General features: G+C 41.8%; 3 protein-coding genes across 5 annotated transcripts; 1 reads left to right on the top strand and 2 right to left on the bottom strand.

The window, feature by feature from the left end:
* Positions 1–8,631: 8,631 nt before the first annotated feature.
* Positions 8,632–22,317, bottom strand: LOC149290653 (splicing factor 3B subunit 1). 3 transcript variants are annotated; one of them, XM_089488467.1, is made up of 25 exons: positions 22,290–22,317; positions 19,670–19,836; positions 19,148–19,246; positions 17,852–17,966; positions 15,943–16,022; positions 15,560–15,742; positions 14,929–15,163; positions 14,627–14,839; positions 14,416–14,537; positions 13,903–14,100; positions 13,682–13,783; positions 13,417–13,596; positions 13,148–13,234; positions 12,644–12,914; positions 11,995–12,140; positions 11,765–11,911; positions 11,505–11,630; positions 11,196–11,417; positions 10,842–11,024; positions 10,641–10,752; positions 10,442–10,562; positions 9,881–10,012; positions 9,386–9,658; positions 8,955–9,171; positions 8,632–8,790 (listed from the first exon to the last, which is right to left on the bottom strand). In XM_089488467.1, exons 1-25 carry the CDS (start codon positions 22,315–22,317, stop codon positions 8,632–8,634), a joined length of 3,918 nt encoding a protein of 1,305 aa, XP_089344593.1. The 3 variants fall into 3 exon arrangements, with proteins under 3 accessions (XP_089344593.1, XP_089344594.1, XP_089344595.1); XM_089488468.1 differs by having other exon boundaries at positions 15,563–15,742; XM_089488469.1 differs by lacking the exons at positions 8,632–8,790; positions 8,955–9,171; positions 9,386–9,658; ... (16 more) ...; positions 15,560–15,742; positions 15,943–16,022 and adding an exon at positions 16,364–16,383.
* A 9,512-nt stretch (positions 22,318–31,829) lies between these two features.
* On the bottom strand, positions 31,830–38,475 carry LOC149290652 (60 kDa heat shock protein, mitochondrial-like). The gene is made up of 11 exons (XM_089488475.1): positions 38,302–38,475; positions 37,120–37,372; positions 35,602–35,684; positions 35,278–35,373; positions 34,998–35,091; positions 34,743–34,911; positions 34,299–34,398; positions 33,969–34,214; positions 33,339–33,513; positions 32,625–32,803; positions 31,830–31,988 (listed from the first exon to the last, which is right to left on the bottom strand). Exons 1-11 carry the CDS (start codon positions 38,473–38,475, stop codon positions 31,830–31,832), a joined length of 1,728 nt encoding a protein of 575 aa, XP_089344601.1.
* A 1,212-nt stretch (positions 38,476–39,687) lies between these two features.
* LOC149290651 (10 kDa heat shock protein, mitochondrial-like) lies at positions 39,688–41,400 on the top strand. Its single transcript, XM_089488445.1, has 4 exons — positions 39,688–39,714; positions 40,660–40,824; positions 41,160–41,249; positions 41,350–41,400. The coding sequence occupies exons 1-4, from the start codon at positions 39,688–39,690 to the stop codon at positions 41,398–41,400; spliced, it is 333 nt and encodes a 110-aa protein (XP_089344571.1).
* Positions 41,401–52,545: the final 11,145 nt, after the last annotated feature.

Below are 52,545 nucleotides of genomic sequence, written 5' to 3'. Positions count from 1 at the left end.
AAGTTGATGGGATAGCTCGCTCCCTGGTTCTCACAGCTTGGTGTACAGCGGGACCTGTGGGTGTGCAGGTGACAATGTCATGGTGTTATTAAGGCTTTCCTTGATCCTTTTTGTAGAACCTCACCTGGATCTATCCTACATAACCCATTGTTAAGTTGGTGAAATGAATAGTTTCAACTTAACACAACTTTTCTACAAACTTCAGAACTTGGGCCATTTGCTCATGTAGGACACTTGCTGACCAAACTACAAAGATCGCCAGTTGGAGAAAATCTCCCAGATCTTGGACAGATGTACCCTTTTCACAGCTCTGCAGCAGGGTGTTCATTTACTAAAGTTGTACACAGCTAGCTTTAAGATACTTGTATTAGGGACCGGACCCTGATGAAGGTCCAATTTGTCAGGTAACCCGAATAAATGGCTTACCAACATTCTCACCAGGTCAGTACCACTGTATCTTGAGCCAATCATGGCTGACAAGACACATCAGAGACAGAAAGGGTTGAAACTAGAGATGCAAAATTTCCAGGAATTTTGAAAATAACTAAAAAAAATTAAATTTTCAGAAACATTGAAAAAAATGCAGTGTGGACTAGTTTTACAAATTTTAAATTATGGGAAAAGAAAAAATGTCGGTGCGCTAAGCGAGTCTCAGGCTCAAATAATACAAATGTATAATATGAGGCCTACCAAACAGTGTGAGCATGCTGCAAATACAGTGTGTTGGCTGTACAATGTATACAAAAAACAGCTGGCTGTCCAGGGGTTAAATGGGAGGAGGTTTAATTGCACCTCCCCCAACACATTAATCTGGTTTTGGTAGCAGTATAAACTGCTTTGTGTGCCCACTATGTAGGAGGTGAGAGTAGGTTCTCACCCTATTGAGAGTGTGCCTTGACGTGGCGGGTGAGCTTAATTATGCTTTGGCCAATTCATATAACCAAAACCTCTCATTTATATTATGTTTATATATTTGTTGCCAACTTTATTAGGGTGAGAAGGTCGGTAAGAGCGACTTTGTTGGTTGCCAGCAGGGGGCTGGTCTGGCATCAACCAATAAACAGAGACCTAAAATCCCTGTTCCTCCCAGGCCAAGTTTCTCAGAGCGGTTGTCCTGGGGAGACCAATGGCTTTGGCAACTCTATTGGCGCCAAAGCTGCTGCTAACTGTTATGGTGTAAACCCCGTATTAACCCATGCTAGAAAATGGAAAGAAAAACGAATACGAAGGACATATACAAAGGTTGAAGTTAAAATACATACAGTAGGACACCTCTCTAGACTTGTGAAAAGGCATGTAAAGCTGCTAGCTGTGGTCACAGGGAAAAGGTGGGACCATAAGGTCTAAGGAGGTAAGGTTAAACCGTTGGGCCATCAGCTGAAAAAATCCACTTACCAATTACCCAGCAACACTTTGTGACATCTAAGGAAGTTGGCTTGGATGTTCAAGGCGCTACAGGTATACACTGCCAAGAGCTGGGAGATGTTGGCTTCTGCCCAATAGATACTTGCCATGAGACTTTAATGTCTGCATTTTTTAACTCTTGTTGAGAAGGTTACTGTTGATACAGGTATCTAATTAAACAAAAATACCTAGAAGCCTTTGATACTGATAGAAACATGGGTACTAGATCACCAGTGTTATTTAGGAAGGAGGTCCTTTGAATAGTAAGTCTGATGAAGTCTATGTAAGGCAAATCCAGTCTATAGAAGATTGAGTCTGTGTATCTCATCCTTTATCGCTTGCAGTTTATCGGTGAGAGTGGAGAGAGATCTCATTCTGTCTTTTTTCTGTTAAGATGCTATTCTGATAAAGTGACCCATGATCACTGACTTGTAGGCCAACCAGACTGTAGTAGGCTGTATTTCCAAAGTCTAATTTATCCTAAAATATTGCTTAAGAGAATCCTCATCCTCATCTCAGCACAGGTGGAGGGCTGCTGGAGTAGGCTTTCATTCAGTCTACATGATGGTGGAGGGATGTCACGGGTACCATGGGCGCATGGTCCGACCATAGTGTATTTCCAACGGAGGCTTTGCAAACAAGTTGGAGGGTCGACTTTTCTACCAGATAAGGTCGATTCTAGAATAGCTAGCATTGGTATTAGAATAGACGGTGTAGTCCCTATCCAGAGGGTGTAAAACTCTCCAGGTGTCATACACGCCAATCTGATGGAGAAGATGTTGGAAGTGAGTGCCTTGTGTAGTCAGTGCCTTCATGTATTTGGATGTCTAGTTTTGGTACCGGAAGAAGATTGAAATTTCCTCCAGTGATCGTGCCACCTATTTGTACACATTAAAATTTGAGAAGGACTTTTTCTAGGTTAACATTAGGAGCATATTGATCTCTATTGAGATCAGCTGTATTAAAAAGTGACCTTGTGTTTCCGAAAGCTTGGTGTGAAGTTAGATAGACTCATCCTCGTACCTGAGATAGGGCAGGACTCAAAAAACATAAAAAAAATAAAAAACAAAGTACGAATGCACAGCCTTAACTCTGCAAAGGTTTGAAATGCACGCAGATTTTTTATTCCACTCCTGTATTAACGCATTTACCTTCTGCTGCCGCTATAACACAGTATACTATGTCATCCAGATGCTGTACCACCTTGTTGATTTGCCCCAGCTATACGAGACTGTCTTCTTCATTTTTATGCCTGTACTGCCTGTGTATGATGTACTTGAATAAACAGTTTTGGGGGAAAAAAGCCCCTCCCCTCCTGATATCCCCAGTGAATAACAAAGACCACACAGGAAAACAAATCTGATGTAAAAAATTATTGAAAAGGAAGAGAGGGAAAAACCGTGTCACCAGGGATCGGCAGGGAAAAGAAGCTCTCGGTAAGTAGAACTTACTGTTTCCCTGCCATCCCAGGTGATATACCCAAGATGAAGGGTGGGAAAAAACATTTAGAGGAAAACACAGCCTCAAGGACCTTCTGACCGAAAAGCGAGTCCTCCTGTGAGGTGAACTGCAGTTAGGGTAATCAAATGAGCCCCTGTCCAGAAGGAGATCCTGAGAGCTATACGCAGAAGACAGGGGCTCCTGGTACCCCCTTGCTTGTTGATATATGCTATGACTGCCTGGTTGTTGGAGTGTAGCAGAATGTTCTTGCCCAACAGCAGTTTTTCCCAATGATGCAGGGCTCTTTCCACCACAAGCAACCCCAGGCAGTTGGAAGGAAGGAGTTGCACAGCTGGGAACAAAAGACCTTGAACGAATCTGTTTTGATATATTGCTCCCCATCCTCTGATGCTTGCGTCGGTGGAGAGGAGCTCCTTGGCTGATACGGACCAACTTTTCCCTGCAGCTAGGGTTTCCCTTTGAAGCCACCAAGTGAGAGACGTTCTGACATGAGGAGGGAGACGGACGAGCCTGCTCAGGGTAAATAGGCTTCCCACTAAATGATGAAGGAGAAAAGTTCAGAAGAATCCTCATGTGGCCCAAGGCCCAAGGAACTGCGTACTTTGTGGTGGCCATTCTGCCCAGCAGAGACATGCATGTTCTTATGGAGCTTCTGTGCGCAGAGAGAACCCTTCGGAGCAGTGAACAAATCCCGTTGATCTTGGAAGGTGAAAGAAAGGCCTTCCCTGAGTGGGAATCCAGACATAGGCTCAGGAATACAGTCTGCTGAGAGGGAATGGTGCTGGACTTGTCCCAATTCAGAATTCAGCCTAGCTCCTTCAAGGTGCTGACCACTCTGGTAAGGTGAGACTGAAGCCGACAGGGGCCGAACGAGCATTTATAACCCAGTCGTCCAGGTAAGGGATGACAGAAATTCCTTGAAGTCTGAAATGAGCCGCCACTACTGCCAAGAGTTTTGTGAAGACTCTGGGGGCCGCCGGCAGACCAAACGGAAGGACCTGGAACTGGAAATGCTGGATACTCGAACCCCAAGGAAAGGCAGTGCGCAGAAACTGCTGATGAGACAAATAGACAGGAACATGCAGATAAGCAGCCTTGAGGTCTATAGCGACCATGAAGTCATGGAGGCATAAGGTGTCTAGCGTGGATCTTATGGTTTCCATCCTGAACCGGACGTACCTGAGATGACCGTTCAGGAAACGTATGTCTACAATCAGACGGAAACCTCCCATCGCTTTGGGTACCAGGAAGACAGGAGAATAAATCCCCCAACCTTGCTCCAGCTGAGGGACGGGAACCAGGGCCTGTAGATCTTCAAAGTGCTGTATGGTAGACAACAGGAAAGTCTGCTTAGCCCGATCTTGAGGAAGGTGGGAAACCAAAAAACACTCCGGAGGTCTGATAAGAAATTAAAGCTGGTAAGCCTGAGCTGTGATGGTTCTTACCCAGGGGTCTCCAGTGATGGAGAACTAATAGTCTCTGAAAAACAGGATGGCGTCATGTGGAGCTCTTAGGGCGCTTTGGGGAAGCAGAACCTGTCAATTCTACCCCTCTTACAAGAGGGTCTGCCACGGAAGCCTTGATCCCCTGAAGAGCAAGAGAATCTGGAACCATTGCCTCTGGACTGGACTGGGAAGTATGGCCAAAAGGACTGCAGCCATCTCTTGGAAGCAGGTCTTCACTGTGGCTTCCAATGCTTATCCTCTGTAGTCTTCTCTAAAAGGGACTCCAACTCTTCACCAGAGTCTTACCCTTAAAGGGGATATTAAGCAGTCTATTCTTTGAGGCATTATCCGTAGACCAGGCTTTCAGCCACAAGGCTCGTCTAGCTGCAACTGAGAGTGCAGAAGCCCTGGCTGACATTCTGATGGTCTCAATAGAAGAACCACAGATAAAGTCTACAGCCATTCTTAACCACTCTGGATGCTGAAGCTGATGCGATAGCTGGCTTGAAAACAGAAGCAGAGGCCTCAAAAGACTTCTTGATGGCTGCTTCTGCTTTCTTCTCCATGAGGTCAGAGAAATTTTTCTGGAACCATTGCATTGTCGTTAACACGTTGCACGGCGACCCCGTACATGTACGTGGATTGTCGTTAAGGGGTTAATGAGGACTTTACCCAGTTTTGTGTTACTCCACTGGTTGATACCGCAGTTATGAGGGTCTCCAGAAAAACCACTTTACCACTGGAAGCCCTCCCCGGAAGAAAAATGGCCGGCTAAAACAGCTTAGGAAGCAATCGGAATCGTTTCCTAAGCATAAACTGTGTTGCTGACATGCCTCGATATGGAGGCATGTCAGTAGCACTACCCCCCTACCCCTACTCTGAAGAGCAACCACAAGTGCCATCCTGTAAATGACGTTGTCGTCATTCACACGATGGCATTAACAATAGAATATGAGTTCACAGAGGGTCTATCCCTCTTGAGAACTCTCGAGCTCCTCCTGCAGGTTGAATGCAGGTACTGCATCCAACCATGCAAGGTCAATGGAGCCCAGCTCACTAATCAGAATGATTAGTAAAAAAAATAAAATAATAATTATTGTTCAAAAATGTAAAAAAAAAAAAACAATAAAAAAAATATGGTAACATGTAAAAATCCCCACTGTCACCAAAAAAAAAGTTTATTAATAAGCAATTCCTAAAATTCTTTATCTTTACAAAAATTCCAGCATGGGAAGAGTTAAAATATTGGCATTACAAATGCTCATAGGGTGTCTCGTATTAAAAAATGCATGAGTTGATGGGGTAAATTGAATTGGCCGGGTTCAAAGATGTCCCAAATATGGGACATGGGGACAGTAGGATCAGATGTCTAAATGGCATAAAAATACACACCTCACAAAGGCGGCCTTTTACCTCCCAAATAACCCTACAAACCCATGCACGGGGGGTATCACTGTGCTCAGGAGATGTTACTGAACACATATTGGGGTGTTGTTTGACACGGACATATACCAGGAGCGGTAAATTTATACCTGAAATACATGTGTGAAAAAAAATACAAAAAAATGTAGTACCATAAAATTTCACAAAGGCTGGTGGTAAAATTAGTGCATTACCAGCATTTCCAATACTGGGGGTGTCTAGTTTTTAAAAATATATGATTTAATGGGGTAAATTGCATTGGCCGGCTTCAAAGATACCCGAAATGGCACATGGGGGGAAGAATTACCAGATTTGGGAAAAAAGGTTTTGAAATAGCAAAACGCTACCTGTACTTATTGCCCCATAACGTGCAGAAAAAAGCCAATAAGCATAAAAACATTGGGTATTTCTAAACTCAGATGAGTAAAAGTTTTTTGTTTAAAAAGTTAGAAAAAGTAATTTTTTTTTTTAACAAAAAATCGTCCATATTTTATCTTTTTTTTTTTTTATAGTAAATTAGGTGATATGATAAAATTAATGGTATCTAAAGAAAGCCCTGTTTGTCCTGAAAAAAACAATATATAATATGTGTGGGAGCATGAAATGAGAAAGAAGAAAATCACAGCTAAGCCGCAACACTGAAAAATGTTAAAAGAGCCATTGTCCCACAATATACTACGAGTAAGAACCCCTTAAGGGGTTAAAGAGGGATAAACACTTAACACGCCTAGACAGGTTAACCCTTCTTTCTGGGTGCTGCCATTCCTGCTTAATATCAGACAGAGCAGGGTGAACAGGAAGGGAGGTTGAATGCTTGGAGAAACTGGCAAAAAAGGGGTCACTCTAGGTAGTAGTTTCTTCAAGATACATAACAGACCTCACAGTGGAGATAAAGGGTATCAATCTCCTCCACAGAGATCCCCCCCCCTTTAGATGCAAACTCCTCCAATAATCAAATTCTGAGTCCGACAACCCAGGAGAGTGGGATCTTGCACTGTCGAAAGGTGAGCATAGGAAGGTGCAGGGATAGCTTGACAACAGGCAGAGAAGGTGCACTGCATCTCTCCTCTAAGCCAGGTCAAAAACTTTTTAAGTTTGTCCTCAACAGAGGGGGCAAGAATTATCAGGAGCCGCCATAATAACGGCAGATGCAACAGTACCCTAAAAAAAAACCCCAAACAGCAGAAAACTGAAAGAGCAAAGTAACTACCCATCTGCTTAAATAGCTAGCAATCAGCTGCAACAGCGGTGATTTGGCACCAAAAAAATCAAAATCGGCTGAAAAGGAGGCTTGAAATGCACTTGTGAAAGTGAGTAATGCTCCTGGCCAGAAGTTGACAGAATGCCATGTTGGGAATGCGAATGGCGGCATACAAGCCACCTTGCTTCTTCCCTACCGACCACACACGAGGAGCAGAAGCGAATGATAGAGTGAGCCGCAACAGCGGCTCAGAGAGGTAAGTGCACGTGGGCAGCGCCGGCACCAGCCGTCCACCTATAGTGCCAAAGGCATCCCCCACTAAGGGGGGCTTAGTCCAGGAAACCGGCGCCACCTAGAGCCGAAGAAAATAAACGGGAGACAAGTCCTCCCAGCCTAGGATTTGAAGGCCAATAGCTGGTGTTTAGTTTTCAGCAAGTGGGTCTCCTGTATCACAATATCCACCTTTCGAGAGCATCCATCTCTTATATGTGGTGTTAAGGCCCTTGGCATCAACGGCCATAACCATGGAGATCCATCATAGCAAGAAGGAAGTCCCCTAAAATCAGCGTGCTGGGACAAAATTTATCTTAGATGACTCTGGAAAACATGGCTGAGCAGTTGCTACTCAAGGATGCTTCAATTTCACTATAATAGCACTTACAGTGGACAAGAACAGAAATTTCACAAGCAGATTTGGGGCAAAGGTGAAATCCTAAAATAGTGCCCTGTTTAAAGAAACTGAGCTCTTCAGAACAACCCATTCTAGTCCATGGGTGTCTATGCAGATGGCATGCCTATGTGCTTGACTGTATATACTCATTGGCAATAGTATCCAGCATGTGGAACAGCAACAAATTACCCGATGTAGGAAAGGCTGAACTTGATGGACACGTCTTTTTTTTCCAGCCTATATAACCATGTAACTATGTGGCTGAAACACAAACTCTGTAGAGAAACTACTAGTAAACCTGTATATGTGGTCTAGAAGCTACCAGAAAGATTTTCGTCTTAGTCTGTCAATTCTCATCATACGCCTTGAATTTATGTATTGTATTAAGGGCTGCGTAAATTGTTGGCGCTATATAAATAAAAGATAATGAGATTAAACATATTGGCATATGTGGTCAGAGGTGCTTATTCACTAGTGGGAGTTTGCTTGCAGTTTGTTTTACTACTATGCTAATCCATTAACGCATAATCAGTCATAACAAAATTAGCTTTTCAGGCTTATATAACAAAGGCTATTGAATCGTAGCATCAGGTCAGCCTGCCTTGCAAGGGGAAACTGACAGGATTGGCTCTGCAATGCGTAATTAGATACTTGGAAATAGGTAACTTCTTGATAGAGTAATGTTGATAATTTATGGTTGAACGTATGATTTTAGTTAAAAAAATAAAAGCAAGTGTATTTTATACATAAAAAAAGTTTATTTCCCAAATTCACATCCCATTTCAACACTAGGAATGATGACTAAGGTCGATCAAAAACGTGACCAGTTCAGGAAATGATGATACCACAAGTTACATGGTCACTAGTGTTACAATTTACATCAAAACAGGTTATTTCTATAATAAAAGAAAAAAATCATGCTGCATGACATTGGTCTAGGAGACAGTGCTAATCAGCAATAATTTTAGCTTTACATCAAATTAAAGCGAATGCAGAACATGTATGGGTGGGGCTAAGAAACCACAAGTTTATAAGATGTAGTCAAGTTCATAACGAATATAGGTGTTCTTCTCATCATTGTAGACACGAGGATAATGTGCTATGAGAGCATCTTGTGAACCAATGTATATTGAATTGTAGATCTTCCAATAAACATCTCTGACTTTTCTGGCAGGATGGAAAAGGCCCTATTATAAAAAGGAAAATTAAAAGTAAAGTCACTTATTAGCATAGATAGAGGTTAAGAGCACACACTATGAGCTTCATTAAGGGACATGTGCAATAAGCTATTAGATTTTAAAATGCTAGTACTATATAATACCCAATGGTGTTGGGGGGACTGACAAATTACCTGCAAGCAGTACTGCAACATTCGGCATGGTCCAATTGCAACTCTCAATCCCTCAAGAGCCCCCATAACCGCTTGGATTACATGGGGGGAAGTTTCAAACACATTAGGCCATACGTAGTTTAATAAGTGATTCAAGGAGTCTTCACATCCAAATCCATACACTCCAAGGGACATATGCTGAACAACTGCACTGGCAGTCTGTCTGTGCACAAGGTCTCTGTACAAAAGAATTGTAAAAAAAAAAAAAAAAAAAAAAAAAGGAGTTAAAAGTAACAAGACTAGAATTTCATAACTCAATACTAAACCCCCCCCCCATCTACACACATAACCCTTACAATGTTAGAAAACCTGAAATCTCCAAAATTACATTTATCATAGAGAGATTCAAACTTTTGTAAAGAGTAAATAAAAATACAGGTGGCAGTCCGTACCTGTCCATTAACGCATCTTCAAGTAGTGGTGTTACAGCATAGATATAATCTTTTCCCATTTCTCCAATGTACTCAAAAAGGAAAGACAGGGATTTTAATACACCATTCTGAACATTGAGTTCTGGAACCCTGTATTCATTCATCAGAGCTGGTAAAACTGTAAATGGTGAACAGGTTTCAGCAACAATAGCAATAGCTACTGTAGTGCACACTCTGTTTTGTCTTTCTTGTACTTTAAGGTTATTCAGTAGCGTGGCAAGCACATCATGTGGCCTAAAAAACAAAAGTTACAGGAAGCAGAATTATATATAATGTGCACCACCTTTTAACACAACATCAACCACCAAGACAGAAGTTTAAAAGCAACATTTTAAAAAGTCAACATATTCCTAACCAAAATGTAGCAAACTAAAAATGGTTCCATCAAACACTAACCACAGCAAGTATTTAATGCCCAACTGAATAATACCATATACCAGAGACAAAAATACTCACCCAATAGCCTTTGCAATGTAGCCAAACGTATTTACAGTTGCTCTTCTGATTGCCTTCTTATGAGCTTTCAGGAGCTCAAGTAACTCAAAACAAATCCTCATCCACTCTCTTGCAGACACGTATTCTGCCCCCCTGGTAACAAAAAGTAGATTGCAAAGGTTATGAGATATAGCTTTAAAAGATGAATTGCGTGCCTACAGCAGACCCAGAAGAAAAACAAGCCTACCAACAAATTATGTAATTGCTAGGGCAAAGGTAGCTAGCCATTTGCCAAAAGTATGCCTCCTGATTCATTTTAAAGTTTACAAATATGTGCAGATGCATATTTAATGGCATATGCATTAGAGAACGAAAAAATCCAAAATAGAGGTATAGAAAAAAATTCTAAGGATTGATATAGTATGGAAAAGGATTTAATTTAAAGTTAAACATATGCAGTTAAACACTCCTTCAGTAAGTTCCAATGTGTCAGGTAATTAAAAAAGCGTTACATAAACTGCATTTTGGTTGCTTGTCAAAAAAAAACAAAAAAAAAAAAAAAACACATTAAAGGAAACTAACCTATCAGCAATACGTCCAACAAGGTCAATACAGTTCTCCTGTACTTTCTCATGTCTGTTTTTCAAGATAGGTGTAAGTCTTGGTAACAGATCCTTAATCGGTGGTGTCATTTTATGCATACCTGTAGAAAAAAAAGTTGTGAGTAATGTACATACCAACAATCACACACGTTTACCATGAAAACACACATATAAATTACCTATCACATTGACAATCGCTTTTAGCGCCCCTAAAATGCTTCCAAGTACTTCAGGGTATTCTTCTCCAAGGTATTCATACAAGACAACACCCAAGTGACCCATTAATTTTTCCTAAAATAAAAAAACAAAAAAGTTAGTTGGAAAAGAAAAAAAATATTATGCTATATTACAGAACAGCAAAATACAAACATAATAGATACCTCTTGGCAGGTCTTCATCACAACTGCAGTGCGGGATATGAGGTCAGCAGCCTGCTGTCTCACTTTTGCCGATTTGTTGTTCAAACGCCATAAGACTGTACCACAGATCTGTGGTAAATATGGTTTAACTCTCTTGCCAAGAGCATTTACAACTGTGCCAAAACCATTTAACATTACAGAGTCCTGAAAAAGATAAACATAACCAAAATTATACCATTAGTAAATCCAGGTTTTACTGGGGTTCTGCAATTAACACTTTAGACAACGGACTGTACGCACACAGTTACATTTAAACCTTCTAAATGCAATGGCCAATGGAATGTTACCATTTTAACAACGCTGGAAGATCAATACCTCAGTTGTTTGTTCCTGGAAAGCGTAGAGGATACCATCGATAAGCTGTTCTTCAAGCTTATGGTCAATATCTGCAGCTCCAAGATTCCCCATGATTTTCTCAATCGTTTCCATAACCATTTTACGGTACTGTTCAGCTTCATCCTTTAAGTCGTCAACAATTCTAGAAATGATTTCCGCAGCTCCTACTTTATTAGCCAGCTCCACTGTGGTGTCCACCAACTGTAAGTGCATTAATAAAACAAGTTAGAGTTTCTAAAAGAAAAACAAATTGTGCTAGTTTTACTTTATATTTACAGCTTGTTTTACCTGTCTGTAATTCCTTCTGTCAAGAGCCATTCTGTGTTGCCAAAAGTGTTTGAAAAAAGGTGGAAGAATTTCTGTCTTAATATAATTTGCTTCCACACCATCTGTACCACAGCACTGCTTGACTACCTGTAATGACGCAGCAAAGGGTTTAGTAGAACAAAGTGTGAACGCATTGTGCAGGGCTAAAGCACACATCCACAAGATTGATAACCTCTGTACAAAGTAAATGCTGTAAGAATAAAAATGAGCAGGCACTTTACCTTTAAGACAATTTTCTTCATTTCTTCATCAGGAGACTGAAACTCTCTGATTAAAATCAACATCACTTCTCTAGTATAGTAGTTTGCATACTCGGCATCCATAAGAGGGATAAGGTAACCAATAGCCTTTAAGAATGCAGCCAGACCCTATTAAACAAGATAAATAAGTCAGAGCTGTTTGTGTGGCTTCAATGAGGAAAACTATTTCTTACCTCTTGCATTCTACATACCTTTCCTCTGTGTTGACGAATACCTTTCCACAAAGGCTTCAGCACAGAGTCAAATGACTCAATACCATAAGGAGTTGCAGCCTCGGCTAGGGCAGCAATAGCCAAAGCACTAATGGTTCGCACTTTCTGCTGCTCATCAACAAGACCTAAAAAAAAAAAAAAAAAAATAAAAAAAAAAAAATTATATAGAGGAGGCTTTTGGCAAAACGAACACACTTTTGCAGCAAAAATAGCCTTTTAAGTTACTCTCCAAATACTCTCCATTATATTCCTACTCTTACAAGGGCCAACTGCACCAATGAGCTCCCAAAAGAGAGAGAAGGTAACTTAAAAGGGGGAAGAAATTAAAGAGGACAGAGGGGAATGACTGGGTCCAACACATACATAAGCATGTACAGCCGGTGGTCACATTTGTATACAGATAATGGGGGCTGTTAAACATTTACATACATTTTCACTTATAGACTAACAAATTGGTTTGTTTATTCCCTACAGATTAGCCTCTACAATATTTAGGGGTGAAATGATAAATAGATTTTGAATTAAAAATGTTTAGAGGACAATTTTCATTAGCAGTTATATACATGAAAGCACATTTTAAGGAAGTTTTCCCTAACAATCTGATATGGCTAAAGATACAAAATCTTACCATGTTCAATAATTTCCACCAAGCTCCTTAGATGGGGTAAGATAGCGCATCCCATAAGAATAGCAATTTGCTGCACAATCTTTATTCCAGTGTGACGAGCCTGCCATGACTTTTTGCTCTTACATACGGCTTTCAGGAAAGGTAGCAAAGATGGAATGCCCAAAGCCGATGCTACTACAGCAAATGCTCGGGCTGTTGTATTACGGACGTATTCATCCATATTATCAATATCAGGTCTCATAGTAGAAATCATAGTAGCCAAACCAGCAGCCTGGAAGACACAGAATGAGTGTGAGTACAGCTTGTAATTTACAAACAGTGGTAAATGAGAAAAACAGGTCCCCTAAAACATTAAGACGTTATGAACATGTGTATAAGCTGCGTACACAACAAATTTACCACATATGAACTTCAAGGTATTTTAAGCTAAAAATACACCTAAAAAGCAAAAGAACATGCATAGCACTATCTGTGTAGTTAAAAAAGATAAAACAGGATAAATACCTTGGCCAAGTTGGATATAATTTCTCTGCCTTCAACTCTGGCATAGTAATCTTCATCAATCAACAGAGGCTCAATAACCACAAGAATCTGGAAAGCAAGAGGTTAAAATTAGATTTCACAGAAACCATTGCTGATACAACCATAGAAAAAAAACAAAAACAAAAAACAGGCACAACTGGGCACAATTGCAAAAACAATACACTCTATATAGCACAAACAGGTACAAACTGCTGAGAACAAAAAACACTGCAAACTACATTTAAGCCTACCTTGTGTACATATGGTCGGACCAGATCATCCAGTTTATACAAGATTCTGTCAATAACTTTAACGAGCAAGTGACGTTCCTGATCTTCTAAAGTTGGTGACATTAGTAAAGGCAAAATCTGATTGAAGAGTGGACCGGCTCCAAACTCACGGGCCTTATCTGTAATTTGACGCAGGGCTGCCTATAAAAAAGGAGAAAACATGATTATTCAGTGAGCGTAAATTGAGATTTTAATCTAACAATTCTATTAAAAACAGTATATATACCTTTCTCATTGGAGGTGTACCGTTTTTTATTTTTAAGAGTAACTTCATTATTTTTCTTTCTTTCTGTTCCTCTGGACTTAGTGTGGATTCATCAACATCAACCTAAGAAAAAAAAAAATGGAAATTTTGCAAAAGGCAAGTTAAAAACAGTAAGAAAATATACAGGAGAAAACAGACCCACCATATTGCAGGTCCTTTATAGGTAGATGTTTGACACTTACCAGCAGCTTATCAAAGTACTGAATATCATCTGGTTTAAGGAAAGGTAGATTTCCAGACGGCTGATCATTGACACTTTTCATGGATCTATCTTCAGTAGGCATATGGAATCCAGTCAAACCACCCAAAGGAGTTGGTGTTGCAGTAAGTTTCCTTGCAGGAGTACGTATGGGGACATAACCAGCAGGAGGAGGAAGAACCTAGAAAAACAAGTGCACCGCTAAGCTTGTAATTATTATAGTATTATTTCCACTAACTTACAAAAAGCTTTACATAATATTGTCTGAAGAATCATAGCATTAACGCTGCCCAATCAGACCTACACTCCCTATTAATTTACCAATGTGCAGGCATCATAGAAACGTTCTTTTTGCCACCCTGTTACAATAATGGCACAGAACTGTTTAATTTGTAGGTCTGATTAGGCAATTGTGTTTGTACATACATATGTGAGCAGGGCCCTCTATCCGATGTAAATCTCGTAAATTGTTGGCAACTAAAAGATCGATAATTACCTTGTAACCTTCAGGAAACATAGCATCTAATTCTTCATCAGACAATGGACGGTTTCTTTCATCAATCTCTCGCTCCCATCTCCAAGCTTGAAGCTGTTCAGGTGTCATACTCATTATGTGTCCTAAAGAAAGGAGATTTTAGAAAATGTGCATGGGGCAGCAAAGGCTTCTTCATTATCTTTAAGCATTCCATTCTAGGAAGAAATCTTACCTGGTGTAGGTGTTGCCATATTCATAGCTGGTGTACCAATTGGCGTTTTCCCTGGCGTCAAGACAGGAGTGCTACCACCCATTTGACTGGCTGGAGTCTCATCCCAACGAGATTTCCTTTTACTTGCACCTGGTGTTGGAGTTTCACCAACTGAGTCACCACCACGGTCTGTGCGAGGAGTCTCAGCCCACCCACTTCCATGTCCAGGAGTATCTGGAGGAGAGAGAAAAATAAAGCTAAGCGTTAACAAGCTTAACAAGGACTAAAGACAGAATGGGTGGGGACACAAAAACCACACTCACCACGCTCTGTTTTAGGAGTCTCATCCCATCTGTTTTTGCGCACACTTGAGGTTGCACCTCCATGTCCAGGAGTTGCATGGCCTGGAGTATCACGGCCTGGGGTTGCAGCACCTGCTGGTGTATGGCTAGGAGTAGGATCCCAAATTTTTGACCCTGGCGTGGCTCCAGGAGTTTCACTTCCTTTTGAGCGACCAGGAGTTTCATCCCATCTTAGCGAAGGTGTATGTCCAGGAGTCTTTCAAGAACAGAAAAAGAATGTTAGTGTTGTCCTTACTGTGGCTTTAATTTCACAATATTTAAACGTTTTGAGCATTGGATATATTTAGCTTAGTAACAAACCTATTAAATTCTCCCATAAAAATTAGTTCACAAATTAGATACAGGCTTCAAAAACCTAAGAATCTGATATAATTACCAATTTGAGAACATTTTAAGTTCAGTTGAGTGTGTAGCGCATAATTACAGTAACCGTCCCATAAAAAAGTGGTATACGTTAATATAGTGAAGTTTTACAGTCGCTACTTAGGATGTCTACTCTACACACGGTAAAACTGCAGGAGAGAGGGGAAAAAAAAAAAGAAAAAAGAGGAGCAGGGAGGTTGGGGTTTCAAAAAAATAGATTAAGTACAACGACCTCCGCTTGATCCCAGCTTGACATTTTCTTTGGGGTGGAACCGGGTGTTTGGTCAGCCGTTTGATCCCATCGTCTCTTGCGTTTTGATGATGGTTGTGATGCAGCAGATGCAGACGATCCATTGACCACTTTCAGATCACCAGATTTAGCCTTTTCTGCTAGTTGTTGGCGGATTTCGCGCTGTGGAAGAATTAAAGTATAAGCAACCAAGTAAAAACAATTTACAATTTGTATATCAAAAGTATCAAAACCTACTAGACAATGAAAGCACACATTTTTTAAAATGCCATTGTGGCATTAAAAACCGTAGTTCCTTTGCTAAATTACAGAGAAACTAAGCAGTTTGCTGTCCAGCCAGTCTATCCTTTAAGATAACTTACCTCCTCTTTTGTCAAATGTTGTTCTCTCATAACATCCTTATAAGTTCTAGCATTCATTTTTGGATCTGGGGTCTTGCCTCCTACAGGAAAAAAAGAGCAACAGACAAACAAATCAATAAATAAAAGTGTACTTAAAACTAAATTCTTTAAAATAAAATATTGAACAAAAAACCTAATATGCTAACCAACATTCATCTCTATTTTATTTAAATAATTTCACATTAAAGTTACATTTCTTACTTTAATGAGTTGCCGTTTATGTAACCTGTTTGAACACAAACTACAGTTTAAAGCAAGTATTTTTAATGCAGGTAGAAATAAAAAAATGACAAAGCAGTGTAGCATCTTCAGATGGGTTCCGTGGTTGCCAGCCCAGAATACGTACACTTTCGTGCCTTTGTCTCCATCAGCACTTCTGACTTCAAGCAGCAGAATAGAAGCCTAGAAAATCATCTCTTTACCATTAGTAACACTTTGGAAAATGTATACTCATAAACATTACCTGGGTAAAGGCTGCGAGCATCCAAAACACAAAAACAGGACTTTATTTTTGGACCTACTTTCTACCAATTCCAGTAAATTGTTTTGGGGGATTAAGAAATAAGTCAGTGCTTACACCAGAGAAAGCCACTGACCATGGTAGGGTGTATGGGAAAACATGGGGTAACTCCACCTGGTAATCTTTAGGTAACTAATATCAATATTAGGGTTGTGTTATGAACAATTTAAGTTAAACCTTTGCACCAATATAAAACACCACTACCATTGTTAAGATAAAAAAGCTAAGTTCCTATGTTAAATGGTGCAGTACAAATGAAAGCCAATCCACACGTATCTTAAATGTTGGTATATGTGGAAATCAGAATATAGTAAATAAAAGGGGGAAATGGCAAGATCCACATGCCTATGATTAAGCGCTATTGTCACAAAAAGCACTAGGCATTTCTTTTGCCTTGAATCTTGCCTGCATCGTATGATGGATGATTACTAAAGCCGATTTGAAGATGCATATTTCACAGAACATCTATTATTGCAGCCGGCATAAGACTCCTTTTCCTAGCATGTAGCGGGCATGACATCAAGGGCCTAAGGTAAGGACCACTAACTGCAAATGATACATTTTCTATGTTGGAGACCATGCCCAATTGGTAGTGTCACTCAGACACTATGATACAACTTCCTTTGGATTACTTTTTCACCATTAGCTACACAGGATGTGTTGCACTGCACCCTTAAGAATGCAGACAGGACTGGCATTTAGCAGTACTGCTGTAGGAAAGAAATTAAGGACAGTTAGTATGGGCCTGTGAATTCTGACAAGCATTGTTTATATCATTGACAATTGCACAAAACACCAACACCCATCCCTGTTACATGCAGGTTGTAGATACATTAAAATAACCTGCACTTGCAGGCTTCCAAGACTGCCCTGCCCACAAGGCAGTTTGAAACCAGACCATCTCATGACAGAGACTGAGCCCATCATGGGCACACTTGTCTGTCTGTATAGGGCAGAGGTAAGTTTCCAAAAAACTTGTTGCAGGGCATTCTTAAAGCTTGAAAATATGCAAATATTTAGAAAACCTGTATGATCAAAAGAAAATAATATGTACCGAATAATGAATGTGTCCATATCTGCTCTTATATTACTCCCCAGGGAAAGCCCCCTTGCACCTTTTATAGCAGCGATATTAAAAAAGGTACCTTACCCAAACTTAGCTCATATTGTAAAATGATCTGTGATTTGCTTGGTTAACCAATGTGTGTTTAAACCCCAACGGTTTACATAAAGTCACAAATATTAAAAGGTACCAGAAAAAGCATTCCGGTTTAAGCATGGCACACCATAAAAGGTTCCAAAGGGGAGGCAAAATAAAATATGAAAGAGTGACTGTATCAAGTAATTTACCATCTGCAAAAGGATCCAGTCGCTCAGGGGAAATAATCATCATCCGTCTGTGCTTTTTATATTCATCTTCCCTGTCAGCGATTTTCTGTGGTCGATGTTCTGCGAACGGATCATACTGTAGGGAAGGAAAAGATATATTCAAATATGTGAAAGCTTCAGAAAAACTTTCAACAAAACTTTATTAACCAACACATGTAATGAGATGATTCTCAATGAATGACACCAAATAATTTAATTGAGCCACTTTAAAATTTGGTTTCTATTCAACTCCCTGGTTAATTGGGAAAGCTTTTCAGATCAACTAAATTTCATACTTAACTGAAAGATGGTAATGACTGCTCTTTTGCGTTTACATGGGAAGAGTCATCTAGACCCACATTATAACACCATTAGCCCCCTACGGATGTACCGGTACATCCCAGCTTTCTTGAAGCAGCGGGAACACCTTCCCTTCGCTACACGGAAGACCTGCCTAGACTACCACATAAACTGAAGCCATCAACACTGGCTTCCTGACTACTGATGGTTTGTAATTGCTGCGAGCACCAGTAAGTTGTTGCGTAAAGAATGCACAATTGCAGATTGCCTTCTGGGAGACATCAGAAGGTCGCAGGGTGATAGGATATGCTCTGCAGGGTCTGTCTAGACCATGCTGGGATATCCGATTGCTCCCATTGCTGGCTGATCACATGCATCGCAATCCCCAAGGCTACAGAGCTCAGTGTAGGGGAGGATCAAAGGGAAGAGAGCAAGAAAGATTTCTCCCTCTTCCCGCAAAAGTTAACAAAAAGGTTTTTGAATGCAAAATAAAAATATAAAATACAGTAAGCTTGGGGATGTCATTGTGAGAACAATGGAAAACATCAAATGTACGAGCGATCCCCAATCAATACTGCACAAAGAACAATGCAAAATAACCCCCACCCCCGTCCATTATGTGGGGTATGTCTAATCAGGGATGTTGACCAATATAAATTGGGTCACTGTCCATCAGAGGCAACTAAGGTGTAAAAAATTATGAACATTTTAGGTTTTTGTTATATATTTTATTTTTATTTATTTATTTTTACACAGACTAGCACAATTTTTTTTATTGTTTCGATGGTTTCAAATGAAAGCCCTATTTTCACCTGAAAAAGGAATGTATAATTTGTGTGGTTACACAAAAAGAAAAATGACATGCAGCAATTGTGTTAGTAAAAATCAAAATGAATAATGAAAGGAATAAGAAGCCTGTTTTTTTGTTGTCTTTTTAACTTTCAAGACAAATAGACCCAAAATTTTACTTGTATCTACCTGTTCAGTGGATTGTGGGATATCATTAAGCAATGCAACCGGAGCATGATACCCTGGTTTTTTCTGTTCAAATGTTGCTGCTGAACAGTCATCATCATCCTGGGAAAATAGACAGTAAATACAAGATTAGGATTAGTCTAGAAATGTATAAATATCAAACACCCTCAAAAAGTATATATTAACTACCTGCTGGCTATACTAAATATAATGAACTACCACCCCATTGAGCTTCTTCAGCTAGACGATCTAAGCTGGTCCATAGAAATGGGAACAAATCCATAACATGACGCAAGAAATCTTTCAACAATGAAACTTTGAAATACACAAGCTCATTCTCCTAGCGCAAGAGATTGTTACCAGGTTGGCCCTTCAAAACATGTAACGATAAGGTTTATTGAACACATTCAGACTAGAAACATTCATGGATCAATTTGAGAAATGTTAGAAATGCTAATGAACCGGTTTAAGCTAGCAGATATATTACATAACCTTAACTAGATAGTGCTAATCATTTATACTTACATCTTCCTGTTCATTTGCAGCAATAGAAGTCACATATCCAGTAAACCTGCTGTCACTGCCACCATAAATTTCTTGGTCGAAGTATCCAGTTGAATCAAGACCAACTCCTTGCGCCTCATCAAGTGCTGCCTTCTTGCCTTGAATTTCAAGGATCTGCGCTTCAATATCTAAAAAAAAAAATAAAAAAAAAATGCATGGTCAGTATTTCACATTCTCAAGAACGCTATAAATTTATATACGCACACTTAGTTGTATTTAATCTAGTAGTATGGTATTTTTAAATCTTAAATTATTCAGATTTACATTAAGAGTTGTGCTACATGGCAGCACTATATAAATAATTAATAATGAACCAAAACCAAAGTTTGCCGTGAATTTCCAAGGATGGCTTAGAAAATATCCTCCAATAGGTCTAACGTTTGTGGGCTCTCCGAGTGTTGTCGTACAAGACTGTGTATAAGCCTACAGCTTGTGATTATGTCAAGATGATGAGGAGAGCTCCCACATACAACATAAAAAAAAACAGATATCCTGAAACTGGGCAGTTGCCCTTTAAATGTAACCATGCAAATAAGCAGAAAAGCAAATTTGTAGTTAAAATATTTTTAAACTACTACCACCCAAAATACACAATACATTGAGGAAAGTTGTGTGGGCAGACAAGGTGATTTCACAGAATGACGCTATATAAAAAAAAAAAAAAAAAAAGAAACTGCAGCAAAGGTGATTTTTTAAGTGGTCATCAAAATGATTACAGCTATTGCCAAATAAGTGTTGTAGTTCTTTTATATACATATTCCGTAAAGTAGCACCCCAAGACCATCCTAGACACACGGTGAACACAACCTGAATCCCGCATGGCCCGGCTGGTTAGGTATGAAAAATATTTGCAAACAGCCAGCACATCGTCTCAAACAGCCCAAAGTCACAGCACCAAATGTAAAATCCCCTTAAGGGTTATCTTATGAGCTTAGCCAGCTACACAAATGAAGATTCTTCACAGCAAACAAATACATACGTAACAAAGTCACCACGAGACAATTGAATCTAGTCTACTCTGTAGGATCCACCCATATGCAATTTGCCTCCTTCCCAGAACCCCAGGCTCACAAGCTTGCAGGGGAAAATGTTGAACTTTGCGGTTCTGAAGGTGCTGGAAAGATTAGGGTGATCTGCTATACAATAATCCAATGTGCTGCATAGAATGTGAGCAAGGCTGTAGACATAGGGAGCGCCTGGTATTGAGGAATACAATTTAGCCTGTTCCAGCTGACCGTACATCAGTGAATGCTAAGACAACTATTTACAGTTAAAACTAAAAACATTAAACAAAATAAAAATCTGAACACCCACAGTGCCTGCTTTACCCTTAGCAGTCACATACACTGTAGCAAAGCGGGAAACCTCAACCACCACATGCATTTAAATTCATATTTATGCAACTATTTTACAGGCAGGACTTTAAGAAATGAATAAGCTATTCATAGACATCTGGTTTAAAGCAAGATGTGCCTCCCAAGTTATGATAGAAATACATAAACAAAACCAATGAACCTCCCCCACATTATTCCCAGGTCGTAAAAACCTCTAGACTAAGTTTGCAAGCAGTGTTCTCTTTACCGAATATTCAGTGTCTTAGTCTGTCAGACCCCTCGCTTTATAAATTAAATATAAAGGAAATCAAGCTGCAGCCCACAAACGTTCAACTGAACGAAGATCCTATTGAGTTGCTGATGCTTGCCGTATGGTTCAAGCAAGCTTTGTAGCGAGGGGTGATGAGAAAGAGCAATATGTTCAAAAATAATTATAACGCTGATACTTCCACAAATCTCAACCTTAATTGAAAAGTGCTTTGAACACCAAATGAGGGTCACGCCAATTGCCCCACTTTACACGTAACCCTAGGTTACCAACACAGAATTTAACATTGTAAGAGGACCCTAAAGAGCAGATCCAGGCTTAAAAGGTAACCCACACAATCCAGAAGCTAAATACACGGCAGTCCATTGCTTTTAGTTTGAAGATTGTGATCCCTGCGTCCCTGACCTAATCACACAAACTCATAACAAATAAACTACCAATGTTTGGTCCAACGCATAATATACCTCAGTGCCAGCAGCGCACGAACAGGACAACTCTCGAACTAAAACAACCGGGTAAGGAAGGAATACGTAACACGCACACATCATACACAATCTTTCTACGACATGTAATTCGGATCATATTAAAAAAATACCTTCCTAGAAACCCACAGCGGCCTTCGGTCAAACCCCATTCTCAGGGAGTACACGTGTTACAGCGCCAAATAGCCAGGATCCAGACACACCAACCCACCGAGGAGAAAGCGTTTGGCAATATTACCACCGTCTCAGGACGGCCAAACATTAATCCCCTACGATCAGGGTGCGTAAGACCCTAACCAGTTCCTTTCAAGATGTCCTCCATGAACACACGGGCCTTCCCTGTGGTTTACCACGACAGAGCTCGGGCGCCATTACACAAAGCACGGACTTCGCGTTCTCACCTCAGACGGTACATATTGCAGTCGATGGCGAAAACTTCTAACTTATAGAATATCATTTTGTCAATTTAACCATATACTCGTACATATTCGTCTTACCTTCGTGTGTTTTGGCAATCTTCGCCATTTTGTGAGTTCACTCTACAACGGAACTCAGGCGCACCGCTGCTTCCGCTATACAATGGCTCCTACACTGAACATGCGCAGCTAGGATGGTAGGCGGGCTCCAAAGCAGCCCCTCCTCAGCCGCCTCCTCCTCTGAATGCTCTCTCGTTTACGCGGGCGTTGGCGGCGTTACGTATTACACACGACGAGTGTCCTCGTTAAACACCGCGTATATTTTGAGTATTGCACCTTCAAAACTCAAATAGACGTCTCATCCCTTCCCGAAATTATTTTCTTTTAAAGTTTTTTGCGGTGTCTCAAATTATCGTATTTTTTCAATGCACTTTATCATTGCATATAACTACTTATATTTTAACATTTACCTCAAAAGTCCATCTTTAGTATCCAAATAATATGTAAAGACAAAGACAGTTTGTATGATTTTGCTATGATAAGTAGTTGGGTTGACCAAAATTTAGCTGCCTCAAGTTCGGAAATACCTTATGCGTTTAGAATTCCTGGGAATTATAGGGCAATACTAGAAGGTATTATTATTATTATACTTTTTTTTAGATCGCCGGCAGATTCTGCAGCGCTGTATCAATTGTTTCAAATTTCAAATATTATATGTTAGTATACTGGTTTAGTTTTTAACAGTAATCATGAGCAAAAGAACAACCAATAACGAACACAGTATATATTTCTGGAAAGCAGGGTATTTCCCTAGGAACAATTTGGCTCTTGTCATGCAGCCATCTGGCCACCAATCTCTGTCAAAGCCAGCCATTATTAATTTTTGGCATTTCTTACGAAACGCTTTCATCTTGGTTAGCATTATTTGGGCAGGTTATGTGCCAGTGCACAGCTGCGTCTCCAGATTATGGAAGTACTCCACATTTGTAGGTTTTTGAAAGCTACAGTGCACAGTATAAAACATCCTCATTTCATCAACGCGGGACAGAGCACAGTTTAAGGCAGAATAGTGCCCCCCTGGACAAGATAGGACCTGCATAAATATTTTTGTTAGTAAAGATACCTATGTTTTTAAACCATGCTAGGCCCTGAAATTAAATCGCCTTCAGACCTTGCATATACCTTACTGCTGCCTTCACACTCTAATTTTTTGTATGTCCACTATTTGACTAGTAAACGCAAAAGAGCCACAACTTTCTAGGCAACTTGCTCTATTTGAAAATCTCTGTGCTCAGGAAACAGTTCTTTTTAACCCCTTCAGTCCCCTATAGACGTACCGGTACGTCCATAAAAAAAGCATTGCAAGAAACCCTTGTGGATGTACCGGTACGTCCTGTCCTTCTTGCACCACCAGGGACACATCCCTGCCACTACACTGCTTCCCGATCTCCTGTAAGGGCTGCCGGCGCGAGTGCTGGAAAGCTGGGCATTCCCTTCCGGGTCGCGTCACTGCTGATGTCACCCAGATCATCGGAAGACAGGATGATGCACTGATCACAAACACGTTAATCCCCAATGCAAGTTTATAGAGACTATCAGTATGTTATCGGTGTAGGGGGATAGCAGGGAGGATAAACAATAAAAAAAAAAACCAATAAAGTTAGCTAAGTGATGTCATTGTGATATCACTGGCAACTGGCATTAATAACATGTTCAAGAGGTCCCTAAGAGGACCTCTAAGCATACTGCACTGATAACAGTACAACAGTTTAAAAAAAAATAAATTATAAAAAAGATAATTTAAAAAAAGAAAAAAACCTTACAGCCAATTGCCCTAGCACAACATCTAAAAGCAATAACCTCCTGCTCCGTACACAACCCCCAAACTCGTTAAGCCCTAAGTATGAAAAATACTACCCTATAGGGTGCTATATGTAAGGGATGGATGTGGTCCTCTAGAAACCCCCCCAAAAAACTAAGGATGTGGGGTATTTCCTTAATAAGGAGATGGAGCTAAACAATTCTGGCTGGGTTTCTCTGCCGTAACACATACCTTGTGCAAAAAATCTAAGCGACACAGAAGTGTTGGTGGAAAAAAAGCGCAGGAAATAATTTCTGCGGCCAACTTTGACAATGATTGGTGGCCAAATAGCTGCCTGAAGAGTGCCCAAATACTGCTGATAGAATAGTCTGGGTTGTCTGTTTTACAGAAATATATACCGCATTTGCACGATTATAAGACAACCCCCAAAATTTTTATATCAATTTAGGAAAAAAAGAAAAAGCCTGAATATAAGACTACCCTATAAGAAATTTTTTTAATAGAAAATATTAATTAATGTAAACTATTTTTCACATTTAATAAAAACTACAAAAATAATATTTTTATTTCCTTTTATTTGCCACTCTGCCTCCCTGATAATCCTTTTAACCCACTATATGCCACTCTGCCTCCATGATATACCTTTTAATCCCCTTAATGCCACTCTGCCTCCAGAAAGCCCTTATACCCCCCATATGCCAGTCTTACCCTCCCCCAACTTACCAGTACTTCTCAGTGCTTCTAGACTTGTCCCCCGTGCTTCAGATTCCTTGGTGTGTAGTGGGGGCAGCACTTCGGCCGCCGCTTCTATGAATGAGCACCGGAAGGTCACATGATGCTGACTCCCTCATGGAAGCCCCAGAGGAAGTGCCGGCAGCAACGGAGGTTGTCTGCGCGCATCTATTTGAGGTCTGATTAGAAGATGACCTTGAATATAAGATGATGGTTAGTTAAAAAACCTTGTCTTATAATCAAGCAAATAGGGTACTTTTGTAGGTATTTTTTGTTTATTTGTTGAAAATCATCATAACCAATGTAAGAATTCTACGGCTTTGTAAAAAATAATGTACACCTTATAGTATGTTCCCTGTGCTGGGATAGTATATTTCAAGTGAAAAAAAAAGACTAAGACTATTAGTCCATCTTCACATTCAAAATCCCTGAGAGCACAGAGAAACTCAGAGAATAAGCTTATGCATTTTTTGGCTGTTCTTACCAAGTACACTGCAAAGATTTCTGTAACAGGGGCAAAATGCAGACTCACAAAATCCTGAAAACTATTTTCTTAAAGGACTACTATTCCCCCCAGTCATTAAGAGGTAAATAAAGAAATTTTAATTAGTGTGCAGATTAACATGGAGCTTCAAGAACAACATGATCTAAGAATGTATCAAGGTTCAATTGTGTTAATCACTATGTGATTAATAAATATTGAAAAAATAATAAAAAATATGTAAAAGCTTTAAAAAAAAGTAGTAACATTTAAAAATAATTTTGCATCAGAGTAACCATTCAGTTCCAGCAAAACTGACCAAAATGGGGCCTTTTAGCCGCCATACACCAGACAAACCCATGCATGGGCGGTATCACTGTACTCAGGAGATGTTGCTGAACACATATTGGGGTGTTGTTTGATAGTGACGTAGACCTGGAGCTATAAATGTATACCTGAAGTACAATTTGTGTGAAAAAAAAAATGCAAAAAAAATTACTAACACAAACTTTGGCAAATGCTGGTGGTAGAATCTCATGCATGGAAAGGGTCAAAATACTAGCATTTGAAATACCCTGGGGTGTCTAGTTTTCAAAAATATATGGTTTGATGGGGTAAATTGAATTAGAAGGCTTCAAAGATTAGGACATAGGGGCAGTAGGACCAGATGTAAAAGTTCCAAGTAAAAAAATGTGCACTTCCTAAATGTGGCGTTTTACCTCCCAAAAAACCCGACAAACCCAAGTATGACTGTACTCGGGAGATGTTGCTGAACACATATCGTAAATACATAGATGAAGCACAATTTGAGTGATAAAAAAGCACAAAATAAATTACTACCACAAAGTTTGACAAAGAGTGGTAGTAGAATTGGTGTATGAAAAGGGTTAAATACCAGTATTTGAAATACCTTGAGGTGCCTAGTTTTCAAAAATATATGGTTTGAGGGGGTAAATTGCATTGGCTGGCTTTAAAAATACCCAAAATAGTACATGGGGCAGAATGACCAGCTTTGGGAAAAAATGGTTTTGAAATAGCAAAACGCTACTTGTACTTATTGCCCAAGAACTTGCAGAAAGCAAAAAAACATAAAACCATTGGGTATTTATAATCTCAGGACAAATAGTAGAATCTATTTAGCAGGTTTTTTATTTATTTTTTCAAAAGTCAGAAAATTTTGGGGTTTTTTCCAATTTTTCATCATATTTTGTTTTATAGGAAATTAGATAATATGATCAAAACAATGGTATCTGAAGAAAGTCCTTCTTGTCCTGAAAAAACAACATATAACTTGAGTAGGTATACTAAATGAGTGAGGAGAAAATTACATCTAAACACGAGCACCGCAAAAGTGTTAAACAGCCTCGGTCCCAAAGGGAACAAAAAGTAAAAAACAGCCTGGTCCTTAAGGGGTTAAAGGGTGTTAAAGTATCAGAAAAGAATTGACTATGTCATGTCCTGCAGGAATGGCAAATTAATTGTTCGGTAATCTTTTCCACTGTCAAAAAGAGAAGCTAAGAAATTCACCATTGATTTTGATGGCGCTATATAAAACAATAAATAATAATAATAACTTCAGTCATGGTTGTCTGAACGGGACCCAGATTTCCTTCCAAGCACCAGCTAGACCATAACTTCCAAGCTGCTCCATAAGCCCTCCTGGTGCCCAGTGCTCAGATGTCCAACAAAACCGGTATCCCTGAGATCAACCATGCCAGTAAAATTAGGGATTCGTCCAGAATTAATGGATGTAGTTCTCCAAAAGGACTAAACAGAATATCTGGGAATTATGAGAATTCGTGGAAAATCCATACTCAGTTCTAGAAGAGTAGGGTACCATGATTGAGTTTGCCACAATGGAGTGATTAGAACTATTGTTACCCTCTGTGGTCTGACCATGGAAACAACTCTGGGAATCATGGAGAATGATGGGAATGCATAATTTATTCCTTGAGACCATTCTTGAAGAAAAGCATCCACTGCTAAGACTTCTGGGTCTGGTCTCCAACTGAAGAATTTTGGTAATTTGGTATTCAAACGAGTGGCAAAAAGGTCCAAAGAAGTTCTTATCTTGCTCCTACGGAAAGAGCTACCAGATTTGTATATTGGAGACCTTTTTTCAAAGATTGAGCTTTCAATCTCTTTTGAGTGCTCTGTAATGAAGAGGAGCAGGAAACATAGCTTGGATTAATGCAGACAGCATCCCTATTAGTTTGTCGTTCTGTCTTTTTATTTTATTTTTTTAAAACTTCTTTATTACAAGGAGAAGATAAAGCATACAGCATAAAAAAACAATGGTACATAGAGACACGGTGACAGACTAGATGCAGACAGGTACAAGCAATGCACAATTCCAAAAACACAAACAGTGCAGGTAAAAACACTTCCTCAATCACAGAACATCGGGCCACAACACAGACAAGTCCTGTCCCGCAACGAGATCAGAACCCCGGTATGGGGCGAATACCTTTGAGGACCTGAAGACAATACCACTCCGTGGTATTGAACGTTTGAAACAGTGACAACCTGGTGGCGTTATCTAAAGTTGCGATATATGGGGACCAGCAACTGAAAAGATATTTGACTTTGCTTTCCTTATGAAGGACAGCTTCAAGCCAGTCCATATGAAACAAAAATTGCATTCGCGACAGAACCATAGGAAGCAACGGAGGTTGAGGAGCAATCCATTGGGACAGTATTGGCCGTTTTGCCACTGCGGAAAGTATAAGCAAGAGAAATGTGGTCAGGGAATATGCCAAAAATAGCCCATTCAACAGATATTACAAAACGAATGCCCAGAGTGTCGTTGATATATGTTTGTAGGGCATCCTAAAATAGGGCAATAGAGCTGCAAGACCACAAGCCGTGCAGAAGATCGGCCTCAGGCGATTGACATCTTAAACAGCAGGAGTGATCAGCTAAGCCCGTTAAAAACCGAAGTTTAGGGGTGACATACACTCTATGCACAATCTTGAGGAACATTTCACTATAGTCCCTAGAAACCAGGACTTTAGAATTAAACATATACGCCCGAAGAATCTGATTTGGAGGTAGATTTGGAAAATCAGCCCTCCAGGAGGGAAGACCTGCGCCGTGGGATTCCCAGTCAATGACAGGCCTGAACAGACTATAAATAGTAGATATCTTGAGCAGTATGACAGGGGACAATACCGTTACCTGGTCTAAGGGACTGTTAGAATTAGCCCCACACGGCTCTTTGCTGACTATTTTGAGGATTTTTATTCCTCAGAATCCAACGATCTCGGTCGTCAGGCGTCAATTTAGGAATACCAGCCTGGCGAAACATTTGAAGCATCATATCAGGATCGTTGGATTCTGAGGAATAAAAATCCTCAAAATAGTCAGCAAAGAGCCGTGTGATTTTATCGGGTTCAGTCACGACCGATTGAGAACCATCACGAAGCTGAGTTACACTATGATATTTAGATTTAGAGTAGCACATAAGGTTGCCCAAGAGCTTACCGGGCCTATTGCCCCAGCGAAAAAAGGCGTTGCGAGTGTAATTTTGGGAAAGCTGTGCCTTCTCAGTAACCCAGGCATCGTAAAGAGATTTAATTTCCTTATAGTTTTTCAGGGTATCAGGACTAGGATGAGTTTCGTGAGCAGCATACACCGCAGAGAGATCCTCTGTAAGTCGAACAAGTTTAGCTTCGGCCTCTCTCCTGCGTCCCACCACATATGCAATAATATGGCCCCTTAGAACTGGTTTGGAAGCACCCCAGAATAAATCAGGGTCGTCAAGATGAACATGGTTGTCATCAGCGTAGTCATTCCATTTGGCAATCAGGAATTGCTTAAACGCTTCTGAAGTATAAAGGTAGCTAGGAAACCTCCAATTACGGGACATCTGATATGGGGAAGTTAGAGAGATCTCTATCCAGATGGGAGCATGATCAGAGATCACTATCTGGCCTATGTGGGCAGCCTGCAACCTATGTAGCAATAATTCAGGTAGGAACAGGTAGTCCAGCCTGGAAAACGAATTATGGGGATGGGAGTAGAACGTGTATTGTTTATCTGTTGGATTAAGAAACCTCCAGGCATCCCGCAAACGGAGGTGATCCAGCTTGGGTAGGGAGGAGAGTCCGAGAGGGCGGGAGGAAGGGCCAGAGACATCTAAAGAAACATTAGCCACTAAGTTAAAATCACCCCCCAAAATCACGTTAGGGGCCAAAATCTCCAGCAATAGCGAGTAAACTTTGGCCATAAAAGCGGACTGGTCAGAAATTGGAGCGTATAAATTGACAAAAGTAAAGGAGTCATTAAACAGTTTGACCCTAAGAATAATATATCGCCCTTCCGGGTCAGCAATCTCTGATTCGACAACGAAAGGCAACTTTTTGGAGTAGGATAGTGGCACCCCTAGATTTCTTGGTGTACATAGCGGAGTAACAAGCGCGCAACCACGGCGCCTTTAGCGTGTTTTTGACAGGATCACACCAGTGGGTTTCTTGGAGGTAAATAACATCCGGACGCATACGCTTGAGATGGGTGAGAACTTTTTTACGCTTAACAGGGGTGTTTAAACCTTCTACATTCCACGATACAATACGCAAGGAGGATGGCGCATCGCACCTAGTATCCCTATATATAAATATATACACAAGCATCCATATAATTGGAATTGGATCTTGGGGAATCCATCATAAACTGAGGTATGTAAGAAATCAAATAGATTTTAAATGAAATCAACTGAACTAGGTAAAAACAGGGTTAAAAAGAAAGCAAGGAATATAAATGAATTTACCGTATTTACTCAACAACCTTGATAAGACGAGACCCCCCCCCAAAATTGAATATTAATTTAGGAAAAAAAGAAAAAGCATGAATATAAGACTACCCTATAAGAAAAGTTTTACTAGTAAATATTAATTCACAAGTAAACTATTTTTTCATATTTAATAAAAACTATGATGAGAAAAATGCATTTTTTACTTTTATTTGCCACTCTGCCCCCCAGAAATGCCTTATATCCCTATATGCCACTCTGCCACCAGATATGCCTTATACCCCTATATGCCACCCTGCCTCCCAGATATGGCTTTTAACCCCCTATGCGCCACTGTTCCTCCCAGATATTCCTTTTAACCCCCTATATGCCACTCTGCCTCCAGAAAGCCCTTATAGCCCCCCATATGCCACTTTTACCCTGCTCTGACTTACCAGCGCTTCCTTAGACTTGGCCCCCCCATGCTTCAGATTCCTTGGTTCTAATGGGGCAGCCGGTGAAGGTCTGCACGATGCGTATGTTTCCTCCCCTATACACATTCTACTTTATGTATAAATTTACAGCTCCTGTTATATACACTCACTGGCCACCTTATTAGGTACACCTTGCTAGTATCGGGTTGGACCCCCTTTTGCCTTCATTCTTCGTGGCATACTTTCTACAAGGTGCTGGAAACATTCCTGAGATTTTGGTTCATATGGACATGATCGCACCACGCAAATCTCCAGATTTGTTGGCTGCACATCTGTGATGTGAATCTCCTGTTCCACCACATCCCAAAAGTGCTATTGGATTGAGCTATGGCCTCCACAGTCGCCAGATGAGTACAGTGAACTCAGTCATGTTCAAGAAACAAGTTTGAGATGTGAGCTTTGTGACATGGTGCAATATCTGAAATACTCAGACCAGGCCGTCTCAACCATGACACGTTCAAAGTCACTTAAATCCCCTTTCTTCCCCATTCTGATGTTTGGTTTGAACTTCAAGTTGTCTTGACCATGTCTACATGCCTAAATGCAGAGCGTTGCTGCCATGTGATTGGCTGATTAGCTATTTGTGTTAACAAGCAATTGAACAGGTGTACCTAAATAAAGTATTTATATATGCACGCACACACAGAAAAAAATAAAGAGTAGATTTGCTTTGTTAAGCATCCCTGGTGAAGGGAGGGAAGTAAAGATGGTTACTCTTCAAAGCCAGAGTTTGACAAAAACCCTAAATGCATTTAATTTCAACAATGAACCTCTGGGAATAGAGGCTCCACTGACGTCAACTAATTTTGCATGTAACTCAAGGGACAACATTTTAAAGCTTTGTATACTGGCCAGTTTAAAACAAAATTCACAACGCAAAATGTTTTGTATTACAATTTTATTTTTAAAGACTACAGGCAATACATAGTCCCCAAAAACAAATTCAATAGAACATTACACTACTTGAGTAGTATTTTACGTGACCAATTAATATTTCACTAGCCAAGCAGCACACTTATAAGGCTATCTGGACAACAGCTACCTGTTAAGTAACTGAAACAATAATCAGGACCATGAAAACATTAGTAAAAAAACGACTTATTTTGTAGAATGCCAGATGTTGGAGCAGGCCCCTGAATTCAAGGAATGTAGAAAGGTATTCCAAAAATACAAAATAAATTATGAGAAGGCATGTATTATGATGATGATAAGTAAACAAGTGCATAATCCCAACTGACTTCCAACTGGATACAGCCATGAGCCACCAAGCTCAGTCTTCAATATTTTATCTTCAGAACACATTTTAGTGTTCTCAATCATGATGAGAATATGGCAGTATAAAAGTTCTTTGTTCAGATGTTCTTTAGAACATTCCTCCTCCCATACCTCCCATGCCACCCATACCTCCCATACCACCCATTGCAGGATCCTTCTCTTCTTTTGGAATTTCTGTCACAACTGCTTCTGCAGTTGTCAAGAGTGAAGCCACACCTGCTGCATCCATTAAAGCAGTCCTGACAACCTAAGTATTTAAAGAACATAGGTTAATACACACAAACCGAATAGCATATTTCAACCAGCAACAGAAAGATGAAGAAAAGGCATACTTCTATATGTCAAGTATTAAACACCAGGCCATATACTTAATTGGAACAAAGACAAAGCTTTGAGGGAGTTGTGGTTTTAACTCCCTCAGGTGGCTATAATAAAGTTATAATAACACATACATACATACATACATACATATATATATATATATATTTCTTCAAAGTTCCCTCACCCACTGAACTACGCAGGGCCAGTTGAGCCCTTCTTCCTTGCAAGGCACCAACTGAATTTCCCGTTAATATATTAGCAGATTATATCTGAATACAGTACTCAGTGTACCATTACCATCATTATATTGTTGGTCACTACTTGCTCAATTGTCCTTAGCTTTTAATTGCTTTTGTTTTTCACACCTCAGGCCCAGCCAAATTCTGTCTTAGCCTGTAAATCTTTTTTCCTTAATATTGCTTATAGGCCTGGATTTCCTACAAGACTGTACTTGCAATGAAAGGTCTACCTGTTTAAAAACCATAAATACTTATGTATGCTGTCCAAAGTCTGTACTTTAAATGTTTTAACACGTTTCTAATCATTCACATCAGACACTTACTTTTGTAGGGTCAATAATGCCTTTCTCAATCATATTTACAAATTCACCAAGCATGGCATCATATCCAACTTCAGCAGGACTCTGAAGAATTTTTTCTACAATCAAGGAGCCTTCTACTCCTGCATTCTTTGCAATGGTCATTGCGGGAATCTTCAAGGACCTCCTTATAATTTCAATTCCTGGAAAAACCAAAAACGGAGCGGTCACAGAGCATCCTGGTTGTTCGGTGTTGCTGAATGCCTAGCTAGCCAGACATTTCAGCTACATCATTGAAGTTTTAAAAACGGGTGTCCACCACCACCACCATACAGTGGTGGAAAGTTGACAGCTCGGGGACGGGCCAGATGCCAATCTCAGTGTTACTGAATGAGAATGTAGATCGCTTTCTACACCCATTTAACGCCACAACAGTCCTGGGACGTCAATTGCCGCCAACTAAATGTTTTTGCATGATGTGTCTGCAGCGTCAACTGCCGTCAAGGGGTTAAAGGAGTTTCTTCAAATGAATTTCACCTTAGAGACCCCTGATCCCAAATATTAAAGAACTCAAGAGCTACATGGCTAGGAAAGCCTTCCATTGGAGGGATATAATGACAGTCAACCAATATTTCTATAAATGTTAGCCAAATTGGAAAAGCGTTATCACAGTCACAAGGTGTCACATATTTGCTTGTACAGAGTCTATATAGTCAGGCACCGTAAAGACAAACATACCAATTTTCTGATCTTCATTTGTTGGAGTGAGAGCATCCAAAGCTGGGATGCAACGAAGCAACGCACAGCCACCACCCACAACAATGCCTTCTTCTACTGCAGCACGAGTTGCATTTAGAGCATCTGTTACTCTGTCTTTCTTCTCATTGACTTCAACGTCACTTGTGCCACCGACCTATTAGATGTTTAGCAAAGAAAATACTTTAAGAAAATGATCAAACAAATAGGTATATAAAAGGGATAATTCCTAGCTTTTGTTCTAGACCAGTAAAATGAGCACTGTCTGTGCAAATCAGTGCAGCATTTCAGTAAGAAAATCGGCTCATAAGCGACACATGCTTACAGGGACAGTATTAATGTTTCGGTGCTAGAAGTGGATTTCTATAATACATGCACTATAACCTGGTGTGATCAGTTTCTATGTTTCAATATATTTCTTTAAGTGTGAGAAATTGTGGTGATGAAGCAGGCCACTGCTGCCTATGGGGAAAGCAAACAAAACCACACACTGGACATACTATTGTTGCATTATGATTTTGTTTCTAGATCTTATGTCAAGACTTAAGTAACGTAGTCCGTTAGGAACAAAACAAAAAAAACAATTATGTGGTCTAAACATTGTTTTAGTACCTTTAAAACAGCAACACCGTCAGAAAGCTTGGCCAGTCTCTCGTTTAACTTCTCCTTCTCGTATTCGCTGTTTGTGGTTTCCAACTGATCGTGAATTTCTTGTATACGCTTTTCAATCTGTGCTTTGTCACCTTTGCCTTTCAACAACATAGTGTCATCTTTAGTCACGATAACCTCTCCTACTTTACCAAAGTCATGAGGCTGAATATCTTCAATATTCAGACTTAATCCCTCTTCTCCAAACACCTGGTTAAAATAATAAAAAAGTATTTTAGCTAAACTCCATTAATTAAAATGTTATTTTATGTTAAAGCAGGTCAAGAGACTTACTGCTCCACCAGATGCAATGGCCATATCCTTCAATTGGTTTTTTCGGTTGTCACCAAAACCTGGAGCCTTCACAGCAACTACTTGAAGACCAACCTTTAGCCTAAAGAGAAAAAAAAAATAAAAAAATCAAATGGTCAAAAATGAGTTATTCAGTTATATTTTCATATTATATATACACACACGTTATAATAAATCAATAGTGAATGACAGTTATTATCCAGCTTTGTGGAGGTTGGAGTAAAGAGTCTGGTCTTTGCCCCAGAATGCAGGAGCCCATTAGTAAAACCTACATTGCTAACATACTAGAAAATGGGGGGAGCGGGTGGAGCAAGTGCTCTGAAATTACTAATGTATGGGTACACGGTATTCATGGCAAGTAAGGTTGTTTACAAAGTTTGCTTTCACTACCAATTAACACAATTACTTATTTAAAATCACACTTGCCTATTTAGAACCAGCGTGCTTAAAGCTTCGCCATCAACATCTTCAGCTATTATAACTAAAGGTTTACGGTGAGCATTTGCAATTTCAAGGGCAGGCACAATAGACTGAACACTTGAAATCTTCTTTTCACTAAGCAGGAGGTAAGCATCCTGGAATTCACACTTCTGGCCTAAAAGAACAAGAATAACAGTTTTGAAACAAAAAATTAAAAGCAAACAAAAATATATTTACACACACAAGATACAATGCACCTACCTTTAGCAGTGTTTATGAAGTATGGAGAAATGTATCCCCTGTCAAATTTCATTCCTTCAATTATCTCCAGCTCATCATGCAGGGTTTTGCCATCCTGTAAAATGGGATGCAACAAGAATGTCTTACAAAATCAGTTTGAGATGACAGTTATACTAAAAGTTTCTTCATGCCAACCTCCAAAATAATCAGTCTCTTATAGGAGACTAGTTTCAGAAACATTTACTACACTTCTTATAATTTACAAAAAAAACAAACAATTACATAAAGTTTGAAAAGTTACCTTAACAGTTATTACTCCTTTACGACCAACTTTTTTCATTGCATCAGAAATAATTCTGCCAATTTCTTGGTCCCCATTTGCAGAGATAGTAGCAACCTTGAATAAATTAAGCACACTTAAGAACTGGGACTTAAACACAATTGGGGTAATATCCAGAAAACTGCATTCTACAAATTGTTCTTGCAGAATATGTCATGAGCCCATTTTTTTTTTCTTGATAACCATTTTCAGTACAAGATAAGGCAATATAATGTTTTGTATGTAGCAGCCTTTATTTTACCCTGCGACATGGGGGGGGGGGGGGGGGAGCCAAAATATAAATACCTGAGCAATTTCTTCTGGTGTTGTTACGGGCTTAGATTGTTTCTTTAACTCAGCAATTACTGCATCCACTGCCAACATTACACCTGCAGGGGGAGAACAGATTGACCCCATGGTCAGCCACACAGAAATCCAGGAAAAAAAAGGCTGGAGAGTTACTGATCCCACATCACTTGTTCGTTCTCAAGGCAGACAGTTTTTTTGGACTTGCTCTGAATCTGGACACTCAAGCTGTACGTACTTTAAGGAATAGCTGTGTGGCCCCTTTTCGTTGTGTCAGTTCTGAAAATGCCCCATATGCATCTGCCCTTTTGCTCATCACCCAGGTAAATGGTGCGTACGAGATGCATTGAGCTGTTTAAAAGATAATATAGGGACTATTTTGCCTCTGCAAAGGCACAATGGGATTTATTCACTAAGCAACGATGAAATAATTTGATTTTGTTATTTTATCGCCAGGATGCATCTCCCAAGCTGGATCAATCACACAAATCTGCTTCTGATGGAAGCACAGTCCCTTCTATAGTTTGTCAAGTCACCTTTTGCTATCAAAAGATATAGACTCCTACAAAAGCCAAATTAAAAGTGCTATAAATCATTTTATGTCGACATCCAGCACAAATATTATTCTTTATTTAACCCTTTCAGACCTCTGTTTTCATAACCAAAGGAAACTATGTCTGATAAGCCACGATTCCCCTTTTCCATATTTGATAAACCTGCACAAATTATATATTTTTGTTCAGGAGAAGTAGGGCCTTCTTTTAAAATCATAGAACATATTACATATTTTTAATACTATTGACTTAAAGGGTTTGGGGTAGTTTTTTTGATACTTATAACGGAAGGGCTAGGAAGCCCCATTTGTTATTAAAAAATAAATAAATATATATATTATAAATTTGTGATGTAAATTTGGATCCCCCCCCCCCATTTTTGGAAGGGGAGAAACTACTTTTCACACTTTCCTCTTCCTGATCTATTTGTGGTCATCTCCATAGCCCTGCATTGCTGATTGCAATAGTTGTGATCAACCAGCAGGGGCGGGTGAATGGGAGAGCCCAGCAGGGTCTCAAAAGAACTTGCTGAATCTCTCCTGTCTCCATGTGAGCTCTTGGTGCATGTCAGCAGTGACACCTACCAGAAGGGAATGCCTGACCACACATTCCTTGTGTACCCGTGCTTAAAGAAGTTTGTTTGAAAGATTTGAGGGCCTAAAAGTGGGCACAATGGAAAATGTTACTTTACAGGTTAGAGGTCGTACGAGTAATAACTAAATGTACCTTAATATTTTACAACTTAAGCGGCAGCAATGACACCCACCTTAACCTTTTTCTTATATAGTGAAGCTATACTTTCAGCAGGTATACGTATACATTAGAGACAAATCTTGTATGCAAATATCTACTGCATTACAAAATGACACGAATATTCACACACACTTTATTTTGCTTCTCAGGTTTGTTGGTCCTGCCTTCTTTATGTACTGGATGAAGGATGTAGATGGAAATGACCACTTACCCCTTCTTATTTCTACCGGATTTGCTCCTTTGCTAATCTTTTCAAAGCCCTCCTTTGCAATTGATCTTGCAAGAACAGTTGCTGTTGTGGTTCCATCTCCTGCTTCTTCATTTGTGTTGTTAGCTACATCTTGCACTAGTCTAGCGCCAATGTTTTTGTATTTGTCTTTGAGATCAATTGCTTTTGCAACTGTGACGCCATCTTTAGTTACTTTAGGACTTCCCCAGCTTTGTTCAATGATAACAGTCCTGCCCTGTGAAAATAAGGCAAAGGATACTGTTAAAGAAACTGAAATAAACCAGTTTTCCCCTGTGCCAATCCAAGTCATTGGTGAACTAATCTGGCATGTGACCACTACCCACTAATGGAGTGTGATCAATGTGTAAACCACCAGTTAACAAATTAACAGACAATGTCTAATCAATGTCTTACTGCCACGTTTTTTTTACCCCCCCACTTCCATTTGCGAACAGTTCAAAATCAACTTAATTGAAGAAGACCAACATGTTAGAGCAACTACAGGAGCTTATTGGCAGATGCAGACATTGATGGACATACACATAACATGAGTGTACATACAAGGGTTACACAACTACAACTGTGCATGCAGCAGTTAGCTTTATAGTGTTAATACAGAGCACATATTGCCAATACGTTGATGTTTTGGCTGGTTTCAATCAACATGTTCCGCTTATCTCATACTTGGACTAGACTTTGCACAAGGTCAGTCAAGGACAACTGTGCCGAGGGGATGTTGCACTTACCCTCCCCCCATGGATGTTTATGGAGGTATGTGGGCATTGAGTTTTAAAGAAATACTACAAAAATATGTTTAATGTTATGACATACAGAGAACGTTACATTTAAGCATGCCGTCACAACCCAAGGCTCTTGCATGGATAACTATAGAAAAAGAAGCTCTGTATAAGCATTTTTACTACAAAACAAGTGGTTGTTTTTTTTTTATGCAAACACACTTCTTCGTGGTGCTAGACATAGATCTTAGTTACAAAGTCTTCAAACATACAGGCAAAAAGCCATGTTAATATACAACATACCTACTCGCAAAGCAAGACACATGCTGTGCGCTGGAAATATATTTAACGTTAACCAGAAACTAGGTCTCTTACGTAAATATCGAACATGCTACAGATTTAAAGCATTTTACAAAAGCCACAATACCTTTGGTCCCATTGTCACGGCAACTGCATCCGCAAGAAGGTCAACACCTTGCAGCATGAGAGCTCTAGCATCAGCCCCAAATTTGACATCTTTGGCATATCCGCGGGTGAGATGAGGGGCCAATGCCCGGGAGACCGGTCTCACCTGGCGCAGAATGCTTGGTAGACGCAACATTTCTTTAAGGGAGAAAGGAAAAAAAATGTAACCATCGGGAGTCTGAACCACAGGTGAGAGCATTTATTAGGCGTGACTTCCACTAAAGCCCCGGCTTTGAAGAATGAATGAAAAGTGCACCATGTCACACTATGTCTAGATACGAATCTTACGTAACGATGCCCGGGGATAGACATAGCAGGGCGCGGGGCTGCGACACTCGCCGAGTTATTATTACATAGTAAAGGCGATGGGCTATCGGGATATCCGCGCAGATGCAGAGACTTTACATAACGATAACAGGTTCTAGAAAGAGAGAAGAGCGGAGATGACCGGTAACGAGTACAAATCACATGAGCCCGTGAACGTGCAGCCGGGCATACCGCAAGGTCACAACGTTAACCACGTGCTTCCATTCCGATGAGTAAAAAAAAACCCGAAACAAACGAACTTAAAGGCTTTAACGAGCGGTCTATTTCAGTTACACGCGGTGCTCCAACATGGAGGGAAACCCGTCCCGTCACGCACCTGCGGCTCGTATCCTACACTCACCGTACAGGAGGCAGCGGCAGGCAGGAGATGCTCTCACACACGTGTCTAACGCAGACTGACGAAAGGAACAGCAATAGCCGCAACCTTCTACCTCCTCACAAGTCACGTGAGGCCGAACGTACCAGCATTTTCTCCGCCCGGGAACTAGCATGAATTCACAGGCCGGCCTGGGACAGAGTGAAGGTCCGCCCCGCCACTCAGCTTTCAGGCCGGGTGGCACGCCTCACGCTTTGAGCCTATCAGGCTGCAGGGGCGGGGCCACTGTCACCCACCATTGCGAAACTAAAGGCGGTATAGTTCTAGTTCATGCAGTTGCCCGGGCTCCAATTCCAGAATCTTCTGGAACAGCCCCGGCTTCCAAGGTCGGAGGTGACATTGACAGGCGCCCCGGATGTTATCATGCCGGGCAGTTTTTCTCTGGTCTATTTTCGTGCGAGTTTTTGAGGATAACCAGAAAAATCTGAAGTAGAAGAGTGGGTGTAAAGCCGCGACAGTGCACATGTACGAATTTGACAAGGCAAACGCGAGAGAAGCTGCGAGGATCCACGCTGACCTGCCGGGTGCGGGTCGCGCATGCGCGAGGAAGGCTTTGTATTCACGTGGATGAAGGACAGAGGCGTCAGTCTGAGCTGAGAGCTGGAGCGGGCGGTATAGGTATCATCTATCATTATACCAGGCAGCATGGTGAGTTCCCGTTACGTCTTTCGGGTAATCTGACACGCGTGTTCAGCATGCAGCGGTGTTACCAGCATTATTCGGGGGGAATTCTCTTCTATTCTGGAGGAGAATTTTTTTTTTGCAGGTCTGTCTTTAAAAGGTTAAACCTGCCTTCCGTCACCCTGCTTGGTAGACACAAGAATGCCTTTAAATACCGCGCGCTTTTTGGTGGGTCCCGGTTGTGACCCGATGTTTGTCTCTGGTGAAGCTTGGGGTGCCTGGTTACCGGTGAAGCCATGTGGTTTTCTGTTAGAGGCCTTGAGTTTCGTAGCCGTCCCCGTTTCAACATACGAGTCAAATATGATATCGAATATATATATATATATAATCGGTATTATGGCTGTCCCCGTAATGTGCAGCGTTTCGGGATTCTGATGCTCGCTGGCGGGACTGGCTGCAGTGACAGAAGCGAATGCTGCCCGTTTTCATCTTTAAAGTCTATAATAATATCTTTGAAGAATAGCCAGGGATGCGCTGCTGGCTCCTGATGTAACGTGGTGCCGGTATTCCCTGCCAAGATCCGAAACTAAAACGAGTAGTGGAAGCGCAAGAATGGATGATTCTCCTAGGTGGCCATTGAAAGGCTTTAATATGGTGCATGTTGACTATTAGTCATATAACATACATGTTCTGTAGTGTAGCGGGATCCACAGCCCAGTTATCTGCTGCTCTGCTTTTTTCTAAGCAGTTGTGGTGTGACTTCTATTAGATGTGAATTATGCTGCGAGTGCAGGAGATGTATCTGACCTTATGTGTGTGTGCCAAGGTCATTTACTTGTACCCTCCTAACAATTTGTAGTATTGTAGCAATAAAATATCCCCAGTATGCACTCTAAAAATAAATATAGTTAGATCATGCAATAGATTCGTTTATATGTACCTATTTACAGCTAGTCTTCTCTAAAACTACACGCATTTCTTCTTTTGTTCTTACAGGCTGGACAAGCGTTTAAGAAGTTTCTGCCATTATTCGACCGTGTTCTTGTTGAGCGATTTGCTGTAGAAACTGTCACTAAAGGAGGAATTATGCTTCCAGAGAAATCACAGAACAAAGTGCTTCAAGCTACAGTGGTTGCTGTTGGAGGTGGATCCAAAGGAAAGGTAAATTCTTTATTTTTACCATTATTCCTATAAATTCATCTGTTTTGTTAAACATTACAAGGTTTTTAAAAATCATACCCAGTACTCTAGTGCTCTGTATTAAATAATAGAATGGTTTGTGTTTCACAGGCATCCAAAATATAAACAGTTTTTAGTTTCCCTAGCAATTTTCTTTCTCATTCAAAGCGCTGCCAGTTTAATAAAAATCTAGAAGGCAGAATATGACGGCCTGTAAAAGTATTTTGTTTGTGTAACAGTGGCGGAGAGGTGGGCTTGTTGGTAAAGTTTATGCTTTAAATTATCGATTTTCTTACCTTTTTGTCTTTCACTTTTAGCTTGGAGAAGTTGAGCCTGTCAGTGTAAAAGTCGGTGACAAAATCTTACTACCAGAGTATGGAGGCACCAAGGTTGTTCTAGATGATAAGGTAAGTTAGTGAGTTTTGATGTGGGAGAAGCTACATCTTCTTGTATTTGGATATTTTGATCTGCCTATTGGTAATTCGCATTTCTTTTTCTCTCTCACAGGATTACTTCTTATTCAGAGATGGAGATATCTTGGGCAAATACGTAGAATAACCTTGCTGCTGTTTCGTGTATGTTCATTCCAGGATACTTCCAGTTTAGGTTGATAATGTAAATAGACAATTTTTTTCTTTTGGAGTAATGTAAAGATCCACACTTTGTACTTTTTTTTTTTTTTTTTTCCCCTTATGCCATACCATGCTTTGTCAATCATTTCTGCTTTATTTGATCTAACAATAAATGATATTGGTTTAAAGGATTTCAGCTTTCATTGGTTTAAATTATCTCTATTAAGTGAAATTGGTTTATCGGATATAGATCATTAAGAACAATATGCAAACTAAAGGGGCGATTAATAGTACATTTGACTGAAATAGCTGGCCAGTGCTAAGCTAGAATATCTTCTTAAAGATGAGCTATCCCTGAACACAAGGAATAGAAGCCTTGGTAAGGAACATATCAAAATACATTTTTTGGGTGTCTTTCAATGGCAGGCAACTTCTGTTGTGGTCATGCATTTCCATATAATGCTTCTTGTGTAAAGGAAATTTAAGACTATAAAAAGTGACCTTTTTTCCTCCTACCAAATTGTGTAGATCTGCAAGAAAAATGTGGGTTAAATATACACTCAGAAAATGCATTTCCATAACGTGCAATGTACAATTCGGTTCTACTGATGTTGAAACAAACATCCATGTAGAGTCTCTATGATAAAGGTATACCCCACTGCTTATAAAACAAGTAACAAATAAGAGTTTATTCATGAAACTGAGATACACAAACCCTTGCCTCGATAATATAAGTTCATTGGAATAATTTCCGCAGTTTTCAATAGAGAAATGTCGCAGGGTAATCTTTACAATACCTAAAGGAGTTTTTTTCCTTCATTACTCCTGCATACTAAGCCAAGTTAGTTAAGCAGATCGTGTTGAGTCCTTGTAGAAGTTTAATTGAAAGTCAAGACACAGACAGTCCACCCATCATATACACTTTCATGCATGTGATTTCTGGGAGGTTCTCTTAAATTCATTGTGGTGTCCCTCCTTGCAAATGCATGGGGGATTTTGCAGAACTCCCCCATATATTCGTGTGCCCTCCCCTCAATTATTTTCCATGCAGGAGATTGTGTTTGGCTGAACACCGCTCCATGCATGTCATATACTTGGTCAGCTCCAGCGCTGGCTTAGCAAACGCCGCAGATGAAGGTCTAATCAGAGCCCCATGCACTGAAAGCACTACCATTGATTTCAAAGACATACTTTCCAGTCACTGATTGTTACCCCCAGAGTACGTTAAGATGCACTCTTTAGTTGGGGTGTCAAGACCAGTAACCTTTCTCTGTAAGATACTTTTTGTACATTGTATAGCAATACTTCAACCTTCGAGTACCCAGGTGTATCACATGCTAAAATGAAGAATTCCCTGGCAAAAAAACCAAAACTAGTGCATTAAGTGTAATGGCTGGAAAGTGCTTAATAAAGAGGTGTTTTAACTGGCTTTATGATGGCATTGTACAAACCAATGAGTTCAACACTACTTTTCACAAAAAGGTCACTAGTACATTGTACAATAAGGCCACGGGAATTGGCACAGAACTTGTCTTTGATGTCTTTGTGTCTCATAGGATATCTAATCAACTTGATTACACAACTCAACTGTATGTTGCAAATGGATGCAGTGTAAAGGCATTGCCAACGTTACAGCCGAAACATGTTTGCTTGCATCAAAGTAGACTTTAGATCACCCTAATCTCCTGTCCAGCCAGACACTGGATTTTTTTTTTCTCTGTGACATTGCCTTGCTCTTGCCACAAGATTAAAAGGACATTGAACCTTTTGCCTTTCAGATACATTGATTCATTCCTAGTAATGATTTAAAATACCGTATTGGCTCAAATATAGGCCGCGCTTTTTCCCCCCCACTTTAAGTCTTTAAAGTGGGGGTGCCACCTATATTCGGGGTCTAGCAGTCCCGGGCGCCGGGCAGGCAGCGGGGTTAGGATACAGATCCCCCGCAGCGGTGCAGGGGACCTGCATCCTACTCTCTGATACGCTCAGACAGCCTCCCCTGCCAGCACTTTCCACGGGGGGGGGGTGCCGGCACAGGAGTTTGTCTAAGTGCATCGTGCGGACGGTCACCGGCTGTGGAGGTTGTTTACCTGCATGTTGACCGTCCGCACGATGCGTTTTACCTCTGCCCCCAAGACTTACCAGAGCAGACTCCCGGGTGTCTTGCGGGGCCGGCGGGGGACATCTACGCAATACGCGTATACAACTTCCGGTGCCGGCACATCCGCTGAGTGCCGGCACCGGAAGTTGTATACGCGTATTGCGTAGATGTCCCCCGCCGGCCACGCAAGACACCCGGGAGTCTGCTCTGGTAAGTCGGGGGCAGAGTGGCAGCATATCTCGGGGGGGGACAGAGTGGCAGCATATCTCGGGGGGGGGAGACAGAGTGGCAGCAAACAAAAACTTTTTCTTTAAAAAAGCACCAAACGGGGGGCGTGGACGGCTGGACTCCAGGATGGCTGTGCAGTGATTCTGCTCCTCCAAGCCGCCCGGTTTTAAGCACTTAATAACAGCGTTTCACCTGACGTTTTCCGGCTTTTCTGGCAGGATTGAGCGTGGGAATGCCGGGAGGTATCCGCAAGTCCGCTAAAAAGAAAGTTGTGCCGGACATTTTTCAGAAAAAGGCGACTTACCTTGAAGCTCCCGCTCTTTCTCCAATGGCGTCCCAGAGCCAGGATCTGGATGGCGATGCTGTGGCCTGCTCGAAGCGTGACATCGATGAGCTTAAAGACCTCGTCCTGTCCGTTAAGCGGGATCTGATGGCTCACATCAGGGACGAGATCCGAGACCTCAAGAAGGACATCACTGATATTGGCACACGTACGGACCACCTGGAGAGGGTCCAGTCTGACATGCAACGTGGTGAGAGGGCGATGGAGGCTGACATAGCCGCGCTGCGCCATGAGGTACAAGACCTGCAGGAGGCTCATGAGGACTTGGAGAATAGGTCGCGCAGAGCTAACTTCAGGATCCGTGGTGTTCCTGAAGCCTATCAAGATGCCGAGGTGGTGTTGGGCATTATTCTTCAGCAACTCCTGCCGAACAAGTCTTCCGACGAGATCATCGTGGATCGGGCCCATAGAGCTTTGAGGCCTAGGCCTAGGCCCTCCGACAGGCCTCGTGACATCATTGTGAAGCTCCGGGATTATGCGGTCAAGGAAGAGGTCATGAGAGCGGCCAGAGGCACCAAGCTATCGCTTGACAACCTGGAGGTTCACATCTTTGCGGATCTGTCCCCGCGGACATTGATGCGGCGTAAGGGCCTCAAACCCCTCACGGATCACCTGCGGGCCCAGAGTGTCACTTACCGTTGGCGGTTCCCCTTCGCCCTTCAAGTGGCAGCAGGTGACAAAAGCTACACGATTAAAGACCTGTCGGAGGCTGCTGAGCTCCTGCACTATCTGGATTTACAGCCCTTACATGTGAGCCGGAAGAGAAGCCGCCAGGACACGGGCTCCCTTCCAGCAGGAGAATGGTTCGAGGTTCCATCGGCACCGAGGAGGAGCGAACAAGCCACCGTTCCCATGGACAGATCACCGGACGACTAGCTATGGTTTTCTTGTTTTTATTACTTTTCTAATTTTTTGCGCTTCGGTCGTTTTGTTTTGCCGTTTGGGACACGTTTGCCGGGACACCATTTGTTTCTGCGGTGCTCCGCGACTGTCGGAGTCCTGGGAAGCGAGGAGCTTACTTCATCGTGGCGGCGGCACCTCCATGTTGGGGGTTTTAAAGCATTGAAGCACCCGGGTGGACAGGTCGTCGGTCCCAGCTTTGACTGTGTGCCATGCTGATCCCACCGCAGGGGTTCAGTGGGACTCGACATTGAAACTTTCGGCTCTTCGCTCGCTCCGTATCGCGTATTTTTCTTTTCTGCGTCGTTTATCTTGTGTTTTCGCTCTATCGGTACAACATCGCACACGTTTTGTTATTTTGCTTTTTGATTTAGTTTTTACACGATACCGCCTAGTTGGCTATTAAACTGGGCATTAGTTATGGAGCGTCTGGCTTCTTTCCCCTGTTGCGCTCTGGCTGCGGGCCATATAGATCTGGGCCCTGGCTATTTACTCATGTCAGGTGATTCTATTCCCCGACGGGCTGGAGGTACCATTTTGAGGTTCCTTTCCTTACACCCCCCTTGACCTGAGTTGGTCCACGCTCTGCCTGACATACACTTATGCTTTCCACACTACACCATAGGCTTAGTCAGAGCAGCGCTCCACTGGTTATATGTGCTTCATATGACACCTTTTCAGGAGACCAGTGTCTCTGTGTTCTATTATTATGTTGGTTGTGCACTGTATATGTATCTCTGTTTTGTTTTTCCCTTCCCCCTCCTACCCTCTCTTCGTTCTGCTCTCTCTCTCTTTCTCTTTTCTTCTTCTTTTTTTCTAGGACGCGGCTGGCGGTGATCTCTCCACTCCTCTGCAGCCTCCTCATGCTGTGCCACGATGTCAGTTGTCATGGCTAGTACCCTTAAGGTTATATCTCACAACGTCAAGGGTCTGAACTCGCCCCAGAAGCGTAGAGCTGCGATGCGTTACTACCGTAGACTACACGGGGACATCTTGCTCCTTCAGGAAACTCACCTGCGTAGTACTCACTTACCTGCCTACTGGGACAAGTCCTATGGTTCCCACTTCCACGCCGTGCATCCAAGCCAAAAGAAAAATGGAGTCAGTGTGTTTTTTCGCTCTTCTCTGGGATTTCAACTGCAGTCTATACACAGAGACAAGTGGGGCAGATACATCCTGATCCTGGGGCTCCTTCAAAATCATCCTACAGCAATCCTGAATGTCTATGCTCCTTCTACGGCGGCTGCTGACTTCTATTCGCACATCACGGATCTACTGTTGCCATACCGCAAACACAATCTCATCGTTGGTGGGGACTTTAACACGCTCTGGGATGGCTATCTGGACAGGAAGAGCGACTCTCCTCTTTCCTATGCTCCGCTAAACTCTGGTCGCCTTAAGGACTTTGCCAAGACGGTGGCGCTGGTTGACGTTTGGCGATTGCTCCATCCTAAAGCCCTTGATTATTCTTTTTTTTTTTTTTTTTTTTTTTTTTTTATTATTCAAGTCACCTTTATTTATAATAAAACAGCGAAGTACAATCACCATAGTACATCAATATAAATACAGGTATGTAACAAAGAAATTCCAGCGTACACTATATCTGAATATTGAGAGGGATGTACAAGGAGAGGAGACATACCGTAGCAAAACATATCCATAGTTACAAATAGATGTATGATGTTGCTCGAACAAAAGTGACAACATGAGCTAAACAGTCAAAAATAACAGTAGCATTGTAGAACAAACCGTACCCCTTATCCATAAAATAATTGGCGAAGAGAAAGACTCCCATGGAGTTGTATGAGTCAAATTAACATATACAGGTACCACTGTAACGCCGTACAACAAAGCGAAGAAGTGGGGGTACCAATCATATTCTGAATACAGTAAACAATGGGAAAAATACAAAGGGAGAAAAGGAAGAAAAAATGGGGGGTCTCCCCCACCTGGCAGGCGACACGAAACGAAAAGTAACAAAGTGGCATGATTAATGCTGACGAAGCAGCATGTAAAAAGGATGATAGAGGCCAGAACTGGATAAGGTGAGTCCGGGTAGAGAAGGATCACTCAGGCTCGGAGGCATCCTGTGTGTGAAGGCCGGGCATTGGAGTCAACAGGGGGATGGGGGTGGAAACCAGAAAATAGATGTGAACCTAGGGGAGGAGAGAAATTGGTGCCACGGTAACCATTTAAGATCATTCTTATAACCTCGACCGTTGGCGGTCGCAATTAAATCTTCCATAGTACATATGTACATAACCTGTTTCAGCCAAGCTTCGAGAGGTGGAGGTTTGTCAGAGCGCCAGAATCTAGGGATTACGGTCCTAGCCGCATTGAGGAAATGAAAAGTGAGTGTACGTTTATACATTCCAAAGGACATGGAGGTGTGATGTAGCAGGATCAGTTCAGGTGTAAGACGGATCCCCGGATCTATGACCTCCCCAATGACCTCCGCTATCTTCCCCCAAAAAGGACGAATTAGTGTGCAGTCCCACCAGATGTGGAGGTATGTGCCTCGATCTAAACCACATCTCCAGCACAGGGGGGATAATTGGGGGATAAAGCGATGCAAATCTACAGGGAGTCTGTACCATCTAGATAAGAGTTTGAAAGCAGTTTCCTGCGTTTTACTTGAGATGGAACCCTTGTGTGCCATAAGAACCATGGAGTCCCAGTCTTCCGACGAGAAAGACATGCCTAAATCGTGTTCCCAAAGCTTGTAATAATAAGGCTTATCAGGAAGGCGCGACGAAACTACTATGGCATACAGTCTGGAGAGGAGATGAGCCGGCTCCGAACCAGTGTCGCACAGCTGCTCGAGAGCTGTGAGCGGTCTGTGGAAAAGAGGGTTAGAGACGTGTTTAGAAAGGAAGTGGCGCAACTGACGGTAAAAGAAGGCCAGGAGCGTCGAGGGAGTTTGAGTGTGTGATAGGTCAGTCAGAGGTCTAACGTCTCCGTTAGTTAGCACGTGAGTCATCCGAAGTACCCCAGACCCAGCCGGGAGCAAAGATCTGACAATGGGGTTATGCACCCCTGGGATAAACTCAGGGTTACCTGAGAGTGGGAAGAGCGGGCCGGGATAAGAGGAAAGAGCTCCCTTGGAATACATACGGGAGATAACCCTAAGGGTTGGGGAGATAGTGGGGTGCCTGCGTATATCGGGGACTCTGAATTTTCCCCCAATCCACGGGACGACCGAGATGTCGACCGGGAAGAGGGACTGTTCTATCTGAATCCAAGGTTTAGTAGGGTGTATGGTCCACTCTATCATCCTGCGGAGATGAGAAGAGATCCAATACATCTCCACATCGGGTAATCCCATGCCCCCCAGAAGACGCGGCCTGGAGAGGTGACCGTAAGACAGACGAACCGAACCACGGTCCCAGATGTACTTGATGAATAAACGGCGACAGGCCGCGAAGAAGGACCTGGGAAGGAAAATTGGGAGCGACTGGAGGAGGTACAGGAATCGAGGCAGTATATTCATCTTTAACACCCCCATACGTCCAAACCATGATATATGGGGGAAGGCCCATCTCCGAAGGTCCCCGCGGACAGCAGATAGAAGACGATAATAGTTGAAGGACGCCAATTCACTCACATCTTTGGAAAGATAGATGCCGAGATATTTAAGAGAGGTGAGTTGCCAGCGGAAGGGAAATTTACGTCTGATTTTACGTTGTAGGGTATGGGGGATGTGGAGTCCAAGTAATTCTGACTTCTGCATGTTAACTTTAAAGTTGGACACCGAATGGAAAAGTCGTAAAGTGGAGGCTACGTGAGCTAAGGAGTTCAGAGGGTCCGAAAGGGAGAGTAAGAGGTCATCTGCATAAATGGACAATTTATGAGAGATGTCTCCCACCTCAACCCCCTTGATGTTGACGTCAGCGCGAATGGCATTAGCTAGGGGCTCCAGAGAGAGAATGAAGAGTATGGGAGATAGAGGGCAACCCTGTCTTGTGCCATTAGAGATCGGTACCGAATTGGAGAAAATCCCATTAACTTTAATCCTGGCCGAGGGACGGGTATAGAGAGAAGTGACTAGATTGAGAAAAGTATTACCGATTCCTAAGGTACGGAGAACACCAAACAGGAAGGGCCACGCCACCCTATCAAATGCTTTCTCCGCGTCCATGGACACCAACAGAGACGGACCACCCCGATTGCGGACGTGAGTCAGGATATCTAAGGCCCTAATGGTGTTATCCCTGGCCTCCCTCCCCGGGACAAAGCCAACCTGATCAGGATGTACCAATCCCGGGATCAAGGGCTGTAATCTGAGCGCCAGGATTTTTGCGAGGATCTTGAGATCTGTGTTGATCAGGGAGATCGGCCGATAGTTCCCACAGTAATCTCTATCTTTATTAGGCTTCGGGATCACAGAAATGTATGCAGAATTGGTATGGGGGTGGAGGGGGAGCCCATCCGCCAATGACTTAAACAGGGCCAACAAGTGAGGGCCCAAGACGGGGAGTAGCGTTTTATAGTATAGGGGCGTCAGACCATCAGGACCCGGGCATTTGCCCGGCGGTAAGGCCCTGAGAGCCAGTTCGACCTCATCAAGTTGAATTGGGGCATCTAGAGTGATCTTAGCGTCCGCCGAGATACGTTTCTTGAGGAATTTCAGTAAATAATCTTCAATAGACATAGCCGCGGATGTCAAGGAAGCCTCCGGAGGGGGGAGATTATATAAAGAGTGATAATAGTTGAAAAAGGCATCAGCAATTTTGTCGGAACTATGATGTAGCATGCCCTTGGCATCCCGGATCCTGGGGATAAAGGTTGTGGATCTCTTAGCCCTAAGTGCCCTAGCCAACAGTTTGCCCGGCTTATTGCCTAATTCGTAGAAGTGGCTTTTCAACAATAAAAAGTTGCGCCTGATTTTGTCATTTAAAAGAGACGCCAAGGAGGTGCGAAGGGTTTGTAATTGTGCCAAGACATTGGGAGAACGTGTTGCTTTATGCTGGGCATCTAATCTGGCTATTTGCTGAGTGAGTGAGAGAATCCTTGCCCTATTCAATCTTTTCCTCTCCGCCCCCATTTTAATCAAATGTCCGCGGATGACAGATTTATGTGCCTCCCAAGTAGTCGGAAAATCAACCCCAGGGGAGGCATTTTCGGTAAAGAAATGACGCAGGTGTTCCGTGAGAGTATGGACATTATGAGGGTTATCAAGTAAATTCTCATTCAGTCTCCAGGACCAAGCCCGAGGAGGGAGGGACGCGATGTTAAGAGAAACATGTATTGGAGCGTGATCGCTGATGGTCGCCGTGCCAACCTCCGAAGAGATAAGAGTGCACAGGTGGTAGTGGGATAGAAAAAAGTAATCTATTCTGGTATACCTGTCGTGCGTTGGTGAATAGTATGTATAGTCCAGGTCTGATGGATGCTGAGCACGCCAAACATCAGTTAACTGGTTGAGAAAGAGGCGTCTCTTGACGGCATTAATATGGGCAAAGGACATATGAGATACCCTGGCCGAACAGTCAATAAGGGGGTTAAAGACCATATTGAAATCCCCACCCAGCAGCGTCACGCCCTCCTGAAAGTCTGCCAACTGATCAAGAACATATTTGAAAAACGAAACCTGTGATTTATTGGGGGCATAAATGTTGGCCAGGGTGAACTTTTGGACACCAATGTAACATTTAAGAAAAATGTAACGACCCTCGGGGTCCCTCGAAACCTCCAGCGGCTGCAAAGGGATGTTTTTGTGTATAAGAATAGCCACTCCTTTTGTTTTAGAGTGTGGTGAACTAGCGTAGAACGCAGAAGAAAAATATTTATTAGTCAAGGAGGGCTGTTTGGCTTGTAAAAAGTGGGTTTCCTGTATGAAAGCAATTTTCGTGTGAAAGGTGTGAAGCAAATACAGCAACTTAGATCGCTGTTGAGGCTTATTAAGGCCCCGGACATTGAGAGATGTGAATTTCGTTCCTAAAGCGGCCATTATGGAGGTCTAAAGTGAGACCCGTAAGCTCGCCACGCATGCCACCCACCAGGAGAGAGACACAGACAGAATAAAACCAAATACCACAGTACACAATAAAGGGGGGATAACAAAGGCTGTTGAAGAGCCAGATGCCGAAGCATCGAATAGTGAGCCAAGCGGTCGCAACGGCGACCCATAACCATAAACCCTGACCTCAGAGAGCCAGGGCAGGTCGGCCCTGACAGGGCGGAACATAGGTGAGAATACCTATATGGCCAGGGGAAACACATGACAGTGGGGCACGCAGACCCCCGAACGGTAAGTACAAAATCAAAAGTAAATAACATACAACCTCAATAAAGGAAATCAATAAAAAAAAATAAAAAAAAATTAAGGGCAATGTATGAGTAGGAAGGCAACCTGAGTGTGAGGAAAATGTGCGTGTAGGTGTAGGAAAAGGCCTCAAAGTGGTCGCACAACCCACCGGGCGACACTAGACCACCAAGGTAATGGTCCACTGAGTGGGCCAAAGCACCAGGGATAGCTGCATATTGAGGGGACCAAGACCACCGCCCTTTGGCCATATGTGAGGGAAATCATGAAGGCGAAAAGGCGGAGGGTTGAGCATGAAGGAGTGCTGTGTAAGGACTATCTAGCGCGTAGTAGCGATTAAGAAAAATGTGTGCAGACGTGAGATTGAAAATGTGTATAGACATATAGGCCATATATCAATTAGTTAGTAATAGAATGGCCATTGGGTACGGCAGCTAGATGCCAGTCAAGACAATAGCATCACCATAGGGAACCCAAAAAGAAATAAAAATGTATAAATGTACACTTGTAAAACGGAACCTGAGAACCGGAGCTGAGACCAGTCAACGGGACAGGAGCGGAGGATATTTCGGAGGAAGGTAGGAGCCGAAAGACGAAGAGAAGAGAAGGTGTGCGAGGTAATCTACCAACAGTGAATGTAGTCAGTATAAAAAGATAGTAGACGAGAACGTGTAGAGGTGTAGTCCATTCCGCGTAAGGGAAAAAGAGAAAAAAAAAAAAAAACAACTTGCGATGCTTGCTTCACTTGTCGGTAGCGCGGGATCTTTTCTGCCGCTGTGGGCGAGGTAGCCACTCCAAGGATGGGTCAGACAATTTCGGCGGTTGGGGGACAGGGATTTCCCAATCAGAGACCTCAACTGGAGGTAAGCCCAGCGCCTCCAAAAAGGACGGGATATCACTATGTTGGCGTACGGTAAATGTCTCAGAGTCCTTCCGCACGAGGAGGCCAAAGGGAAAGCCCCACTGATATGGTATGCCAGCTTGACGTAAAACCTCAGTGAGGGGCCGGAGGGCCCTCCGGTATTGCAATGTGAGGGGCGAGAGGTCCGGGAAGATGAGGATCTTGTGGCCTTCCCAATCGACTGAGTTGGTAGGTCGATATTTTCTGAGGATGGATTCCTTAAGCGGGAACTCGTGGATGCGACAAATAATGTCTCTGGGTGGTTGCGAAGCATTCAGTCGGGGTCGTAAGGCTCTGTGGGCTCTATCAAGGACGATTTTCGTGTCGAGTGGGCGCTGCAGCACCGTGTTAAAAATGCTCTGCAGGGTGGGAATAATATCCGCCAGTGTGATG

This window comes from Sceloporus occidentalis, unplaced genomic scaffold, assembly GCF_023333645.1.
Source record: "Sceloporus occidentalis isolate IW3139 unplaced genomic scaffold, rSceOcc1.0.p SCAF_38, whole genome shotgun sequence".
NCBI classification, from domain to species: Eukaryota; Metazoa; Chordata; class Lepidosauria; order Squamata; family Phrynosomatidae; genus Sceloporus; species Sceloporus occidentalis.
The sequence above is the reverse complement of the archived record's forward strand: the minus strand, read 5'-3'. Positions and strand labels throughout refer to the sequence as shown.

Excerpts from the sequence above, each read along its gene's own strand:
- LOC149290653 (XM_089488467.1), bottom strand. The coding sequence starts at position 22,317 with ATGGCGAAGATTGCCAAAACACACGAAG. Across the intron at positions 16,023-17,851 it reads ACTGGATCCTTTTGCAGATG|GAGGCAAGACCCCAGATCCA; the intron begins GTAAATTACTTG and ends TTTTTCCTGTAG. Across the intron at positions 13,784-13,902 it reads AGTACTTTGATAAGCTGCTG|GTTGATGTTGATGAATCCAC; the intron begins GTAAGTGTCAAA and ends TTTTTTTCTTAG.
- LOC149290652 (XM_089488475.1), bottom strand. The coding sequence starts at position 38,475 with ATGTTGCGTCTACCAAGCATTCTGCGCCAGGTGAGACCGGTCTCCCGG. Across the intron at positions 37,373-38,301 it reads CCGTGACAATGGGACCAAAG|GGCAGGACTGTTATCATTGA; the intron begins GTATTGTGGCTT and ends TTATTTTCACAG. Across the intron at positions 33,514-33,968 it reads ACGGTGTTGCTGTTTTAAAG|GTCGGTGGCACAAGTGACGT; the intron begins GTACTAAAACAA and ends AACATCTAATAG.
- LOC149290651 (XM_089488445.1), top strand. The coding sequence starts at position 39,688 with ATGGTGAGTTCCCGTTACGTCTTTCGG. Across the intron at positions 39,715-40,659 it reads GTTCCCGTTACGTCTTTCGG|GCTGGACAAGCGTTTAAGAA; the intron begins GTAATCTGACAC and ends TTGTTCTTACAG. Across the intron at positions 40,825-41,159 it reads GAGGTGGATCCAAAGGAAAG|CTTGGAGAAGTTGAGCCTGT; the intron begins GTAAATTCTTTA and ends TTTCACTTTTAG.